At 44.7% G+C, this 72089-nt stretch overlaps 3 protein-coding genes across 3 annotated transcripts; 1 reads left to right on the forward strand and 2 right to left on the reverse strand.

The window, feature by feature from the left end:
* The first annotated feature begins 1958 nt into the window (after positions 1-1958).
* Positions 1959-9694, forward strand: LOC122913314 (cationic amino acid transporter 3-like). The gene is given in 12 exon segments (XM_044260078.1): positions 1959-1978; positions 5203-5576; positions 6018-6164; positions 6884-7106; positions 7300-7412; positions 7576-7798; positions 7945-8084; positions 8174-8272; positions 8459-8665; positions 8841-9007; positions 9298-9406; positions 9573-9694. Coding segments are annotated over 11 exon segments (1923 nt in total). The 5' UTR covers positions 1959-1978; position 5203.
* Positions 9695-24242: 14548 nt separating this feature from the next.
* ZNF331 (zinc finger protein 331) lies at positions 24243-37679 on the reverse strand. The gene is given in 6 exon segments (XM_044256654.1): positions 24243-24898; positions 24900-26077; positions 28564-28690; positions 29923-29967; positions 34852-36840; positions 37550-37679. Coding segments are annotated over 4 exon segments (1473 nt in total). The 5' UTR covers positions 29932-29967; positions 34852-36840; positions 37550-37679; the 3' UTR covers positions 24243-24739.
* A 9410-nt stretch (positions 37680-47089) lies between these two features.
* LOC122913315 (zinc finger protein 345-like) lies at positions 47090-53907 on the reverse strand. Its single transcript, XM_044260080.1, has 3 exons — positions 53832-53907; positions 47586-49416; positions 47090-47249 (listed from the first exon to the last, which is right to left on the reverse strand). Exons 1-3 carry the CDS (start codon positions 53905-53907, stop codon positions 47090-47092), a joined length of 2067 nt encoding a protein of 688 aa, XP_044116015.1.
* Positions 53908-72089: the final 18182 nt, after the last annotated feature.

The following is a 72089-nucleotide window of genomic DNA, read 5'->3' on the forward strand; positions in this document are numbered from 1 at the left end:
CAAGGTGCAGTGGAGATTATGGCTTGTTCACTAACCACACTGAAGTAAGAATTCTGTGTAGACAGTGGCTGGAACCTTAAGGACTCAACCACTGGGTGGGCTTAAGGTGGAAATGATGATATTTGAGAAGTGAGAGGGTTGTGTAGTAGCAGATGTCACATCGTATCCCCTTGGTGCACCTGGAACGTCAGCCTGGGCTTTGATGCATAGTCTCATGCAATCATGGGCTCCCCTTGTTCTGCCATAATCTTAACCTCAAAAATGGACCATTCATCCTACTGTATTCATCTCTGGAGTCTTTTCTGGTGCTAACCCAGAACTATCCAGGAAGTCAGTGCCTCCTAGGAAAACTCCTAGCCAATGGGGGAAGGGTTAAACTTGGTACATAAATGCCCTAAACTCCTGTCTTTCCCTCGGGATTATATAAGGCATCATATATGCTCTTTAGTAGGATTCAAAGGGATGAATCATCCCACCATCGCTCACACCATGGATTTCAATCCCTTATCCTTGCGTTGGCCTCTTCCTTCCCCCATCTTCCTCTATTCTCCTTTCTACCTCTTTCTTGTTTTGGGGGATCATTTTCCAAATAAAGTCCAAATCTTGAACTCAAGTCCCTGTATCAGGCTCTGATTTGGGAAATTCAGATTAAGGCAGTATTACTATTCTGATAAACAGGATGAGGAGGAGATGCAAGAAACAGACAGAAGTGAAAGATCTCCATTTCCCTAAAAAAAAAAAAAAAATCAGTTATGGATAAAATTACCAGAGTACAAAAGACTCAGAGATAGAAAAACAGAAAGAAATGGGTTAGTGCAATTGCTTTTGCAATTCTCTTCTTTCTCCCCAGTTATTCATACCGTCTCCGAATTCTTACACTACACTTAAGATAATTTCTCTAGGATGCATCAAGATTTGGTGCATCAAGAGTCAATTGATTATATATGGTGAAGACAAGAACTGTTCATAAAGAAATAACAAAAGCACCCCCAGCAATCCCAAGTCTGTTCCTGCATCCTTCTGCAAGTCCATTCAAGAAAGCCTGTCTATGGTGATTCCTATTCTGATCGAAGATAATGTAGCTCATGGGTGAGATTGCAAATCAAGAGTAGCACTTAGGAGTTCAAAACACCAGGGCTGGGGCGCCTGGGTGGCTCAGTGGGTTAAGCCGCTGCCTTCAGCTCAGGTCATGATCTCAGGGTCCTGGGATCGAGTCCCGCGTCAGGCTCTCCGCTCAGCAGGGAGCCTGCTTCCTCCTCTCTCTTCTGCCTGCCTCTCTGCCTACTTGTGATCTCTCTCTGTCAAATAAATAAATAAAATCTTAAAAAAAAAAAAAACTACCAGGGCTAAAACAAAAAGAAATAACACAAAATTTTTTTTTTCTAAAAAGCCAGGGATAGGGTGTTATGTATTGTGGAACTGGAACAAAACATGAGGTCTGGTAGTTCCCAGGCTGGCCTGCAGGGATCCTGTGGCTATGAAACAGACAGCAGCATCTGCAGAAATGGAGGCAGGAAAGGCATGTGTGGAGGGAGGTGGTGTCTGGGGTGGGAGGTATAGATTTGCCTTGGTCTTGGTCATACTGACCTTGACTCACCATCCAAGTATTTACTGCTGTTCTTCCTGCAACAGCTTTTATGCCTCTCTTGTCTCTGGATGGAGTTCATCACCTAGTAGACCAGGACTGGAGAATGTGGAGAGCATGGGCTGCACCTGGAGAGTTTTCCTTATTTTTTAGGAGGCAGCTGCCGCCAGGCAGCAACATTTGGTGCACATCTCTTCATCTCAGATGAAATGAAGAGGACCCCTCCACACTTGCCCCTAGCTAGGTATTCCCAGAAGAAGTAAAGGAGATGGGAAGTAGAAGTGAAGAGATTGGAAGAAAGAGGAAAGATCAAGAACTCTGTAGGAGGATGGAAAGAAAGAAAAATGGATCCATCCCAGAGGCTCTTCAGTGGGTTTCAGTAAAGGCCCTGGAGTGTGGTCAGCATGATCCAGCTTACAGAACTCTGAATGTGATCTGGAGGCAGGGGTCCTCAGGGATTATCCTAAAGGGTTTGGGGGCCTTGGAGACTCTGAGGAAATCTGTGGGATGGGGTCAAGCTTGCATTGATAGAGCCCCTAGAGTGGACAGGTTCTGTACTCAAAGAAGCACCTTGGTTGCTGGAAAACACCTTGGTTGAACAGAGTTCACGGGAGCATGGAACACACTGACCACTGAGCCTGTATATCATGGCTTTCAGAGTCTTGTCTGGGTCTCCTAATAACAAATATATTTTTCAACATGACCCAATATACAAACTTGGACAGTTGTGCTTTGATGTTTCTAATCTATTCTGCCTACGTTTCCCAAAATCTGAACATAACCAATACACTAATTTCATGATCCACTAATTTGTTATGGTGAGCTGTTTGAAAAAAACACTGTGGGAAAGGGGAAGGACGGTCTTCCCAGTAAGCGGTGCTGGGACAACTGAATATCCACGTGAGGAAAAAAGGTATTGGACCTCTACCTCACCCTATGCACAAAATTAATTCTAGTTGATTGTAGGACTTAAATGTGAAAGGCAGGACACGAAAGCTTACAGAAGAACTTCCTGACTTCAGGACTAGGCAAACATCTCTTAAACAGAAGGCAAAAATATTAACCATAAAGGAAAAAGGCTGAAACATTTTCTTATATTAAAATTAAGGATCTGTGTTAATCAAGACTATTTAAGACATTCCCCATAGCGTCATGGTAGACACTTACAGATAAATCTTCATACATCCTTTAAGAATCAGATCTGCAAAATGAAATCCCCCCTTGCCACACATTAGGGCATAACCAACTGACCTTGACCCTGTATTTCCCCATACACAAAAATCCAGTATGAATGACTTATAAACCTAAAGTCAGAAGGCAGAACAGTATGTTTTTAGAAGACAATGTACAAGCACATTTTGATGATTTAGGAATAAGTGAAGACTAACTGAAAAGGAAAATTATTGTTTGATTCTACCTCTATGAAGCACCTAGAGGTCAACCTCTCAGAGACAGAAACTTGAATAAGCTGAATGGTGACTGCCATGAGCTGGGGGAGGGGGACGTGCGAATTGTTTAATGGGGACAGAGTTTCAGTTCTGCAAGAGGAAGCTTTCTGGAGACGGACGCTGGTGACAGTTGTACAAAATATGACCGTACCATACACTTACACGACTGAACCATACACTTAAAAATGGCTCAGAAGACAAATTTTAAGTTATGTGTATTTGACCACAATTGAAAAAAAGGTCTTTAAAAAAACTCTGTGGAACCACGGAGTGTCCCTGTCAGACAGCATTGCTGCGGAGGCGCCCTGCCCTACCCATGCCACCCCACCTACCAGGCAATCCAAGTTGTCTTTCCTGCCTGTGGGCTCCCAGCTCCAGGTGTTAGAGCCCAACCCGCTCCAGCCCAGCTCGGCAGAACTCTGCTCTGCTGACAGACCCCATGCTCCAGGGTCTGCTCCCACCACCTGGTAAGCCAGTGGCCCTTTTTCCCTAAGGGATCCAGGTGCACCGTGCAGATACTCTTAAAGAGACCTGCAACCCAAGTGTGGGGTTGCTTGGCCAGGCTCCGGCTGGAGGGTGGTAGGACCTGTTTTCCACATGGAAGGAGGAGCGTGGTGCTGTGTGTGCTTCCCTGGGTGGGAAAGACTGGACAGGTGTCTGGAAGCTCTTAGACTCGCTTTCTTTGACTTGTGTTCAAACAGTATTAGAGATTAAACCTTACAAGGGGGTTGTGATTTTAGCCTCACATCTGGTCATTCGTTTGGTATGCACAACAGCGCAATGAGGCTGCCTCCGTTATTAGCTTCGGCAGCATTTCATTTATTTATTTATAGATTCTATTTATTTGTTTGAGAGCAAGAGCTCAAGCAGGTGGAGGGGCAGAGGGAGAGGGCGAAGCCTACTCTTTGCTGAGCAGGGAGCCCAATGCGGGACTCGATTCCAGGACCCCGAGATCATGACCTGAGCCAAAGGCAGATGCTTAACCAACTGAGCCACCCAGGTGCCCTATCAGCAGCATTTTTTTAAAAAATGGTGGTAAAATACACATAAAATTTATTGCCTTAAACCGTTTCTTAAATGTACATTGTGCAACCCATCTCCAGGACTCTTCATCTTGGGGGAAAAAACTCTGTACCCATCAAACAATGCTTACCGTCGCTCCCTTGAACCCATGGCAACCACCGTTCTACTTTCTTTTGGATAGATACACCCTGAAGTGGAATTGCTGGGTCATACGGTTGTTCCATTTTAATTGTTTGAAGAGCTGCATCTTACCCACAGCAGCTGGACCCTCTTACATGCTTGGTAACGGGGCATGATTCATCGGCAGCATTAGGTCTGCAGCATTAGGGAAGGAAGAAGTACTGCTCTTCACCAACACCCTGATCTTGTCCTTTGGATTATCATCGGTGGAAACCCTTGACAATACTGGTGTTGGCTGGCTCAGTTTCGCCCTGCAGAGCAGTGAGGAGACCTTCCCTTGCCCCAAAGGAGCAGATGGCAGGTCTGTCTCTTCTGCCTTGGAGGGAAGGTCAGTCCTCCCTACCTCCAGGCAACTGGGAGGTCACTCAGGTTTCCTGCTCTCTCTCAGCCAGGCTAGTCTCTCCCTCCCTGCAAATTCCGTCTCATTCTGCCCCAGCTCAAAATTCCAGTTGCATTTTGCTCTGCAGGTGAAGGAGGCAAAGTTATCAGGATCCTTGGTGCAGAAATGCCTGGGGTGTGAGCTCTCTGCCATTCCTCAAAGCAAGCATTGCTTCACACATAACAAGGGAGGCAGGGAGTAATGACCATCATGATGACTTTCCCCTGTTTTACCGAGGGGAGGGCCAAGAGTGGCAGGTGGCTCGTGGGAGAGCGAGATGGCTGATATGAGAACCTGGATGGTCTGGCTTTGGAGGTCAGGGCTCTTGTCCCCTCAGCTAATGGGGATAAACTTAAATGTCCTGCAAGGTTTTGCTTGCTTCTTTTCAAGTAACCCTCCCAGAAACTTTGCAACATACTCAAAGTCTGTCTTACCACCCCCACTCTGTGGGATGGGTCTTCTATCCGAGGACTCCCAGGGCCCCCGGGGATAGATTCCCAGAGCCCTGGGGGATGGATGTTCTTGATGGTGGTCTCTCCTTTTCTTTGCAGATATTGGCCTCCTCTTCCTCTCCTCCACTCCACGAGGATGCTGCGTCACCACATTTGTCAGTTTGGCCGGAAGCTGGTGTGCAGGCAGCTCCTGGGGCAGAGGAAGGGGGTTGAGAGTGGCTTGGCCTGGTGCCTGAGCACCCTCGATCTGGTGGCCTTGGGCGTGGGCAGCACCCTGGGAGCGGGTGTGTATATCCTGGCTGGCGAAGTGGCCAAGTACAAAGCTAGGCCGGCCATCACCATCTGCTTCCTTGTGGCCGCCCTGTCTTCCGTGCTGTCCGGGCTCTGCTATGCAGAGCTTGGGACCCGTGTGCCAGGCTCCGGTTCTGCCTATCTCTACAGCTATGTCACAGTTGGACAGTTGTGTGCTTTCATCACTGGTTGGAACCTCGTACTCTCCTATGTCATTGGTGAGGTGTCAGGGGAAGGTTGGGGGAGCTGGGCCATAGTACAGGAAACCCCCACACTTCATTCTACTGAACTCCGTCCTGCTTTCCTAGAACAACAGGACTGGGGAACCAGGAAGGAATAGGGACTGTAGGACACGGGGAGGCGGAGCTCTGGTGGGAGACAGGGAGACAAGTTTGGGAAGGCTCATCCCCCATGACCTCCACCTTCCCCCTGTTTCCTTGCATGAGATAACCTCAATCTCTTTCTGACTGTATTAAATAGTTGACCTATTTCATGAATCTTCTATGTCTGCTCTCCCCACCGCATGAAAGGAAACTATTAGAGATTAGGCATTTTGTCTGGTTTCCGTCCCCCTTCGCCCCCAAAAAAGAGCTCTTGTGGTGCATAGTAGGAACTCAGTTTGTGTTTGTCAGTGAACCTTCCTCCTCCTCCCCCTACAGGTGCTGCCAGTGTGGCCAGGGCCTGGAGCTCCACCTTCAACGACTTGATTGGGAACCAGGTCTCTCAGCTCCTGAAGGGAGGTTTCTCTCTGCAGGTGACCCATGTGCTGGCCACATACCTGGACTTCTTGGCGCCGGGCCTGTGCTGCTGCTTACTGGTGAGGCTGGCGTCCTCTAGGATGGGAAGAGCAGAGCATAGAGGGGGAGCTGGTTTGGACTGGTGGGCAGCGCTGGAAGGGAGGGTCTGTGTTGAGAGACAGGAAGACAAGTCTTAGATCACTGCTTCTGTCCCTGGGCGTTATTGACATTCTGGGCTGGATCAGTGTCTTTGGTGTGTGGGGTGTGTGTGTGTGTGTGTGTATGTGTGTGTGAATCATTGTTGGACGTTGGCCTCTACTTCCGAGATGCCATTGGCACCCCCCTCAAACTGTGACAGTCAGAACGTCTCCAGGTATCACCAAATGTCCCTCAGAGAACAAAGTCACCCCCAGCCAAGAATCATTCACTTAGACTGACAAGATTCTTCCTTGGTACTGAGACCAAAGGTTTTTTTTAAATAGAGGTGAAATTCACATAACATCCAATTAACCACTTCATTTTACTATTCCCAGCTTTACGGAGATTTAATTGACATATAACATTGTGCAAGTTCAAGGTGAAAGACATGATGATTTGGCCCATGTGTATATCACAAGCTGATGACCATAAGAAGAAATTAACCATCTCAGAGGGCCCAGTGTCATGCACCTTCCATGTCCTTCCAGACCCCAAAAGCACCAGTATCCCCAGAAGGAACCCTCATACCATCCCCTGTCCCCGCCAGCCCCTGGCAACCACCGGTTTGCTTTCTGTATATATGGGTTTAGTTATTTTGGATATTTGATATTCCATTTTCCCCACAGGACTTCTGGCCCTGGGAGCTAGTGAGTCGGCCCTGATTACCAAGGTGTTCATGGACGTGAACCTTTTAGTTCTTAGTTTTGTCATCTTCTCTGGCTTCATGAAGGGAGATCTGCACCACTGGCAGCTCACCGAAGAGGATTACAAACTGGCCATGTCAGCATCCAATGACACTTCTAGGATAGGAGGGTACTCCTGGCCATGGTAGAGTGTGTGGGGTGTACAACTGGGGAACGGTGGGGAATAAAGAGGGAATATGGTGGGCTGGATCCCCACGGGGAGCAAGGGGTATGGAACCCAGGACTTATGGTATGGACGGAGCCATCGGTAGAGATGGCTGAACATAGGCCCCTGTGTCCTTCCTTGTTCCTTCTCACCACAGCTTGGGCCCTCTGGGCTCTGGAGGCTTTATGCCTTTTGGCTTTGAGGGGATTCTCCATGGAGCAGCGACATGTTTCTATGCATTTGTTGGTTTTGATTGCATCGCCACTACAGGTAACATGGTCATTCTGCCCCATCAGGGGTTTGGGCACATTTGGGCTGCCCTTGGGCAGAAGATTGGTAGGAGGGTAGCCTGCTTCTGAAGGTGGAAGAGGGAAGAGGATTTATGCCTTCACCCCAGAGTTTTCCTGACTGAGTACCTCCACCTGTCCCACAGGGGAAGAAGCTCGTAATCCTCAGCGTTCCATCCCCTTAAGCATCATAATCTCTCTCTTCAACTATTTTTTGGCGTATTTTGGTGTCTCGGTGGCACTCACCCTCATGATGCCCTACTACCAGATTCATCCCGGCAGCCCCTTGCTGCAGGCATTTCTCCATGTGGGATGGGCCCCTGCTAGATATGCCGTGGCTGCTGGAACCCTCTGTGCTCTTTCAACCAGGTCAGTGTCTGCCTCTCCCTGTCTGGGAGATTCTCAGGTATCCCAGCCCTTGGGATTGAGAGATGAGAGAGACATCTGACCCCATGCTGACTTGGGTCTGTTCTGCTCCTTCAAGAGCTCATGTATATTCCGGTTTTCTCCTCCAGCCTCCTGAGTACCATGTTCCCCATACCTTGAGTGATCTATGCAATGGCAGACGATGGGCTCCTTTTCCGGGGACTCGCTCAGATTCATCCCCGCACACACACTCCCATCATGGCCACCATAGCATCTGGAACTTTTGCAGGTGAGAAAACAAAACACACACCTTTCATCAGTTTCCTTACCTTGCATATTTCCAGTGGTTCCTCATCCCCCTCCCCCACCGTATTCTAGCACTCATGGCATTCCTCTTCGAGCTCAGTGATCTTGTGGACCTCATGTCAATTGGGACCCTGCTTGCTTACTCTCTGGTGGTCTTTTCTGTTCTTGTCCTTGAGACTCCACTGCATCTTGGCTGCGGGTTCTTGGACTCATGGGGACTGGATGAGGAGCTAGTCCTCTTCCGCTTCATGCTGCCTCCTAAGCATACTACAGCACTCAGGGTAGGAAAAGGTGGATCAGGATGCCTGATATTGGATGAGCAGGGGCTGGTGTTCATAGTGCCTTAATACCTCTCATTCAGGTACCAGCCGGATGAGAATTTAAGTAAGAACAAGAAAACAGGGGTGGAAATAGTTGAGATAAAGCCTGCACCTCGAGCAGGTTCTTTGCAACCTGTACCTGAAGCAGGAACGGTGCAGGCTCCGCCCAGTCTGCATAACCCAGACAAGACCACCCCAACTCTGAAATCTGGCTGCATTGTCTACACATGCAGCTTACTGTTTGGTGAGCAGTGGGGTTTCTGTCTGTGGAGGGAGAGGGTGGGAGTGTGTCTTTGGCAGCTGAGGAGGAAGCTCAGGGAGTCGGTGGCCCTTCTAGATGGGGCAGTTTTGGGGTGGGGTGTCTTGACATATTTGGCTTCTGGAGTTGGACCTGTTGTCCTCCAACTTGACCCTTGCAGCTCTCCTGCTGATGATCCTGGGCCTAATACTGGCCCAATGGCCCAGCCACCTGCTGTCTGGAGACCCGGTGTATACCACAGGGGCTGTGCTGCTGCTGCTGCTCATTATTGGGCTCACTTTCATCATCTGGAGACAGCCCCAGAACGCCATTCCTCTTCACTTCAAGGTAGGTGACCTTTTGTCCCCAGACTCTCTACCCTGAGTGAATGAACTCTGTATGCTTTGAAGTCTACCACTCTTGGCTGGGTCAGGGAAGAAAATGGTCAGTTGCTAAAACAAGAAACTATTGTTTCGCATTCAGTACTTGGCTACCTCCATTTACCAACACCCACTCCTTTGGGAGCACTCAGTGGGATAAGAGTAGGCACTGAAGGTGCAGCGTAGGACTGGGGTCTTTCTTCCCACCTAGGTGGGGCAGGGATCTCCCTTCAGACATCTGTGCCGTGTTGCCCACAGGTTCCTGCTTTGCCTGTGCTCCCACTGCTGAGCATCTTTGTGAATGTTTACTTAATCATGCAGATGACCGCTGGGACCTGGGCCCGATTTGGCATCTGGATGGTGATGGGTAAGTGGCTTTCTGGGGAAAAGAGGCTTCTCAAGGGCTACCACTCAATCCTCATCCTACTGCCTTTCCCCAAAACTGTCTCAGAGGCCATGGTAGAAGGCCTGTTGGGCACTTCTAAGTGGGGGCAGTGCCTACTTTTCCATCATTTGTCTCATTTTTCTACTAGGATTTGCCATATACTTTGGTTACGGGATCCGACACAGCTTGGAGAAGGACTGTGATCAATAGCCACCTGCCTCAAGCTCCCAAACTCTTGGCAACAACATCCCTAGTGCCGAATTAGCTTAACCACAGGAAATAGATGCTGTGTGGAATTCCTCTGTACACTGGAGGTATCTTCTGTTTCAAGGGAGACTTTGAGCCTCTATGGAGTGAGCCTCTATGTGTTTAGAGCACTGTATTTATTGCCAGTGGACAAAAATACCCTTAATCTTGTTTAAATTTTAAGTAAACCTTTGAAAGCATAAAATAAAAAAAGTTGCATACTTCATAAATGTGCAGTGGGATGAATTTTCACAAGGTACCAACAATGTAACCAGCAACTAGAGGAAAGGTAAAATATTACCTGCACGTAAGAAGTGCCTTCTTGTGCCTACTTCCAGCGAAAACACAGATTGCCACATGGGAAGAAAATGCAGGTTTCTCCTCTGTATTGTGTCAAGAATTGTACTTAACTTTTTATTTTTTAAATTTAGTTAAAAAATACTCTCTATCCCCAGCACAGGGCTCAGACTCATGACTCTGCAATCACAATTTGTGTGCTCTACCAACTGAGCCAGCCAGGTGCCCCTGAAGAATTGTACATTAAGTTAGGGCCCCAGGGTGCCTGGGTGGCTCAGTCATTAAGTGTCTGCCTTTGGCTCAGGTCATGATCACAGGGTCCTGGAATTGAGCCATCAGGCTCCCTGGTCCATGGGAAGCCTGTTCTCCCCCACTCTCTCCCCCTGCTTGTGTTACCTCTCTCGCTGTGTCTCTGTAAAATAAATAAATAAATAAATAAATAATCTTTTAAAGAATTAGGGCCCTAACAGACTGGAAGCAAAAGGAAGAGACACATCTTGCAAGTGCTAACAGGAAGCTGGCATCGCTATGTTAGTGTCAGACAAAGTAGACTAAAAAAGAGCATAGTATCACATGAAGTGGATCATTTCAAAATGCCCAAGAGAACTGGTTGTTTTTATTTTCCTGCCAGCTTTATTGAGATATGACTGACTTATAACCTCGTGTAAGTGATCATCTTTCTTTTTTTTTTTTTAAAGATTTTATTTATTTATTTATTTATTTATTTATTTATTTTTCCCAATTTATTTATTTTCAGAAAAACAGTATTCATTATTTTTTCACCACACCCAGTGCTCCATGCAAGCCGTGCCCTCCACAATACCCACCACCTGGTACCCCAACCTCCCACCCCCCCGCCACTTCAAACCCCTCAGATTGTTTTTCAGAGTCCATAGTCTCTCATGGTTCATCTCCCCTTCCAATTTACCCAAAAGCACATACCCTCCCCAATGTCCATAACCCTACCCCCCTTCTCCCAACCCCCCTCCCCCCAGCAACCCACAGTTTGTTTCGTGAGATTAAGAGTCACTTATGGTTTGTCTCCCTCCCTATCCCATCTTGTTTCATGGATTCTTCTCCTACCCACTTAAGCCTCCATGTTGCATCACCACTCCCTCATATCAGGGAGATCATATGATAGTTGTCTTTCTCCGCTTGACTTATTTCGCTAAGCATGATACGCTCTAGTTCCATCCATGTTGTCGCAAATGGCAAGATTTCGTTTCTTTTGATGGCTGCATAGTATTCCATTGTGTATATATACCACTTCTTCTTTATCCATTCATCTGTTGATGGACATCTAGGTTCTTTCCATAGTTTGGCTATTGTGGACATTGCTGCTATAAACATTCGGGTGCACGTGCCCCTTTGGATCACTACGTTTGTATCTTTAGGGTAAATTCCCAGTAGTGCAATTGCTGGGTCATAGGGCAGTTCTATTTTCAACATTTTGAGGAACCTCCATGCTGTTTTCCAGAGTGGTTGCACCAGCTTGCATTCCCACCAACAGTGTAGGAGGGTTCCCCTTTCTCCGCATCCTCGCCAGCATCTGTCATTTCCTGACTTGTTGATTTTAGCCATTCTGACTGGTGTGAGGTGATATCTCATTGTGGTTTTGATTTGTATTTCCCTGATGCCGAGTGATATGGAGCACTTTTTCATGTGTCTGTTGGCCATCTGGATGTCTTCTTTGCAGAAGTGTCTGTTCATGTCCTCTGCCCATTTCTTGATTGGATTATTTGTTCTTTGGGTGTTGAGTTTGTTAAGTTCTTTATAGATTTTGGACACTAGTCCTTTATCTGATATGTCGTTTGCAAATATCTTCTCCCATTCTGTCGGTTGTCTTTTGGTTTTGTTAACTGTTTCCTTTGCTGTGCAAAAGCTTTTGATTTTGATGAAATCCCAAAAGTTCATTTTTGCCCTTGCTTCCCTTGCCTTTGGCGATGTTCCTAGGAAGATGTTGCTGCGGCTGAGGTCGAAGAGGTTCCTGCCTGTGTTCTCCTCAAGGATTTTGATGGATTCCTTTCTCACATTGAGGTCCTTAATCCATTTTGAATCTATTTTTGTGTGTGGTGTAAGGAAATGGTCCAATTTCATTTTTCTGCATGTGGCTGTCCAATTTTCCCAACACCATTTATTGAAGAGGCTGTCTTTTTTCCATTGGACATTCTTTCCTGCTTTGTCGAAGATTAGTTGACCATAGAGTTGAGGGTCTATTTCTGGGCTCTCTATTCTGTTCCATTGATCTATGTGTCTGTTTTTGTGCCAGTACCATGCTGTCTTGATGATGACAGCTTTGTAATAAAGCTTGAAGTCCGGAATTGTGATGCCACCAACTTTGGCTTTGTTTTTCAATATCCCTTTGGCTATTCGAGGTCTTTTCTGGTTCCATATAAATTTTAAAATTATTTGTTCCATTTCTTTGAAAAAGATGGATGGTACTTTGATAGGAATTGCATTAAATGTGTAGATTGCTTTAGGTAGCATAGACATTTTCACAATATTTATTCTTCCAATCCAGGAGCATGGAACATTTTTCCATTTCTTTGTGTCTTCCTCAATTTCTTTCATGAGTACTTTATAGTTTTCTGAGTATAGATTCTTAACCTCTTTGGTTAGGTTTTTCCTAGGTATCTTATGGTTTGGGGTGCAATTGTAAATGGGATTGACTCCTTAATTTCTCTTTCTTCTGTCTTGTTTTTGGTGTAGAGAAATGCAACTGATTTCTGTGCATTGATCTTATATCCTGACACTTTACTGAATTCCTGTATAAGTTCTAGCAGTTTTGGAGTGGAGTCTTTTGGGTTTTCCACATAGAGTATCATATCATCTGCGAAGAGTGATAATTTGACTTCTTCTTTGCCGATTTGGATGCCTTTAATTTCCTTTTGTTGTCTGATTGCTGAGGCTAGGACTTCTAGTACTATGTTGAATAGCAGTGGTGATAATGGACATCCCTGCCGTGTTCCTGACCTTAGTGGAAAAGCTTTCAGTTTTTCTCCATTGAGAATGATATTTGCAGTGGGTTTTTCATAGATGGCTTTGATGATATTGAGGTATGTGCCCTCTATCCCTACACTTTGAAGGGTTTTGATCAGGAAGGGATGCTGTACTTTGTCAAATGCTTTTTCAGCATCTATTGAGAGTATCATATGGTTCTTGTTCTTTCTTTTATTGATGTGTTGTATCACATTGACTGATTTGCGGATGTTGAACCAACCTTGCAGCCCTGGGATAAATCCCACTTGGTCGTGGTGAATAATCCTTTTAATGTACTGTTGAATCCTATTGGCTAGTATTTTGGTGAGAATTTTTGCATCTGTGTTCATCAAGGATATTGGTCTATAGCTCTCTTTTTTGATGGGATCCTTGTCTGGTTTTGGGATCAAGGTGATGCTGGCCTCATAAAATGAGTTTGGGAGTTTTCCTTCCATTTCTATTTTTTGGAACAGTTTCAGGAGAATAGGAATTAGTTCTTCTTTAAATGTTTGGTAGAATTCCCCCGGGAAGCCATCTGGCCCTGGGCTTTTGTTTGTTTGGAGATTTTTAATGACTGTTTCAATCTCCTTACTGCTTATGGGTCTGTTCAGGCTTTCTATTTCTTCCTGGTTCAATTTTGGTAGTTTATATGTTTCTAGGAATGCATCCATTTCTTCCAGATTGTCAAATTTGTTGGCGTAGAGTTGCTCATAGTATGTTCTTATAATAGTTTGTATTTCTTTGGTGTTAGTTGTGATCTCTCCTCTTTCATTCATGATTTTATTTATTTGGGTCCTTTCTCTTTTCTTTTTGATAAGTCTGGCCAAGGGTTTATCAATTTTATTAATTCTTTCAAAGAACCAGCTCCTAGTTTGGTTGATTTTTTCTATTGTTTTTTTGGTTTCTATTTCATTGATTTCTGCTCTGATCTTTATGATTTCTCTTCTTCTGCTGGGCTTAGGGTTTCTTTCTTGTTCTTTCTCCAGCTCCTTTAGGTGTAGGGTTAGGTTGTGTACCTGAGACCTTTCTTGTTTCTTGAGAAAAGCTTGTACCGCTATATATTTTCCTCTCAGGACTGCCTTTGTTGTGTCCCACAGATTTTGAACCGTTGTATTTTCATTATCATTTGTTTCCATGATTTTTTTCAATTCTTCTTTAATTTCCCGGTTGACCCATTCATTCTTTAGAAGGATGCTGTTTAGTCTCCATGTATTTGGGTTCTTTCCTAACTTCCTCTTGTGGTTGAGTTCTAGCTTCAGAGCATTGTGGTCTGAAAATATGCAGGGAATGATCCCAATCTTTTGATACCGGTTGAGTCCTGATTTAGGACCGAGGATGTGATCTATTCTGGAGAATGTTCCATGTGCACTAGAGAAGAATGTGTATTCTGTTGCTTTGGGATGAAATGTTCTGAATATATCTGTGATGTCCATCTCATCCAGTGTATCATTTAAGGCCTTTATTTCCCTGTTGATCTTTTGCTTGGATGATCTGTCCATTTCAGTGAGGGGAGTGTTAAAGTCCCCTACTATTATTGTATTATTGTTGATGTGTTTCTTTGATTTTGTTATTAATTGGTTTATATAGTTGGCTGTGCCCACGTTGGGGGCATAGATATTTAAAATTGTTAGATCTTCTTGTTGGACAGACCCTTTGAGTATGATATAGTGTCCTTCCTCATCTCTTATTATAGTCTTTGGCTTAAAATCTAATTGATCTGATATAAGGATTGCCACTCCTGCTTTTTTCTGATGTCCATTAGCATGGTAAATTCTTTTCCACCCCCTCACTTTAAGTCTGGAGGTGTCTTCGGGTTTAAAATGAGTTTCTTGGAGGCAACATATAGATGGGTTTTGTTTTTTTATCCATTCTGATACCCTGTGTCTTTTGATTGGGGCATTTAGCCCATTAACATTCAGGGTAACTATTGAGAGATATGATTTTAGTGCCATTGTATTGCCTGTAAGGTGACTGTTACTGTATATTGTCTCTGTTCCTTTCTGATCTACCACTTGTAGGCTCTCTCTTTGCTTAGAGGACCCCTTTCAGTATTTCCTGTAGAGCTGGTTTGGTGTTTGCAAATTCTTTCAGTTTTTGTTTGTCCTGGAAGCTTTTAATCTCTCCTTCTATTTTCAATGATAGCCTAGCTGGATATAGTATTCTTGGCTGCATGTTTTTCTCATTTAGTGCTCTGAAAATGTCATGCCAGCTCTTTCTGGCCTGCCAGGTCTCTGTGGATAAGTCAGCTGCCAATCTAATACTTTTACCATTGTATGTTACAGACTTCTTTTCCCGGGCTGCTTTCAGGATTTTCTCTTTGTCACTAAGGCTTGTAAATTTTACTATTAGGTGACGGGGTGTGGGCCTATTCTTATTGATTTTGAGGGGCGTTCTCTGAACCTCCTGAATTTTGATGCTCGTTCCCTTTGCCATATTGGGGAAATTCTCCCCAATAATTCTCTCCAGTATACCTTCTGCTCCCCTCTCTCTTTCTTCTTCTTCTGGAATCCCAATTATTCTAATGTTGTTTCGTCTTATGGTGTCACTTATCTCTCGAATTCTCCCCTCATGGTCCAGTAGCTGTTTGTCCCTCTTTTGCTCATTTTCTTTATTCTCTGTCATTTGGTCTTCTATATCGCTAATTCTTTCTTCTGCCTCATTTATCCTAGCAGTGAGAGCCTCCATTTTTGATTGAACTTCATTAATAGCTTTTTTGATTTCAACTTGGTTAGATTTTAGTTCTTTTATTTCCTCAGAAAGGGCTTTTATATCTCTGGAGAGGGTTTCTCTAATATCTTCCATGCCTTTTTCAAGCCCGGCTATAACCTTGAGAATGGTCATTCTGAACTCTAGATCTGACATATTACCAATGTCTGTATTGATTAGGTCCCTAGCCTTCGGTACTGCCTCTTGTTCTTCTTTTTGCGGTGAATTTTTCCGCCTTGTCATTTTGTCCAGCTAAGAGTATATGAAGGAGCAAGTAAAATACTAAAAGGGTGGCAACAATCCCAGGAAAATATGCTTTAACCAAATCAGAAGAGATCCCAAATCATGCGGGGGGGTTTCTCCCCCCTCACGATTGGGTGAGGGATCTCCTCTGATTGGGATCTCCTTTGATTGGGATCTCCCAATCTCTTCTGATTGGGATCTCTTCTGATTTGGGGATAAAAAGAGGTTCAAAAAGAAAGAAAGAAAAAAAAGAAAAAAAGAATTAAAAAAAAGAGATTGAATTAAAAATTCAATCAAGAATTTAAAAAAGAGTTAAGAAAAAAAAAGGATTGAAGAGATTAGGATCTCTTCTGATTTGGGGATAAAAAGAGGTTCAAAAAGAAAGAAAGAAAAAAAAAGAATTAAAAAAAAGAAAATGAATAAAGAAAAGTATAAAAAAGCAAAATATATATATATTAGATAATCTAGTTAAAAAATGTTAAAAAAGGAAAGGGTAAAATTATAAAAAATTTTAGCAGAAGAAGAGAAAATAAATGAAAAAGAAAAAAAAATAAACTGCAAGACTAAAAAATCACAGGCAGAAAGCCATGAGTTCCGTGGTTTGTTTTCTCCTCCTCTGGAATTCTGCTGCTCTCTCCTTGGTATTGAAACTGCACTCCTTGGTAGGTGAACTTGGTCTTGCCTGGATTTCTTGTTGATCTTCTGGGGGAGGGGCCTGGTGTAGTGATTCTCAAGTGTCTTTGCCCCAGGCGGAATTACACCACCCTTACCAGGGGCCGGGCTGAGTGATCTGCTCGGCTTTGTTTCAGGAGCTTTTGTTCCCTGAGCGCTTTCCGTAGAGTTCCGGAGGACGGGAACACAAATGGCGGCCTCTTGGTCTCCGACCCGGAGGAGCCGAGAGCCCGGGGCCCCGCTCCCCAGTGCGCCCTCAGCGAACAGCTCCTAGTAACTCGCGTCTGCCTGACCTCCGGCCGCGCTCCGAGCTCACCGAGCTTGCGACCGGTTCAAGGCAACTCCGAGCTGCGAGCTTACTGTCGGCTCTGTCTCTGCAGCCGGCTTTCCCGTTCCAATATCCGCAAGCTCTGCGACACTCAGACACCCCCGATCCTTCTGTGACCCCGCGGGACCTGAGGTCACGCCGATCCCGTGTGGGCTTCGCCCCGGTTTAGCCTCCGGAGCGATGTCCCTCAGCGGAACAGACTTTTAAAAGTCCCGATTTTGTGCTCCGTTGCTCCACCGCTTGCCGGGAGCCGGCCCCTCCCCCCGGGGTCTATCTTCCCGTCGCTTGGATTCACTTCTCCGCCAGTCCTACCTTTCAGAAAGTGGTTGTTTTTCTGTTTCTAGAATTGCTGTACTTCTTCTCTTCGATCTGCCGATGGATTTGCAGGTGTTTGCAATCTTTAGATAAGATCTCTAGCTGATCTCCTGCTAGCTGAGGTAGTCTCAGCCTGCTACTTCTCCGCCATCTTGACTCCTCCCCCAAGATTTTATTTATTTATTTGACAGAGAGAGAGATCACAAGTAGGCAGAGGCAGGTAGAGATGGGGGGGGCAGGCTCCCCGCTGAGCAGAGAGCCCGATGCGGGGCTCAATCCCAGGACCCTGGGATCATGACCTGAGCCGAAGGCAGAGGCTTTAATCCACTGAGCCACCCAGGCGCCCCAAAGAGGTAATTTTTCTTTGCATTTCTGTGGTACTCCTAGAGAGGCTGATGAAGAAAGTTGTTGAGTTGAAGAAAACAGCATTTCCAGAAGTGGGGGCAGTGTGGGAAGTAATGGTGGTTGATCAGTGGGTGCCGTTGGGTGGAATAAGACAAGACAGTAGAACACAATGCGTGAAACTGAGATTCTAGATGCTAAAGATGTTGGTAATAGTCAAGGACAGAATTGTCTGTGGAGTGAATGACTCAGGGAGAGTGACCATTGCAGGGATGGAGGTCAAAGAAATGGAGTAGCAAAGTCATTCAGTGAATTTAAAAATGTAGGTGGAGGATTAGCAGCATTAGAAATAGCAACATTCTGCAAGTCCTAGGGAAATGATAGGGCTAGGGCAGCATTGGTTAATGGGACAAATTAAGATGAAAGTCTGATGGAAAAAGGTTGATTACCATTGTCACCACTAACATGGGACAACCAGATACATGTGCATCCTAGAGGGCTGCCATAGGCAACAGTGCTATCCATAAAGTGTTCGTGACAAAAGGAATCAGAACATAATCAAACCACACAATCCCCCTTCCCCCAACTCTCCAGGGGAAGTCAATGATCAATGTAATTTTCACCAAGGAGACCCTGAGAATAAGAGGAGGTTCTCTGGAAAGGTGATATGTGTAATGGTATAAAAATAATATATTCTTATAAGTGGAAAGGCTGAGTCAGACCATATACACTTAAAAGTTTTGGCAAATTTCGCCAAACTGCAGCAGCAGAGTATAGTGCTGTCCAAACAGACCTAAAGAGAGCCACATAGGTAATTTAAGTGTTCTAGTATCATGTTAAAAAAAAAAAAAAAAAAAAGGCGGGGCCCCTGGGTGGCTCAGTGGGTTAAAGCCTCTGCCTTAGGCTCGGGTCATGATCCCAGGGTCCTGGGATTGAGCCCCGCATTGGGCTCTCTGCTCAGCAGGGAGCCTGTTTCCCCCTCTCTCTGTCTGCCTCTCTGCCTACTTGTGATCTCTGTCAAGTAAGTAAATAAAATCTTCTTTAAAAAAGGCAAAAAACAGGTGAAATTAATTTTAGTAATAGATTTTATTTAGCTCAGTGTATCCAAAATGTTATTTCAACATGTAATACATGTAAAAATTATTAATGAAATATTTTACTTTTTTATTTCTGGACAGTCTGCAAATCCTAGTACATATTCTACACTTAGTTTACCACCTAGCCACATTTCAAGAGCCCAATGGTGGTATGAAGCTACTGGCTACCACACTGGATAATGCTGTTCTAGAATTTTCTCCCATGCTCAAATGTTGGTTTAGTGCAGCAGTCAGGTAATCTATAGTCCATGGCCCCAATACTGCTTGTGGACCTATTTTTGTATGGTCTAGAGACTAAGAGTACTTTTTATTTTTAAAAACTTGTTAAAAAAAAAAAAAAGAGGATGAGCACATGTGGCCTGCAAAGCCGTATTTACTATTTGGTTCTTGGTAGACAAATCTTGGCAACCATGGGTTTGCAGGAACAGAATGTGTTCAGGTGTGTTCGTGCATGTGCTGTGTTGATGAGCTCAGATTGACCCTGGGTTTGGAGGACCTTCACTTTAGCCACCTATGCCTAGAAGAGATTAGAAGCATTGCTAGTGATCTCTGGCTTTTCTTTGGATAATTACTTTATTACTTTCTTCTCTTAACCTGGTCAAAGCCTCGTCAATTTTGCTGATTTTTTTCCCCCAAAGAATCAATTTTTTGTTCCGTTAATTCTTTGTACCTCTCTTATTTATTTTTTAAAGTAGGCTCCATACCCATGGGCATGGAGCCCAACAGGGGCTGAACTCACAACCCTGAGATCAAGACCTGAGCTCAGATCAAGAGTCGGACGCTTAACCAACTGAGCCACCCAGGTCCCCCTTTGTGCCATTTTTCTATTCTCTATTTCATTTTTCCTCCACTCCAGTCCCTGCTATTTTCTTCCTTCTGCTAGCTTTGTGTTTAGTCTGCTCTTCTTTTCCTGGTTTCCTATCTTTTCACACACAGGTGTTTACTGCTCTAAGTGTCCTTCTGAGCACTGCTTTCACAGCATCCCACTTATCTTGATTTTTACTCCTGTTTTCTAGTTTCCTTGTGAGCTCTTCTTTGACCTGTTTGTTGTAGTGTGGTTTAATCTCCACATAGCATTTTCTTCTCTTTCTGTTGATTTCTCATTTGATTTCCCTTGTGGTTGGACAAGATGCTAGGATGCCCTACTTTTCAGTTTGTTGAGCTTGCTTTGTGGCCTAACATGATCTATCCTGGAGAAGGTTCTGTGTGTATTCTGTTGCTGGTGGTGCTGTGTCTGTTAGGTCTACTTGAGTCTGTACAGTGGTCTTTTATTTTTTGTTATTTTTATATTTTTATTTTTTAAAAGAATTTATTTATTTATGACAGAGAGAGAGAGGGAACACAAGCACAGGGGAGCTGGAGAGGGAGAAGCAGTCTCCTTATTTTTAAATAGACTTATTTATTTATGTGAGAGTGTGTGAGCAAGGGGAGGTGCAGAGGGAGTTTTATAGGATTTATTTTAGGGAGAGATGGGGAGGTGGGGGAAGGGCATGCATGTGAGTGGATGAACAAGGGAGGGCAAAGGGAGAGAGAGAATCCTTAAGCAGACCCCTTGCTCAGTGTGGAGCCAAAATCAATTGTTGGTTGCTTAACTGACTGAGCCACCCAGGTGCCGGTCTTCTATTTTTTCAAATCAATCTCTCATCCAGGTGTTCTAACTGTGGTTGAAAGTGGGGGTACTGAAATCTTTAACTATGACTGTAGAACTGTTTCTTTGGTGATCAACGTTCATTTCATGCATTTGAAGGTTCCTTTGATGTGTATATAGTTGGTATATGAACCCAGTATATTAATATACGATATCCTTTGTTTCCTACAGAAGTTTTAGACTTGAGGCCTGTTTTGTCTGATTAATGTAGCCACTTCAGCTACCTAGTGGATGAGGAATTCATACTTATAAAGATATTTTCTTAGTGATTACCATGGCAATTATAACTGACATCTTATGTTTGTAACAATCTAGTTTGATTAGATTACTAGAATCAGTAACAGAGACACTGTGCTCCCACTTAGCTCTTACCCAATGCCTGCTTATCATGGTCAGTTAACAGCTTCAGACATGTAGTGCCATTAACACAGACTCATCATTTCTTATGCATTTATCCTTTAAATCACGTAGGAAATAAGAGGGATTACAAACAAAAGGCGTATCACTCACTGTGTTTTCTATTTACCTGAGTAGTTACTGTTTCTTTATATGCCTTCAAATTATGGTTGAAGGTCCTTTTGTTTCAGCCTGAAGGACTACTCTTCGGTATTTCTTATAGGGCAGATCTGTTAGCAAGCAAACTCCTTTTCCTTTTGTCTTAATTTCTTTTTTTTTTAAGATTTTATTTACTTGACACAGAGAGAGAGATCACAAGCAGGCAGAAAGGCAGGCAGAGGGAGAGGGGGAAGAAGGATCCCTGCTGAGCAGAGAGCCTGATGCAGGACTTGATCCCAGGACCCTGGGACCATGACCTGAACCAAAGGCAGAGGTTTAACCCACTGAGCCACCCAGGTGCCCCTCTCTCTTGTTTCTGAAGGACAGTTTTGAGAGATAAAGAATTCTTGGTTGGCAGCCTTTTCTTTCAGCACCTTGTATCATTCCTCCCTGCCATGAGACCTCATGAAGTCTTGCAGTCCGTTTTAGACATATCCTTAATGATAAAGTATGTCTTATACTCATATAGAAGACAATCAGCAATTCATGCATTAATGAGGCTCAACAAAATTCATTTGTGAAACAAACATTTCTTGACTGCCTACAATGTATATGGTTCTCACTGTTCAAAGGGGTAAGGAGTCAGAGGTGAGCAAGCCAAGGCAGGTCACGGGATTCAAGAACTCACACTCTAATGGAGAACGCAGACAATAAACTACTGAACCAGTAGAAACTTCAGTTTTGGATATGCACCAGAAGCAAAGGAATAGTGATGTAACAGATAGAGCTGCAACAAGATGCCTTAGACCTCAGTCTTTCAACAACTGAGCCTGAAGCAAGGGTTATGTACTGACACTTTGATATGCAGCAAGAAAAAAACTTGCCAGAACTCTGATGCCAGAGTGGGAACTGCTGGGAGACTGCACTCTTCAAAACTAGATTAAGAGAAGAGTCCAAAGAAAGCAGAGTTTGAAGGTTTTTAATGTTGAAATTGTGGAACAAATAGGGAGCTTTGTTGTAAAGGAAATGGAAGTCAAATTTAGAGTATGAAATACTGAGATGGGACTGGCTCCCAGGCCAAAAATGGAAACCTTTGTTGAGTAGGACAATACTGGGAACTTTGGTGATTTTCAGGTAAGCAGTGCTAGCACTAGGAAAAAGAATCTGAACTGAGTGCAGGACGTGGCAAACAAAGTAATACAGTGTGTGCTGGAGTCCCATAAAATGGGCCACTTTCAGACGGACGTGTCAGAAGTATAAAATATGGTGTTAGAAAATTACACAGGGCATTCATACAGCATATGCTTCTAATCCTTGATGGATTAGTGGCGTACAGGAATGTTCTGTGTAAATTGGAAGTTGCAATTTTATGATGAACTCTGGAGCACCCGTAAACAGAAAAGGAGGCCAGGCTAAGGGTGCACCATGTGACTAGCGACTTAAACTCTTGGCTTTTATGGACCTCCTTTCATCTCCAATCCAGGATTGTACTGCTCTGTAAGGGTGATTTTAAAACTGAAGAGGGACAGAAGAGCTGAGAAGCTGCCTCCACTTCCTGCCCCTACACAGACCAGCAGAGGGGTTGTCAGCCACTTCCGAATCCATGCCCTCATCTAGTTGCAGGAATGTTCTGATTCCTGGCCTGGTGTGGAGAGCTGCTGATTCTGGTGTCTGGTACCTGGCTGATGTATGTGAGGGCTCCTGGCATTAGGTTTCCCAGCCCCACCCTGTGTCTGTAAGCTTTAGGTGATCTCCAGGGTGGTTATAAGGCTTGGGTGGCAACTGAGATGTTTCCAATCCATCCTGCCATGGGCAGTTTCCAGGATAGATTCATGAACTAGTCAGTCAGCGAGACTCCATTCTGCAAAACCTGTGGAAGGGTCTGGGAGACTTTCTCTTGGTGTTATGAGTCCTAAGAATGATGAACCTGGCATGGTCAGGACCACCATGTGCAGCGTCAGCAGAAAAGCTACCCTAGGAAAGCAGAGCACAAACTCAGGGCGGGTATCTTGAGGTGTTGTGTAGAGGCTATATCACAGTGACTCCTCTGTACAAGCCAATTTTTTTTTCTCCCCACCCTACTCCCTTTGGCTACTTTCAATAGGTTTTTGTTCCTTGAACTAGGAGTCCTGATGGACATACAATCTGCTGGTTTCCTTCTGTGGATCACCCTTGTGTGTCCAGACAGTGTCCTGCATCTCCCCTGGGGCTTCCAGTCTGTCGGTGTTATCTCCACTGTGACCCCCTGTTCCTCCTCTTTATGGCCCCCATGCTACCCTTCCAATTCTATCCCCTCATGTCCTTTCCCCACCATACTCCTCTCCTTACTCCTCCACCTCCTCCATTTATTCAGGACAGTACCCACCCACACCTGTAGTCTATGGATACTGGCACCCCAACCTTGGGGCAAACCACACATAAGCCCTATTTGGACCCCAGACTCTGGATCCTTGTTGACCTCTGAGACACTCCTCTGTGCTCTAACCACACAGCTAGCATGGTGCCAAGGCTCTCCTTAGGTCTCCCAGGCCACACTCATGAGCATTCAAGTCTTCCAGCTCTCGAAGGCTACCCTGGACTCTCCTTGAGTCTCCTAGGACCTGTTTGAGCACTAGCCATTCCTCCCCCCAACACCAGGCCCTTCCACCCCTCTTCCTGCTTCTCAACTCACTCCTGTGGGCTCTAGTTCTTTCCACAAAAGGACCGACACCCTTCTCTCCAGGCCTGACAACTTCAGATGGCTTAGGCCCATCCTGAGTCTAACAGCTCCCTCAACTCTTCCAGGACTGGATCCTGGGCCCTGGCCCCTCCCACAGGACACAGTCACTTGCCCTCCTTAAGCATCACCTCTTTGCCCCTGCTGCAGGACCTCCAGGATCTGGTGGAGGTCCCGAGTACTGGTCCCATTCCTTCCTGAACAGATCGCATGTGACCACCCAACAAAGTGCCAGGCTCATATGTGATTTTAATGTTAACTATTCTAGTGAGTGTCTAGTGAAGCTGCATGGTTTTACTTTCCATTTCCTTGATGAAAAATGAAGTTGAGCCCATTTTCACTTGCTCACTGACCATTTGGCCAACTTCTCTTGAAAGTGGTTATTTAAGTCCCCTCAGCCCTTTAAAATGGACTTTTTACTGACTTGGGGGATTCTGTGTTCTATATGCGTCCTCTGTAAGGTGCATGGAGAATTATTACGTTGTCCAGTATGCCTCGGACTTTTTTCAGTCTTTGAGGTGTCACTCGATGAACAGAACTCTGTACTTTCGATGAAGTCCAACGTATAAACATTTCATGTTTAGCATCTTCTGTGTACTAAGGAACACCGTCCACCCAAGGCTGTGACAGTAATCTCCCGTACTTCCTTCTACAAGTTGGACCGTCTTTTCTAAATTCTTGTGCCCACGGGGAGTGTTCCTGTAGGAGTTCACTAAGAGCAACACTAACGGTGATGATGGTAAGAACAACAGCTAATATTTATTGAGCATACACAGTATTCCAGATACACCGTCAGAGTTTACATGTACCAAACTCAGTCACCACAACAGCAGTATTAGGCAGGTGTGATTGTCCCCATCTCACACACAACGCACAGGGGTAACAAGGTCATTTTTCCAGTGTGTCACAGGAGTAAAGGGGTGGGATGGTGATGGTAACAGGGAGGGTGTGTACCATGGCGGGACGCTCTCCCACATGGGTTACATTAGCAGAGTTATTCCCTAGAACAAATCTGAGACAGAGCTTGAATGGTGGAGGGAGGCTTCTATCCACCCATGAAACCAATTCAGCAAGACAAAAAACCCCACAAAAAACAAGTCTACACTTAGTGTGTTGTGATCATGAAGAAGTGATTTCTCCATTCTCCAAATCTGCCTTGAGCATGACTATTCTGAGATGCTATAAGCAAGCAGGAGAGTGACCAGTGAAGGCTTTCCCATGCTAAACTGTATCATGGATTTTCCTTGTGCTGTGGAAGGAAGGAATGCTGTATAGAAACTTCTGTCCTTTCTTTTTGTTCAAAAGGTTTATCAGCAGCGTGAACACTTGGATGTTCTCTAAGATGGTTCACGTGGTTACTTGCCTTCCCACATTCCTTACACTCAAAAGGACTTCTCACCAGTGTGAATTTTCTGATGCTGTGTAAGTTGATGGCCATGACTAAAGGCTTTCCCACACTCTTTACACTCATAGGGCTTTTCCCCTGTATGAATCCTCTCATGTTTAACGAGGCTTGACCCATAGATGAAGGCCTTCCCACACTCCTTGCACTTGTAAGGCGTCTCACCCGTGTGGATTCTCTCGTGCTGGGTGAGGTGGTAGCCACAATTAAAGGCCTTCCCACATTCTGTGCATTTATATGGCTTCTCACCAGTATGAATTCTCTCATGTTTAACAAGGCTCGAACCCCAGCGAAAGGCCTTCCCACACTCCTTACATTCATGAGGTTTCTCACCAGTGTGGATTTTCTGATGCTGGGTGAGGTAATTGACTCGAGTGAAGGCCTTCCCACATTCCTGACATTCGTAGGGCTTCTCACCAGTATGAATTCTCTTATGCTGAACGAGGCTCGAGCCACAGATAAAGGCCTTCCCACAGTCCTTACATTCATAGGGTTTTTCACCACTATGAATTCTCTTGTGCTGAATTAGTTTATACACACGGCTAAAGGTCTTGCCGCAGTCTTTGCATTCATAGTCTTTCTCCCCAGTGTGAAATCTCTGGTGCTGAGTGAGTTCGTCACCACGTCTAAAGGCTTTCCCGCAGTCCTTACATTCATAGGGTTTCTCTCCCGTATGGATTCTCTTATGAATGACGAGGCTCGAACCCCATCTAAAGGCCTTCCCACAGTCCTTACATTCATAGGGTTTCTCACCAGTGTGGATTTTCTGATGCTGAGTGAGCTGATTACCCCAACGAAAGGCCTTTTTACAGTCCTTACATTCATAGGGTTTCTCACCCGTGTGAATTTTCTGATGCTGAGTGAGCTGGTAGCCACGACTAAAGGCCTTCCCACATTCCTTACATTCATAGGAATTCTCCCTAGTATGAAGTCTCTGATGTGGTCTAACAGAGGTATTTTCTCTACAAGTAGGCGTTTTCTCACAGTTGATTATCATTTGATTGAAACAGCCCTCTTGAGGACCCCGTGGTCTTTCACACTCACCTTCACACATCCAGTCAAGGCCAAGGGATTTACTTTTTCCATTTGAGTTCCATTTGGATAAATTCATTTCATAAAGGCCCTTTTCTGTAGGCAAACTCTTGGTCCCATATGGTGACTCTAAATCTGGAAAAAATTAACAGTTTGTTTCATTTTAAGGAAAATTAAAACGCAAACCAATCTAACCACAAACCAAAAACTTCTCTGACAGAAATAAAACTTCTCTAGGAGAACAACACAAGTCACCTAGGGCTCTCATTAAATGTATGGCTCCACTGTACTTAATGAGGAAACATCATAGACGCTCCTGCTGAAGTCAGACAAGGAAGAGGAACCACCTCTTAGCCCGCTGATTTCCTATCAGCTGCCATAATTAAGGAAAAAGCAATTGGAGGGGCAGATCTCAAAAACAGAACACAATGTGTGGATGATGTGATGATGCACCTGGACAAACCCAGGAAAATCAAATATAGAACTAATGTGAAAAACAAGAAAATAACCTGGGTATAAAACTAACATTCTGAAGTTAATGTACCTGTCAGTCACATAACGAAAACGATTCTGGACAAAAATACCCACTATCAAAGGCCACGAAAGGGACATTGTAGGAGTAGCTGCAACAAACATGGTCAACGCCTGTGAGGGAATGTTTTGGGGGATCTGACCGTCAATGGGGACGCTAACTCCACCAGGCTGCAAAACCCAGAATGCACTTAAGTGCATGACTTCATAATGGTGCCAGAAAGTGTCAGATGATCAGCTTTGGGGCATGCGAGCCAACCAGCCCTTTATAACAAGAACTAACAGTTTTTCCTTTAAAAGCAACATTTTTATCTGTTACGAACAGTGTCACTACATAACCAAGTAGCAGATACAGCACAGTTCTCTGTAAGAACTGGGAGCGCAAACAAACAAAGCAGTAACAGAAGGGCGCTCGGTGCATGCCCGCTGAGCTGTGGGTCTGCATACTGGGTGTCGGTGAGGGCTAATCGCACAGGAAGAACCATACTGGATGACGTCCTGTGACGTCAGAACATAATAGCATCCAGGAAGGAGCATTAGCGAACATTAGAGAAAAGGAAAAGAGCACTCAAGGCTAGGATACCAACCACCTCGCAGGAGCTACGAAGGGCAAGGGGTCATGTGGTCTGCACCCCTGCTACTCAAGGCATGGCCCACGGACCAGCAGCATCAGCAACATGGGAAGCAGGAGTAAGCGAGAAGCAAACCAGTAAGAGGGGAATGGGACGAAGATCAGGTTCATGGTGGTGACTTCTTCCCCAGAGGCCATCTGTGGCCTTCATAGGGAGCTTTCCAAATGCCCCAGGGGTATACCCATTCCTGCCTCACAGAGCTGTTTACTGCAGCGATGGCTTGTCCCAGCCAGCCCAGCTGTCATTCTCCTCGGCACTGTGCTCCCTCTCAGCCATCGAGGCTCTTTCCCTTGTTCCCCAACACAGCACGTCACATCTGGCTTAGAAATGAAAGGTCCTGCTTTCACAAAAAGAAATGTCACATGGTGTAGAATTTAAGAAAAAAATTATATGCTCAAAAAGTTTTTTGGAGGAACGCCTGGGTAGCTCAGAGGGTTAAGCATCTGCCTTCGGCTCAGGCTCTGATTTCCAGATCTTGGGATCAAGTCCTGCCTCTGGGGCCCTCTGCTCAGCAGGGAGCCTGCCTCTCCCTCTGCCTGCTACTCCCCAACCCGCCCCCCCCCATGCTCTCTCTCTCTCAAATGAATAAATGAAACCTTAAAAACAAAACAAAACAAATAACACAAAAAAACCTTTGATGGAGACTTAGGAATTTATGTCAAGCTGAAAGTCAAAATGATGAGAATGCAGAAAAGAAAAGGGATTAAAGAACAGGCAAGCAGAGAGGAAAGGTCTTATTTCAAATTCCGAGGGTCTTACCTTTGGAGGCAGGACAAGAGGGGAAGTGACAGTGTGGATTCTTGGTTCTGCCTCCCCTGTCTGATCAAGTCACTCCATGTCTGAATAAACTCACCCACAAGTTCGACACAGCAATCGTGCCTCCCCCACAAACTCGTGGGACTGAGGCCAAGTGTAGCAATCAGCCACTACTATTACGGCTGTTACCTCTCTAATAGAAAAACAAGACATAGCCTGAGATGTATACAAGATGTTTCCTCCAAACTGTAACTCAGAATTCAGGAATTGTAACTTTCCGCCTCACTTCAGGTACAAAGCACAGTCCCTGGAAAACCCCACTTCGCTCCACTTCCAATGCAGGCTGGCTTACTAGAGGAAGTCAAGTTCCCTGAGGTGGCCCCCCAGAGTGCCACAGACCACTAGCAGCAGTCGGGCATGAACACACCAAGCCAGGGTGCAGCTCAACTCTGAAGACGGTTGCGAAATAAACAGGCCAGAGCTGGAATTCGCCCTCTGGTCACTGAGGAGGAGAGGGGCTTAGAGGAAGGGCCCGGCCAAGATGGGAAGAGGGTAAGGAGATGGAGGTGCGCGATGCCCATTTTAGATGAGACAAGGCTCAAGACACTTCTTGAGAAGAGGAAGAAATTCAACCCATTCTTGGAAGTCAGTCCTGACACTTGCAGTGGAGGGAGCGGACATTCCAGCGGACAGGCAACTCACCCAGGGAGACCAGGTTACTGTAGTTCTCCAACATCACGTCCCAGTACAGGTCCCTCTGTGAGGAGTTCAGGCATGCCCACTCCTCCTGAGAGAAGTTGATGGCTACGTCTGAGAATGTCACCAAACCCTGAAAACACAAACCCACATGTCCCTGAGGAGAAGGACAGCACAGAGAGGGATCTGCTCTGGGTTGGGCTGGACCCAGCAGCAGACCACAGGCCTGTGAGGTACGTGGGGCACAGTGGGGACTGGACCAGAGCAGAGCCCCTAATGCTCCTGAAGAGCTCGCTGCTGCAGAGAAAGCGCACACCCTGCGCAACACCTCATCACCCCAAGCTGTCAGGAGGCACGAAACCATCCCGGGCTGCTCCTGTTCACAAGCACGGGGCCCGCTACGGGCCTGCCTCGTCACATCTCGGCAAGCGTGGATGCCTGCGGCACCTTTCCACCCTCCCAGGGAAGGAAAAGGCTTAGGCTTTTGATTTTGAAGTGTGAAGTGAGAGCTTTTATTTTTGAAATGAGGGTTTATGTGCCTGAATATTCTCAGCCTCAAGGTCATCATTTTGCCAAGGTTTTAAGCATTCTTCCTACGTGACGACAAAAGCATTTCCTTATTCCATCGCAGGGATGGACTGGACTTAATTCTTAGTTGTACACTTAGGTACAACCAAACATCTAAGGTTTTCCCCAATTCTGGGGGTATATGATCACCTGCAACTTCTGCACTGGGTGGCTGTTGACAACCCACCACCCCGGGCTTTTCTCTGCTCCTGATTGAGGGAACTGCTGTCAGACGCTGTGGACGCTGGCTGGTGTGGAGGGTGTGCTCAACAGGCGCCCTTCATATCCCCTGGTAACCTCGCGGCCTCTCAGCGCTCGGGCCCCCATCATAGTCCAAGCCAATCCCAAAAGCCTCACGGAGCTCCAGCTCTCACCACCACTGACCCGGAGAGCCGCCAATGAGAACTTTCCCTCCCCTCCGCTGGGGAAAAACGCCGGTGGAGGACGGCAGGGAGTTTCCGTTTTTGCATGCGGTCAAACGGGGACCAACATCTGCAACTCATAAACCACACCCTTGACTCGTATTTCTCTCAAGGGACTCTCTCCCCTCCTGTTCCCGCATTCCTCTTGACGGCAAGGTGAGCACAGAGGAGACACGGAATGCCCAGCTCGGGGGTGAAGAGAGCATTGGTCACACAGGTGGGCAGGGGCTATACGGCACTGCCATTCGCCAGAATAGGAAGAACCTGGCAGTGGGTCATTACGTGGGCCTGGGATGGGCAGGAGGCTTCAGGATATTTCACAAGAATAGCCACGGGACCTAAATACATTTTAAGAAGGAAAGAAATATATACTTACGTGTGCCATAGTTCTAGAATCAACTGATCTGTCCTCTTGGGGTTTCTTTTATCAAAGACACAAAATCCAGAGAAGCCAGAGATAGACGAGAAAAAAACAGGCATTAAAATAAGTGCACCTTGGTCCCCAAATGACTTAATACGAGCTTACTGGTCCTCCATCTTTGTTTCCAAGCCTCCCGACCCTGACTGTTTCCTCCCCCACAAGACACACACACCAACATGATGAATCCAGAAAGGATGAAGAGGGATGTGAACAAAACAGAAAAATAACCTTCCTGAAGCCCTGTAAAACCCAGCTGTGCACACAGAAGAGTTTTTATTTGTTTTTGCCTTGAAGTCATACCTACATTTATCTGTTGTTTCTCAATGTAACTTTTTTTTTTTGTTAAAGATTTTATTTATTTATTTGACAGAGAGAGATCACAAGCAGATGGAGAGGCACGTAGAGAGGGAGATAGAGGGAAGCAGGCTCCCCGCTGAGCAGAGAGCCCAATGTGGGACTCGATCCCGGGACCCCGACCGAGATCATGACCTGAGCCGAAGGCAGCGGCTTAACCCACTGAGCCACCCAGGCGCCCTCTCAATGTAACTTAAAAACAATTTTTTTTTTTGAAGTATGCTCTACTGCCCACATGGGGCTTGAACTCATGACCCTAAGATTGAGAGTTGCATTCTCCACTGAATAAGCCAGCCAGGCACCCCTCAACATGTTTTTTCTTACCTGAACTATGCTGACACACGGTATTAGTTAGTATCAGGCGTACAACACGGCGATTCCACAAATCTGTACATTATACTGTACATGCCACAGGTATAGCTGCCTTCCGTCACCACACGCCACCATGGACTATGTTCCCTATGCAGTGACTTCCCTCCCCAGGACTCACTCCATAATTGGAAGCCTGGGCCTCCTGCTCCCCTTCACCCATTTTGGCCCCCCTGCCCCCTGGAAACTATGTTTATCTGTTTTCTGGATTTATGCGTTTGTTTTTGTTTTCGTTTGTTCGTATGATTTATTATTTAGATGCCACGTATAAGTGAAGTCATATGGTTTTTACCTTTCTCTTTTCACTGAGCATCATACTCTCTAGGTGCATCCATCTTGTTGCAAATGGCAAGATCTCATTCCTTTTTGGTTTTTGTCCCCTACTTCTAAGAGGTAATCTACATTATACCTGATAGGAAGGTCTTGGTTTTGACCAGTCGTAGGGCGGGAACTGACTACACCAAGAAGACCCACCAGGAGATTCAGGGTGGCGCTTTCGGTCATGCGGTATCAACTGGCCTGGAAACTGAGACTGACACGTAGATGAGTCAGCCACATCTGGATGATTGATCAGTGAACTGTGCCTAAGTGCTGAAGCCCCAGCGGAAACTCTGGGTCGTGAAGCTCGGTGACCTTCCCTGGTTGGCAATCCTCTATGCATACTGTCCTACATTGATGCCAACAGAGCACCCAGTCCCAACTCCAGTGGGAGAGGACACTGGAAGCTCCATGCTGGGGACACTCCGGGACTTGAGTTTATAGGCTTGTTTCCCTGGCGGGGTGAATCTACATCCTCTCCCTGTATTTACTGGGAACTCTGAGTAGAACGGCTCTCAAGGGACTTCTAGGAATCCTTCTAGTCCCGAGAGAGATATAAAACAGAAACACAGAAACAGGGGGGGAAAAAAAAAAAAAAGGCCTGGGAAGGTCACGATCCCTTGTGCAGAAAGAGTAATGAGCAAGAACTGCTTGTGAGACTGGCCCATGACTAGACCTCCAGAGGGTCCCCGCAGTTCCCTGCCTGACAGGAGTGGCTCACGGCTCTTCAACTGTTTGTTATGAATGATGTGGTTTATCCTGCTGAGCCCATGCTTTCCTCTGGGAGTCTGGAACTTTGGTATGTGCCAGAGGGAGGGTCCTCTGTGACTGATAAAAACCCTGGCCTTCCCCGCCCACATGAGCTTCCCTGGTGGACAAGGCTTCGAGGGTGTTGCTGTAACTTGCTGCTGGAGTGATTATGCGTGTCCTACGTGCCTGCACTGGGAGAGTGCTCTGGGAAGTGCGTGCCTGGTTTCCTTCTGGTGTCGTCTGTCCCATGCACCCGTCCCTCTGCTGATGGTGCTATGTATCCTTTCATTGCATAAATCCTGGCCTTGGACAGGACTACGTGTTGAATCCTGTGAGTCCACCCAGAGAAACAAGAACCTGGTGGTGGTCCTGGTGACACCCAGACACACCCTTTGACTTTGCTTTTCTTCTTTTTAAGTACACCTCATGGGGTGTCTAAGAGGAGCAAGGCATTGGCCTGACATGTGTACGTGTGTGCGTTTCTTTTTAATTCATGAAACGACAGACTCTCAGAGAAACTTCTTTTTAAACAGTTTCCCTCTGAGGTATCTTTGCATTATTTTACTCACAACTTTTGTTTCCTTTCGCTTCCTAACACCTAAAGCAACTCTTTGATGTCTACCTACACCCACATATGTCAGGGCACTGACTAGAAAAATGACTAAGATTCTGAAGGACGTTCTGTGCGTGCTGACGGCTATCTGGGAGGGAGGCTGAACTTGACTGAGCTTGTTCCTCCAGCCATGGCGTCCTGTGGAACCCTACACCATGGGACCCTGTAGGCTTCACTTTGCATCAACATCATTAGAGAAAACATGTATAGTGTAAAACTTAGCAAACAAATTCCACTGTACTCCACACAGAGCCCATGTGTTCAGAATGATCCTGTCATGACCTGACAAGAGAATGATGTCCCCTTCCCAGCACCTCTCACGGCACAGTCACCTAGAAGTCTCCACAGGCCGTGACCACAGGCTGCCCTGGGCTTCCATTCAGTTTCCCTTTCCAGCTGGCTCATAAGCAATGGGCAGGGAACAACGTCCTCTCAGTCACCTGCTGTTCTAAGCACTGCTATCGTATTGCAGGCACTTAACAAGAGTGTGGTTCGGCTGCAGCATTCTACTTTCTGGACTTATCCCTTGGAAATAGGTAGAGTAGTGCATAAATGTATGTATCAGAATGTTCAAGGGCTAGGTTCCAAAAAACTTTCTGAACTAAGTGTAGATTCATGTGCAGCTGTAAGCAATAATACCGCAGGATCCCGCACCCTTCCCCCGACTGACCCCAATGGTAATACATCACAAATATGTAGTACGATGTAACGACCAGGACATTGATACTGATGTCATCCACCAATTTTATTCAGATTTTCCAGAGAATCATTTTAAAAAATGAAAGAAAAAAAAAAGCAGAAATATCTCATATAAAAGAGATTAAATAAATTATGTCTGCTATAATTGCATCTAATGTGCTTACTAATAACGATACTGATTTATACTATTTGAGAAAGAAATTTAAGCTGAAGTACTAAGTGAAGAAGGTAAGTTTAATAATATATGCATAATGTGGGAGGAGAGCTCTTGGTGAAAGTAAGAATAAGGCTCTGTGGTCTGACTTTCAGGATGTGAATCTGAGCTCTGACCATCACTAATCTCACACTGTCTCTTCCCCGCGGAAGACTGGGGTTAGAAACAGCACCTGCCAGGTAAGACTGCACTGAACTTTTAGGAAGATAATCTACATGAAACACAGTAATATCAACAGTTACTTAATACAATTTAGCAGTTATAATTGAAAATCAGTAAATTACACAACCCTTAATCTAATTTTATAGAAAAAACTCAAGCCCGCCTTCTCCTTTCTTCTTATGCTAAAACATGCACTCACAACTGCGGCCTCTATAATCCACACTAACTCAAAACTTTCAGAGCCTCTTAAAAATGAAGTTCTTTTATATTAACATTAGCAAAAAAAGAAGGGTCTAAGACATATAAGGAGGAAATGTTCCCTCTCCATCAGCAGAGAGGGACAGACATGCTTCTGCATGGAAAATCCAGCTCAAAGAATGTAAACTGAGGGACATCTGGGTGGCTCAGTTGGTTAAGCCGCTGCCTTCAGCTCGGGTCGTGATTCCAAGGTTCTGGGATCAAGTTCTGCATCGGGCTCCTTGCTCAGCGGGGAGCCTGCTTCTCTCGCTGCCTCTGCCTGCCTCTCTGCCTGCTTGTGTGTACTCTCTCTCTCTATCTCTGGCAAATAAATAAAATCTTTAAAAAAAAAAAAAAGAATGTAAACTGAGGGGCGCCTGGGTGGTTCAGTCTTAAGTGTCCAACCCTTGGTTCTGGCTCAGGTCATGATCTCAGGGTTGTGAGATCGAGCCCCCCAACAGGCTCCATGCTGGGCATGGAAGTCTGTTTGAGGCTCTCCCTCTGCAACTCCCCGGCTCACACTCTCTGTCTAAAATAAATAAAAGAAAACAAACTGAGGAGAGGCCAAACTGAGAACACTAGCAAGTGGCCAGATCTTTTATTCCAAGGAAGATTTCTGTGAACACTTTAATTAAAAAAAAATAAACAATCTCTAAACCCAATATGGGGTTTGAACCATGACTCTAAGGGTCGCATGTTCCACTAAGCCAGCCAGGTGCTTCTGTTTACATGAACATTTTAAACTACTGTCTTCTTACATTTTTCTCAAATATCCACCCATGGAAATGTTACATGCAGTTCGTATTTGTAGCATCAGTGACTCCTGTCATGCTCTGTGAAAGAAAAATTAAAATCCTAGAAAATCAAATTTTGAAAGCCTGTCTCTGATCACGTGTTCGTGGCATTAGTTTCAAATGATGTCTTTCTAATCCTTTAAGGTGTAAATGTGTGAGAGGTTTTTGGAAAGCAAGATGCGACCCACTGGCACACCACTCTCCTCTCCACATGCACACAGGTATCACGTCACCCACAGCTGAGCTGGACTCCTCTATAAACCAAGATTTGGAGACTGTTTGGCTCAATTATGTATCAGCAGGATCCAATGCTCTGGAGACATATATGCACACACCCATGCATGGGGCAGGGGAAGGGCTGGAAACACACATACCAAAATATTAACAGCAATTATCTCTGGATGGTACAGCTATGGGTAATTTCAAGTGTCTTCTTTACGAGCTCCTTAGGAAACAACCTTTTGCTGCAAGCCTGTATTAATTCCATGATAAGAAACAGGATTTAAGATAGTTCTCAGTTTAAAACAAATCAATAAAGAAAAAATCCACAGTTATGGGGGAGTGGGTATATTGTGGTCATGAGCGTAACTGTGTGTGGATAGGCCTGTCTCCCCAACATGTCCGTGTCCTAACCCTGGAGCCTGTGAACACATTACATTACATGGCAAAGGGGAGTTAAGTTGCCTTGGACTCGGGGTTGCTGGTCAGCTGACCTCAAGACAGGGACGTAGCCCAAATTACACCAGGTAGGCCCAACATAATTGCAGGGGTCTTTACAAGCGAATGAGCGGGAGAGAAGAAAGATGTGACCACCGAGGCAGGGTCAGGATCAGTGTGACTAGGTTCTAGTCTAGACAGGATTTCTGAAACATGCAGCTGTCCCCTGGGGAGACCTGGTCTTTGAAAAATGGGAGTAGCTTCGTAGTAGAGAAAACTGACAAACCACCTCAGCTAGATAACCAAGCACACATAGATCATGCTGACGGTTTGTCTTCCTGCCACGACATGACGAAAGTAGTGATCTCCCACCCCCAAAACCAAAAGCCCAGGCCAATCATGAGAAAAGCATCAGGTTCCAAGACAGGGGCATCCTACCAAATACCTGTACCTCTTAAAACCTTCAAGGTCATCAGAAACAAGAGAAGTCTGAGAAACTGTCACAGCCAAGAGGAGCTTAAGGACACATGACAATGAAATGTAATGTGATCTCCGGGATGGCATCCTGGAATACATGAAGAATGTTACGTAAAAACTAAGGAAATCTGAATAAAGCATGAACTTCAGTTAACGTATCAGAACAGGCTCACCAATTTTAACTACTATCCCATACTAATATAAGTTGTTAACAACGGGACAGTGGGTACAGGGTATCGGGGAATTCTCCCTACCAACTTTGCAATTTTTTCTGCAAATCTAAAACCACTGTAAAAATTAACAAGATCAATTGAATAAGAAGAATATGGAACCATACGTAGCCTACAAAGCATGAACTATTCGATATGAGACCTTTCAGAGGGAAAGCCTGCCAAGCCCTGCTCTAAGTCCCAGAACTCACACTCAACATCAAGCCACGTTGCTTCTCGCAGTTCATGCAAAGATGCAACTGAAACAGACTGAAGCTGTCAGACTTCCAACAAGATGTGGACAATACAACAAATTTCTATTTACTGATCAGTGGAAAAAAAAAAAATCCCTGCCTTTGATGATAAAGACCTCTGTTCAAACCCCATTTTTATTTATTTACTTATTAAAATAATGGCTCAATTCCTTTGAATTTTATTTCATTTTATTTTTTAAAAGTTTAAGTGGGCTCCTTAGCAAACGTGGGGCTGGAACTCACCACCCCGGGATCAGGAACTCCACGCCCCGCTGCTTGCTCGGGCAGCACACTTCCTAATAGCTGCACACTCTACTCACTGGGCCAGCCAGGCGCCCCTCAAACCCCACTTTTAAAATTTTTAAATTTAAAAGCATCACCAAGCTGGAAATGTTGTTATTTAGTGGCCACAAGAATCAAACCTTCTCTGTTCTCACTGTACTCTGACAGGCCTGTGGGAAAGACAGAATCCCACCTTAAAACAAGTATCTTCCTGACCAAACCACAGGCTAAAATCAAGCACAACGGCGAACCTCCCGGCCCTGTCCTTCTGTTCTGTGCATACAACTGCCAAGGCCCCATCTCGCCTCTCAGCAAAGAATTCGTCCTGGTGGGGGGCATTTCAGGCCAGGGAGAGCAAATATTCCAGAGTCCTCTCAACATCAGACATGTACCGAACGAAAAGGTAACTCATCTGAACCTTGACTTTAAGATGCGTTACCAGTCTTCTTCCTTCTCAGGGTGCTTGTTCCGGAGGACGGCTGGCCTGGGGGAAAGAGAAGGAGATACTAGGGCCTTTCTGGAGCACACGTGGGATCAGGAAGCTCCGTCCAGGCCAACACACCCTAACTCAACCCGACCGCAAACAAGGGGGAACTGCGATCTGGTATCTCTGAGCTTTCTGGGGACCAGGCCGCAGTAAGAGGGGTTCTGAGGTATGCAGCAGCCCCCTGCCCGCATCTCCCCGTTCCCTCCTGCTACTCAGGGAACCAGGAGAGCGCTGCTCCCCTCAGTCATCTCAGCCCTGTGCCTGCGCCCTTCCTGCTGGTCACTATCTGTGGCGCGCGGGCTCTCCCCTCTCTCCGAGGCCACTGCCCCTGCGTTGGCCTGCGAGGCCGGAGAAGGCAGTCGGACCTCAGAGCTGCAGGCTGCACTGTCCCCCCCGCCCCGGCCGGTCCCCCCAATCGGTCCCGCGGCCACCCCCGCGGCGGCGCAGGGGTCCCTCCTCGCGCGCAGCCGCTGCCGGGCAGCGCCGCCCCGCCCCCACACACTCCCCGAAGTGCGTCACAGCCACGGAGCCCGGGACTGTCCCCTCCCCGGGGTCCCCGGGCCCCAACACCCCCGCCACCCCCGCACTCCTCTACCGGGCGGCGGGCCCCGGCTCCGCGTCCGGCCTCCTCTCCCGGGGCACCCTCCTGGCCGCCCTTTCCCGGCGCAGCGCGCATGGCTTTCCTGCCAGGAGGCCAGTCACTCACCTCTCGGGACCCCACGACCCAGGGCGTCGGGAGGAGGCGCAAGGCTGGATGTCAACTCGCGACCGCGGCCACGGGATGCTGAACCCAGACAATCCTCCGCGCAGTAAACACCTCCCAGCAGGCACCTCGGAGCGCTCCGACTCTGGGGAGGGAGCGGCGCAGGGGTCTCTGGGAAATGTAGTTCAGCGGCCCGGGAATACGCGGAGCTGTGCATGAGGCGGTCTACTTCGCCAGCATGAAACCCTACGCGGCCCACAAGGAGCTGAGCCTCACAGACTTATGGGAAATATAGTTCAGAGCAAAGAATTGCTTGGGGATGAGAGGCCAGCCCTGCTCCCAGCATGCATTTCGCTCTCTTACGTAAGGGTGGCCAGCCATCTGTGTGACATTACTCATTGATCAGTAATTGATTTTAGAATGAGAGACTTGTCCTTCGTTATTTGATTAAAAAAACCCCGTTTTTCTAATTCTGACATCCCTTCTACATCCATTAATATCCATTATAAGGGAAAGTAAGGCTTTCCCTTACAAAGGTGGACTATGTGGTTCTACTCTAGTATTGATCCCTTGTAAAGGCAGCATCTTGGCCTTTTTAACCCTTTTTAGAGTCATCAGTCATTTTTAAAAGCTACCTTTAGTGATGATAAGTTGTCTCTGGCTTTTTCTTGTAGGCACACTTCATTTTTTCTCAGAGATTTTATTTATCTGAGGGAGTGTGTGCACAAGTGGGGTGTGGGGAAGGGCAGAGGGAGAGGGAGAAGCAGGCTCTCCACCGACCAGGGAGCAGGGAGCCCCACGTGGGGCCTGATCTCAGGACTCTGGGATCATGACCTGAGCTAAAGGCAGAGGCTTAACCAACTGAGCCACCCAGGCCCCCTCTTGTAGGCTTACTTTATTCCTTCTCTGTCCCAGATGCAGAACCAGCCACTTCTCCAAAAATCCCTGGCTCCTGTTGTTTGGAAATGACATTAGAGAACACAAACTCTGTACTTTGGGGTTGACAATCCTTTTAGGTATTTCCAGTGAACAGAAGTGGGAAAAGAGGGACGCCTGGGTGGCTCAGTTGGTTGGGCAGCTGCCTTCGGCTCAGGTCATGATCCCAGCGTCCTGGGATCGAGTTCCACATCGGGCTCCTTGCTCGGCGGGGAGCCTGCTTCTGCCTCTGCCTGCCTCTCTGTCTGCCTGTGCTCACTCTCTCCCCCTCTCTCTCTGACAAATAAATAAATAAAATCTTAAAAAAAAAAAAAAGAAGTGGGAAAAGAATCCTTGTGTTTCTATTCAAGTATTTCCAAATAAAACTTAATCTTATAGCATTGTTCCCTCATTAGGGTCCGAAGTCAAAGGTCAAAAAAGAATTCTTGAGATGTCTTTGTGCCAAAAGGTTGTTTTATTAAAGCATGGGGACAGGACCCAGGGGCAGAAAGAGCTACCCTGGGGTCATGAGGAATGGCCCATTATACTTTCAAATTGGGAGGGGGTTAGGGATAGTGCAAGTCTCTAAGAAATTTTGGAAGCAAGGTTTCCAAGGTTTCCAAGACCTTTAGTGGGCTCACTATTGTTGGGAAAAAGTTATTTATTACTAATAAAACCTGAGTCATGAGACCCTTCGAATGTACATTGGTGGATCATGTGTTTGGGGGATGATTGCCCATCTGGATCTTGAAGGGTAAATACAAAGGAAGTTTCCAATGGGATTTTTAAAAAAAATATTTTATTTATTTATTTGACAGACAGAGATCACAAGTAGGCAGAGAGGCAGGCAGAGAAAGAGCCAGGGAAACAGGCTCCTTGCTGAGCAGAGAGCCCAATGTGGGGCTCGATCCCAGCACTCTGGGATCACAACCTCTGCTGAAGGCAGAGGCTTTAACCCACTGAGCCACCAGGTGCCCCTCCAATGGGATTTCTATATGTAAAAGTAGACTTACAGGATCCTGGGGGTTAGGTGACGGTTGGTTGCCTTTTGCCCTTAGCGAAGTATTAGCATTGAGGCAGTTCCTAGAGGAATGTCACTCTGCTTGTTTCAAGGACTTGTCAATGGGCTGTAGGTGGTAAGGGAATTTAATAATTTTTCTTCTTCCTTTGTTTCCCACATCATCAACTTCATAACATAATTATTTCCTGTTACCTACAATATAGAGGAAATACTTTCAGAATAATAATGTCAATAGTACTATGAATGATGTAATTAAAGAAAGTCGGAAATGTTCTCTGTACTTCCTTTTGTCTTTAGAATGGATAAAGCCGATGGGGCCCCTGGGTGGCTCAGTTGTTGAAGCACCTGACAAAGACTCAGGTCATGATCTCAGGGTCCTGGGACTCAGTCCCATGTCAGGGCCTGTGCTTAGCAGGGATCTTCTTGTCTCTCTGCTCCTCCCTCTGCTCATGTTCTCTCTGTCTCGCGCAAATCAATCAATCAAATACATAAGTAAATAAAATATTTTATTTATTTATTTGAGAGAATGAGTGAGAGAGAGAGAGCCCAAGTAGGGTGAGAGGCAGGGAGAAAGAAGCAGACTCCCTGATGAGCAGGGAGCCAGTCATAGGACTTGATCCTCGGACTCTGGGATCTTGACCGCAGCCTAGGGCAGATGCTTAACCGACTGAGCCACCTAGATGCCCCTAAAATCTTAAAAAAAAAAAACAACAAAAAAAGGTAAAGTCAAGATACTGTACTGTTTCTTCATCAGTAATGAACTATGTAAAAATTGTGCTGGAACAACAGAGTAGTTATTTGGAGAAAGATCAAATTCACTCACTATCTCAAACTATATATCAGAATAAAGTACAAATGGATCAGATATGTAAATGTAAAAAAAAAAAAAAAAAGCCCCCCAAAAGCCAAAAATAGAACTATCCTAAAACCCAGCAATTACACTACTAGGTGTACAAAAATAGTGATTCAAAGGAACACATGCATGCCAATCTTTATAGCAGCAATGTTCATAATAGCCAAAATATTAAAAGAGCCCAGATGTCCATTGACAGATGAATGGATAAAGAAGATATTAAATATATAATGGAATATTACTCAGCCATCAAAAAGAATGGAATCTTGACATTTGCAATGATGGAACTAGAGGGTATTATACTAAGCAAAATAAGTCAGAGAAAGACAAATACCATATGGTTTCACTCATGTGGAATTTAAGGGAAAAAAAAAACCAGATTAACAAAGGGGAAGGGAAGGAAAAAATAAAATACACTAAAAACAGAGAGTCAAACCATAACCTTAGGAAACAGGATTGCTGGAGAGGAGGCATATCGGGGAATGGGGTAACAGGGTGATGGCCATTAAGCAGGGCACAACTGAGCACTGGGTGTTATATGCAACTGAGGAATCACTAAATTCTACCCTTGAAACTAATAATGCACTATATGTTAACCAAATTGAATTTAAATTAAAAAAAATTTAATAAAAATGTCATAGGGCACCTGGGTGGCTCAGTGGGTTGAGGCCTCTGCCTTTGGCTCAGATCATGATCTCAGGTTCCTGGGATCAAGCCTCACATCTGACCCTCTGCTCAGTGGGGAGCCTGCTTCCCTCTCTCTCTCTGCCTGCCTCTCTGCGTACTTGTGATCTGTCTCTCTGTCAAATAAATAAATAAAAATCTTTTAAAAATGTCATAAACATGATAAAAATGTGTCCATAATATAGAAATAAGATAATTTCTTTTTTTTTTCTTTTTTCAGATTTTATTTATTTATTTGACAGAGAGATCACAAGTAGGCAGAGAGGCAGGCAGAAGGTGGGGGGCGGGGGGCGGGAAGCAGGCTACCCACTGAGCAGAAAGCCCGACATGGGGCTCAATCCCAGGGCTGTGAGCTGAAAGCAGAGGCTCAACCCACTGAGCGACCTGGGGGCCCCAAGGAGATAATTTCTAATTCAATTCAAAACTCAGAAGTTGTAAGAGACACATCATAAAGCGTTGAAAGCAAAAGACATAAAGAAATCATCAAGTAGTTAGAGAAAAGACTCATTACATTGAGGGTAACAACAATAGGACAAATGCCTGGCATTTCATAACTAATAGTAAACAAATGAAGGCAAAATCAAAGAGGAATACTATATCCAGCAAAACTGTCCTTACAAAATTAGGGCAAAATGAAGACACTTCCGGGTGTGTAATATGCAAAGAACTTTTGTAACTTATGAAGAAACCAACCCAATTGAGAAAGAAATAGGAAAAAGACTTAATAGACATGTCACCAGAGATATGTGAATGGCTCATTAGCAAATGAGAATATGCTCACCATCACCAGGCATTAGGAAAATGCAAATCAAAACCAAAATGCAATATTACACCCACTCCAATGGCTACAATACAAGAGTGAAAGCATTCTTATGAAGGCTGTGGAGAAACTGGAGGCCTTATGTATTTCTGCTCAGAATGTAAAATTGTGAAGTACTTTCTATTTTTATTTTTAATTTATTTTTAAAAAGATTTTATTTATTTGACAGACAGAGATCACAAGTAGGCAGAGAGGCAGGCAGAGAGAGAGGAGGAAGCAGGCTCCCCACTGAGCAGAGAGCCTGATGCGGGGGCTCAATCCCAGGACCCTGAGATCATGACCCAAGCCAAAGGCAGAGGCTTTAACCCACTGAGCCACCCAGGTGCCCCTGGAATCAAATTTAAATGAAAATTGAGGATACAGGGATAGGAAAAACAAAACAAAATGAAACAAACACAAAACCAGAACAAAACAAACCCCAAACCACAAACCCAAAACTCTTTTATGGGGAAAACCCTTTCCAGTGGGGCACTGGGGCTGTACACACTCCACTGAAAGAGAACTTTGGGTGCCTCCATTTTGACCTCAAAATTTCTGGTTGGGTTCTTCTTTCCAGCTCGAGTCCCAGCTCACATGGAAGATCCTGAGAGCAAATCAAAATCATCCTGAAGGAAACTGAAACCACCCCCTTAAGCAGTTAAGGATGGCCCTGAGCCAGCAAGTCCCCACCAACGATTGATTCACAGACTCCATCACTTTGACTTCCACTGCCTACCTGCACTACTCATCCACCCACCTTTGCCCTACATTTTCCTTAGAAACATTTTTAGAAATTCCTGGGAGTATTTTCAGTACTTTGGACACAGTTTTTGAGAGGCTACTCTGCTGTCTTCCCACTGTCCACCTCCCCGAAGCAAATCCCTTTTTACTTTCACCGCCACTGGTTTCTCTGCCTTTGATTTTTGTCAGTGGGAATGGCAGAACCTGGTCCGTTTGGGACCCCAAAAGATGTGGATCCCAGCCCTCCGCTGTGATATGGGAAACAGAGGCAGAAGAGAAGTTATTAAATGCCTTTACGGTTTACAGCCCAATGGCAAATCCTTCAAACAGAGAGACATTCCTCTAGGAACTCGGCTGCCTTGATGTTAACACTTCGCTAAAGGCAAAAGGCAAGCCCAGCCTGACCCCCGTGGATCCTGCACATCTACTTTAACATGTAAAAATTCCTTTAGAATTTTCCCAATGCAGGGCTCAGACCTGAGCCTCAGGCAGACAATGACTGAGCCACCCAGGCGCCCCTAGAACTACACCGATCATGCTCTGAGAAAAGGGAGGAAGGTCCTGCACAGTGGGGAAACAGCTTCCCAAAAGGATCATCCAACCACACCGGATCTGACCTTGACTGGGATTTTCTACCTGGGAAATGGCTTGGAAGCCACCACAGCTCATGCCTTGCTGATCTGGCCTATGCCACTGCCCATAAGGCTTCTTCATCCCAAACAACTATTCTACTGTGTGACATCTTAAGGTTGCCCACATAATTCCATCATCCAACACCCTCTTCCATCCCTTGTCATGGATCTAGCCAGGGGAACTTACAGTAATCACTGACATCCAACAGCATTAGTCTTCAGGAAGACACAGGAGGTCAATCATATCATCAGGATAAACCTGGACTTCCCTACTATTGAGAAACCCACATTTTCCATTTCTTTTCCCCATTACATGTATTCATCAGATGACACCAGCAAGAGCTCCTTGTGCCTTTGCAGTGACACTGCAAGGAGCCACTTCTGGGTCCCTCCCAACATGGGAAATAGTTCCTCACATTTCCTTTTAATAGGTCCTGTCTTTCTGGTGAAGGATGGTGCCTTCCTCACAGTTTACTTAGACTCACATCCCACATTGTCGTGCTAAATGTCTGCATTAATACCCATTTGCTTTCTATCTGTCTAGTATCAATTAAGCATTTTCTGAGGACACTATCTCAATAATATAGGCAAAAAAGAATGGTTGTAGTGCCTACATAGGTGGAAAGAAACATGACCGCAAATACAACTGGAGCTCTGAAGATAAGGTGGTCATAAAACAAGTACAAGTTATTTTTCTACATCTAGGGAGTCACAGTCAACTAGGGATATTTGTCCTCTACATGCTAATTCTTCAGCTTAAATATTTTCTGTCTCTTCCCTGGGCTACCTCATCACTTCTATTGGGATAGATGTCTCCTTCTTATGGGGTATCTATGACACACATAGGATGGTCATATGTGCATGTGCACCTCATAGACATATCAAAACACCACTCAATGTAGGATGTGGGGGCACATACCTTCATTTAGGGCCATGGTGCAGTGCTACAGAGTCCCAAGTCTAAGTCCAGAATATGCCACTCCGACAAAAACAGATTTAAAGAAGTGCTCTGGGAGGGGGAGTCTTCTTTATGAGACATGGGAAGGAAAGCACTGGGAGAAAGGAGAGATGGTGGCTTACAGGGACAGACTGCAGATGTCATATGAGATGTTCCACTAACCTGTCACCCTGCAGCACACTGTGGAATGCACTAGTGAGAAGGTCTCCTGTTAGGGCGCCTGGGTGGCTCAGTGGGTTAAGCCGCTGCCTTTGGCTCAGGTCATGATCTCGGGATCCTGGGTTCGAGTCCCGCATCGGGCTCTCTGCTCAGCAGGGATCCTGCTTCCCTCTCTCTCTCTCTTCCTGCCTCTCCGTCTACTTGTGATTTCTGTCAAATAAATAAATAAAATCTTAAAAAAAAAAAAAAAGAAGGTCTCCTGTTAGTGCAAGGTCCCTGTAAAACTGCTGGCACACAAAATCAATGCCAAGTAGTGGTATCATGGAGTACCTGAGCTCAAACATGAACAGTATCTCTCTGTTACACACCTCGGTAATTCATAGTATCATCGTATTCACAAAGAGGAGAAAATCACATCATCGACTACAGGAAAACATAATCACATAACCCTTCAACCTTCAGACTACTGGGAAAATGGATTCCTAGGTTTACTGTTCTACTCCAGAATCAAACAGGTGATTGATTCAATCAGCTCCCTACAACTCTCAATGAGATAGATGAACACTAGACATAGGACAACACATCATTCATGACACACCCATATCCGTATGTTGAAAACCAGTGTTTTATTAATGAAAATGTATTATGTTCACACATACACTAAGTTATGCTTTGAAAATCCACTCTCTTGTTGACATTCAAAATACAGAATACACATGTGCAAAAGCATTCGAGTGTTCCAAGACAGACATGGAGTACCTATTTCCAAAAATTTCACGACAGAGGTACACTCCTCAGAAATGTGTATGTTCAATGGTATGGCATTGGAAGAGAGAGTTGGCTACCCTCCTTCAGTCATCTCTCAGGATCTCCTCATTTAACCATATCCAGTCATACTCAGTAACGATTGCACTTAGGAAGATACATTCATAGTTTACTGCACAGCTACCTCTTTTTCCTTGAAGAACAATTAGGAAAATTTCCTATTTCTAATGTTCAGGAAGTTCTTTAGTTTCAATACATCCAGGAAGTGTGTGCTCTGAACACCTATCCCATGGACTGTCGTATCAGTGTTGTAATTCTAAACACCATCTCCACAGAGATTTACCTCATATGTTGTATATTATATGGTCCTCTTGCATGGAAAATTAGGTACGCCATGAGTCCCACTTAATGGAGGACATCTAATATCTTTGATGTAGCAACATGGGTGTTCTTACACACCCACGAGGAACAGAGAAAACTTTCCAGAGTGATTTCAGAAGAAAAACATTAATATAGTTAGTCACAAATCTCAAATAGGGTTATTGTAAAAATTTTAAAAATACTGAAATCCATATATATATATACACACACACACACACACACACACACACACAAGTCCACCCACTAAATCTGTTCAACAGACTAACATATAAATTTTGTAAGAGTTCAGGTCTGATATACAGACACACACACACCCAAGTCCACCCACTAAATCTTTTCAACAGACTACCATATACATTTTCTCAGTGTTCAGGTCGGATTTCTCCTTATAATCATTATTTTCATGCAGAGTAATGTCTGAGTAGGGTCAATAACGTATTCTATGGACTTGATTTCTGTAACATTCATTGGCATCTGATGTTCAATAGTTTTCTAAACATTGCTAACTTTCAATGGACTTTCCTTAATGCACTCTCTGGTGTGTGTTCCAGTCTATACTAAAATGAAGGCCTCTCCACATTCACAATGTTCCAAGGGTATGAATCTAGTATGCATTTTGACATATTGTGTAAGGACTAAATTCCAGTTACAGACTTGGCCACGTTCTTTACATTTCACACTTTCACTCTTGTATGAAAACAACGATGTGAAGAAAGTTGGGAGTCCCACTCAGAGGTCAGACACATTCTTAGTATTTGTACACTAACTCTCCTATTTAAAATCTCTTATATGGAGTGAGGAGGGAGCAGTCCTTAGGTACTCTCTCATATTCATACATCTGTAATTTTCTCTGCAGGGTGAATTCTGTGATGTGCAGTAAGGGTTGTGTGCCTGCTAGAGGTTTGGCCACATTATTCATCTGGTGTCTTTCCAGTTATGAATTCTTTTTTAATTTATTTATTTGACAGAGATCACAAGTAGGCAGAGAGGCAGGCAGAGAGAGAGGAGGAAGCAGGCTCCCTGCTGAGCAGAGAGCCCGATACGGGGCTCGATCCCAGGACCCTGAGATCATGACCTGAGCCGAAGGCAGAGGCTTTAACCCACTGAGCCACCCAGGTGCTCCCCCAGTTATGAATTCTGTTTGGAAGGCGTGCATGCTGGAAAAAGGCCTTGCCACACTGGTTGTATTTGTGAGGTTATTGTTCAATATGAATTCTCTTGCAGGCATGAATCGGTGAGCATGCTTTAACCAATTTTGCTCACATTCTCTTTTTCTTTCATTCTTCACGATTTTATTTATTTAATTGACAGAGAGATGGAGAGCGCGCACAAGTAAAGAGGAGGGTCAGGCAGAGGGAGAGGGAGAAGCATGCTGACCGCTGAGCAGGGAGCCTGATGCAGAGCTCAATCCCGGCACCCTGGGATCATGACCTGAGCCAAAGGAAGCCCCACAACCTCCTGAGCCACCCAGTTGCCCCTGTTCTTACATTCTATACACTGGTAAGCCTTCTATCTAGTATGAATATTATTTTTAGTGAGGACCAAGTGCCTGAAAAGGCCTAACAACCTTCTTGATGTTGGTAATGTTTCTCTCCAGAATGAATTCTCTGATTCTCAGTAACACCTGACCTCCAGTTAAAGGCCTTGACATTCGTGACATTTGCCTGGTTTCTGTCCAGTATGAATTCTGTGATGTCGAGTAAGAGTTGAGCTGTGTATAAAGGCCTTGCTACATTCTTGACATTGGTAAGGTTTCTCTCCAGTATGAATTTTGTAATGTTGAGTAAGACCTGAGCTGTGGTTCAAGGCCTCCACAGTCTTGATATTGGTTAAGATGTCTTTCCATCACAAAATCTCTGATGCAGACTAAGCCTTGAGTGCCAGTTAAGAGGCCTTGCCACATTTTTGGAATTCATAGGGTTACGCTCTAGTATGAGTTCTATTATGTCAACTGAGGTGCGAGTTCACCTTGAAGGCCTTGCCACATTCGTGACATTGGTAAGGTTCCTCTCCAGTATGAGTTCTGTAATGTTCAATAAGAGCTGAGCTGTCCCTAAAGGGCTAGCCACATTCTTCACATTGGTAACATTATTCTCCACAATGAAAACTGTAATGGTAAGTAAGACCTGACCTCCTGCTAAAGGCCTTGCCACATTTTTGACATTGGTAAGGTTTCTCTCCAGTATGAATTCTGTGATGTCGTGTAAGGGTTGAGCTGTCGTTAAAGGCCTTGCCACATTCTTGACATTGGTAAGGTTTTTCTTCATTATGAATGTTTTGATGTTGATAAAGATATGACCTCCACTTAAAGGCCTTGCCACATTCTTGACATTGGTATGGTTTCTCTACACTATGAATCTTGTGATGCCGAGAAAAACTTGACCTCCAGGTAAAAGCCTTGCCACATTCTTGACATTGGTAAGGTTTCCTTCCAGTATGGATTCTATGATGTTGAGAAAGTTGTGAAAGGCAGTTATAAGCCTTGCCACATTTTTGACATTGGTAAGGTTTCTCTCCAGTATGAATTCTGTGATGTTCAGTAAGGGATGACCTCTGGTTAAAGCTTTTGCCACATTCCTGACATTGGTAAGGTTTCTCTCCAGTATGAATTCTGTGATGTTGAGTAAGGGATGACCTCTGGCTAAAGCTCTTACCACATTCTTGACATTGGTAAGGTTTCTCTCCAGTATGAATTCTGTCATGTTGAGTAAGGGCTGAGCTGTGATTAAAGCTCTTGCCACATTGTTGACACTGGTAAGGTTTATTTCCACTATGAATTCTGTGATGTTGAGTAAGTTTTGAGCATGATGTAAAGGCTTTGGCACATTCATTACAGCTGCAATTTTCCCCTGCAGTATGAATTTGGTGCTGTCTATTAAGACTTGAGTGATCGTTAAAAGCCTTGCCACATTCTTGACATTTGCAGGGTTTCTCTCCAGAATAGATCTGTGAATGTCCATTTACTGATGAACAGTCCTTAAAGCTTTGATTTCCTTCTTCACATTTGTATACTTTTTCTCTGGTATGCATTCGCTGATGTTGAGATAGTGTTGAGTGGCAGTCAAAGGATTTACCACATTCCTTAAAAATATAAGTTTCTCTTCCCAAAGGGATTATCTCATTGATGTTTAGGCTTGATGACTGACTAAACATGGTCCCTGGTTTATTAGATCTGAATGGGCCTTTTCCCTCATGAATTCTCTGATGATCAGCAACACTGGAGTACTGGTTACGAGCTGTCCCACATTCATTATCCTTGTGAGGACTGTCTCCTGAAGGGAGTATACTGACGTTAGAGCTTGGATGAAAGCCTTCCCCACATTTATCACATTCATGATGGTTCTCTGCAAACCTAGCCCTGACACATCTGTGAACCCTGGAGCCCTGGTCCAGTGTTTTCTCAGATTCAGTGCATTGAGTAATTCTGTCTCCAGTGAAAAGCCTCTGGTCATACTGTTGGGTCGACTCCTCAGTGAAGCCCCTCTCAAATGGATCCCACTGAGGACTTTGTTCTTCATTTCTAAATCTCTGATTTAAGGTCAGGCCAATCCTATCTTCCAAATGACTCAAATCATTATTTTCAGCATGAACTCGGTTACTTTCCAGATGTTCCAAATGGTCTGTCAACAAATAGCTATGGTTGAATATTTGATTGGAGCTTGTGCCGACAGAGACCCACTGCTCTGCGGAAACAGTTGACCTAAAAAGGGAGGTCTTCCACAGTGGTTTATATCCTTCACCATTTGGGGCAGTGAGAGTCTCATTAAGGGCAATTGTCTTGGTTTGGGTGTATCGTCCAGGATTTCTTTGATGCCCGTCACCATCCCCATCACTGTCCCAGTCTGTACATGAGTGTAAAATCTCAACAGAACTATCTTTGTATCTGTGCGTTGACCCGTTCTTGAAGGAACCTTCTATGCTCTGCTGTAGCAGGAAACTCGGGGTCTCATGTGAAGACAGAGCTGAAAGATACCAAATAAGAGTAAAACCATTGCACTTACTACATTCAGAAGAATATATTGATGACTTCAAATGCAGAAGCACCAAGTCACTCAGACAATGTCAGAAAGATGGCTGAGAAAGAGTCATCAGGACCTCATATCCCCATGGCTATGCAACATGGTACACAACATATTGATCATGTATCCTAACAGATAATTCTATGATATGGTCTCAGTATAGCAGAAATCACTTTCCTGTATCTCTAACAATCACAGAAAGGATCATATGAGCTCTAAGTTAGCAGAAGAATGGAAGATATGGAAAACAGAAAACTGAACGGAATCAAAGAGAGTACAGTAAAAATAGGAACATATCAAGCACAGGAAGAGTTGTTTGGCAGAAAAGACCAACAACACTGACAGCCCATGAAGTAAATGAAGAGTAACAGAAAAAAAGACTGAGTGACAAGTGAAGAAGTGAAAGAGGACAAAGTATAACTGATTGTAGGAATAAAATTATAAGAGGCAACAATATTTGAGGGGGGGAAATCACAAGATTTCGGGTGGGAGCTACAGAGAGAGGGAATCACATGTAGGCATCACACTGAATACACAGTGTGACTTGAGCCTACATCACAGGAACCAGAGATCAAGATCTGAGCAGAAATCAAGAGTCAGAACTTACCCAAGTGCACCACCAAGCACCCAATTATTTTTTAACTCTTATCTCTGTGGTAAAGTTCTCACTATTGTTTTCTCAGACCTTCAGTATCCTTATGGTTTCCCAAGCTTAAATTCTCCATCAAGCTCCTTATGACTGTTTTCATTGTATGTCTGCCCTTGGTCTTATCTGCTGGTCTTCTTTGGGATAAATTCTTTTATCTTGGCATTTCTCTAAGTCTCTACTTTCCACTGTCCATTAGAAAAGCCAGTGATGTGTCCTGTTGTATCCTTCAGACCAGTGGTCTGCAGGGGCTCTCCTTGCCTGCTACAGGCAGTGTTTGGTCCCTGGCCTGAATGTGGCCAGTTTGAACTAGGTCAGCTCTGCTCTGATTGGGAAAGGAGACCTGACGTCAACTCCACCAGGACTGCAGCTCTGCAGAGCTCTCTGCTCAGGAGACGTGATGTGGGCAGGCGCTGACCTTGCTAAGCCTGAGGAAAGTCTCACTGAGAAGAGCAGTCCCCTCAGATCACAGGGGGTGGGGACTGGTGCAAGCAAGGCAGACAGCCAATGTCCTCACTAGTGGGGCTCTGCTTTATGCTACAGGAGAGGGCTCCCATGTTTTGGAAGTCACATGTCACTGAATATTTCCTCTCAGGAATGTGCTCCTAGACTACTGAATACTCTCCCCACTGTGCACCCCAGATGTTCTCCAGATGACTGTTTCCACGCTTGGTGCCCCCAGGTTGTTTGCCAGCCTTCTCACCAGGAGCACCCCAGTGCCCTCCTAGTTCTCTCCCATCCAAAGCTGCTGACCATTAAACCTCCAGACTTTAAGATGTGCTGGTTCCAAGAACTCAGGAAATTCAGCCCTTCTCCCTCTCCAAGCCAATGGCTTTGGGAAACCTCGTTAGGTCCTCTGTCATGACACCTACTGCACAACCGGGGTTCCCTTCCGGCCAAAATGCTATACTCCTTTCCTCCCTAAACCATGTCTCCACACTATCTGCCTTCTTCCATGTGGCCTCTTCTCTCCTCTTACTTGGGGAGTTTCTCCTATCACTCTTCAGCCCAATGTCTGGGGCATTTAGGAAGACCTGACAGTTACATAATGGTGCTCATAACAGGACACATGAGTCTAGGACCCTCCTACGCCACTGCCATTTCTTCTCCTTGAAATCCTTATTGTTTTAATCCTGTTAAAACACATATGGGTTTTATAAAGCTGGTACACAAACCAACACATAAAAATTAGTTTTTTCTACACAGCAAAGAACAATTCCCAAAACAGAGACATCATACATTTACAGCAAATGGCCGCACCCCTCCCCCCAATAAATGCTTTAACATAATGGTAGAGGTCAAACCACAAACGATGGAAAGTGCAATAGACTGTGTAGGAATCAAAGAATGAATAAGTAGGAAACCTAGCTATATTCTTTTAATGGAATAATTGACACAATAAATCTTGAAGGGATCTATAGAAAATGTAATCTCTGCCAAAACTCCAATGCCATTTTTGCACAAAGATCAAAATCCATCCTTTTGTTATAACCCACACCCAAAATAATATGGGAAATAAAGAGCATATATTCTGATTTAAGGCATACAACAAGGCACAGTTATCAAACTAATGTCCTACAGACATGACATCAGGAGTAGAATAAAGAGTCTGGCTGAGCTAGATGTGCACGTCTCCAACATTAATGTGTATGACAATGGACTGAAGATCCTGTTAAAATTCATACTCCAATTTGGATGTTTGGGTAGCATCTGAGTTTCTACTTTTCACAAACGTGCCACCTGATCGACAATGCATGCTCCACTCAAAATTCCAGGACTGAATCACGATAGTTTCAAAGGTTCCTAAAAAGGGGGCAGAGCATACAGGTGAGTATGAAGTCCTTCGCTTCCCTTCACTCTTCCCTGAAGCCAACCCTACTCCTGCATAACAAACTTAACCCAATCACTCCTCTCTGCACTTCTTATTTTTCTTTCTTCAATTTTCCATGCCACCATACTCATGGAAACAGCTCCCTCCTTCACGAGAAATGCAGGTACAATCTGCTTCCGGCTGCAATGCTAGATTTTGTAGCTTGAACCTCACTGCATCTGTGGCCTTTATCAATTTCAAGTTTCCCCTTCATTTCTACTAATACCCATGGATTCAAGCTACAGGATCACTTCTTTGAAACTAGGCTTTCTTCTGAAAACTGACTTTGCCTAAAATGAGCAGTTCTACAAACTCGTTGCACATTCTGGTCTTCCCCGAAGAATCCACTTCCAACAAAAAGCCTTCCTGATGCTCAGTGGTAAGAAGACAGACACCAAATTCAAGGAAATGGAGTTAAGAAGCTCTCACAGGATTAACTGTTCTTCTATGGATGGCCTGGGCTACTCTTCCTGGGCTGCCTGTGAGGACCACAGGCCCTTCTTGGTCTTCCAGTTCCCTTCTTTGCTCTGCTGGGCACATGCTTCTCTTTCCCTGTCCCTTCCCTTCTACACTGAGGAATGTTTATCTCCACTGTGATACAGATCAGTTTGCTTTCCTAGGACTTTATCTTACTCTGAGTACTTAGGATTAGCTTCTTTGGAAGAGTAGGTTTAGTTTTCTTTACCTGCAATTCTTAAGACACTACTTTAATCTACATATGTACATGCTTCTTGATATCCATCTTGATTTCCTTTCTATTAATATATACTTTACAATGTTCCATTACATTACGTGTACAACAAGCGGATTCAACAACTCTATAGGTGCTACTATACTCACCAATAGTAGCTAATATCTGGCACCATAAACTACTATGGGAAAACCATTGGAGGGCTTCCCTGTATTCTTTTCACCCCCTAGAAGCCTGTACTTCCCATTTCCACTTCCTCATGTTGCCCATCATCCTTCTCCATTCCACACTGGTAACATTCAGGATATTCATTGTATTTGTGTCTCTTTCAGCTTTTTTCATTGTGTCTTGTCATTTGTGATAATGTGGTTTGACCCAGAAGGTGTTATGCGATATGAACTAAGTGACATACAAATACTATACGTATTCACTTATGTGTACAACCAAAACAACAACTTAAATGAACAAACAAGAAACAGACCTATGAATGTCTATTTTGTTTTGAATAAAGTCCATGGATAATCTCAATAAATATAAAAATTCCAAGATGACATGCATTCTGTCCTGTAACTACTGGTCTGTAACAGTGTTCCAATATGGGCAGAAGCCAAGAGGTTCCCAGGTCAAAGTCCAAGTGCCTTATGGCTCATGACACAGCAAACATCATAAACATCTTCATCACACTAATTCCACTGGCCAGCCGCCCACCCCCAACATATACAGGGACACACTGCACATGCGGTGGGTTTGTTTTGGACACTCTGAGCATAGGAAACCCCAGTATCTTCAAGGAACATCTAGCATATATGCCCAATCCTTGGCCATGAAAATATACCATCTGTTTTCCACTACAATAAACTCACCTGTCCTCGACCCAAGATCAAGATGCTATCACTACACTACCAAGCTTTCTTATACGCAAATATGAGTGGAATAACCATTATAACTAAAATGTCCATCAAGGAAATGCTCATGCAGATCACGAGGTCACTACATGACTTCAAGGAAGAGTGACATTACTGTATAAGGCACATGTATGATTTGGCTCAGATATCCACCCCAGTACAGGTACATTTTCCTTCATGATCTTTTGCGGCTCACCTGGCATTGCTATATAGTCACATGCAGGGTAGATGCCAAAATCAATGTACCTGGAAGGTCTGACTTTGAGATCTTCCAGCCATTGGCCCTAGGGCCAACTGCAAAGACCTGGAAGACGCACACCATACCACCAAAGACACATCCCTGGCCACTCTGTGAACCTAACAAAGTAGCATTCATCCAAATTCAGGGTAAAAATCTTTCACCCAAAACCTGTCAGTGTGGGTGGGAGTCCATTACAGACAATGTCCACTGATTGCCTATTCCCCTGTTTAGATGAACCTACCTGGCTAAGGGGAATTGTCAGCACCTGTGACTGACTTGGGTGTCCAGCCAATGCTTTGAACAAGAACATTCTCTGTTCTCTGTCTGGATAGCTATGCACGTTCTAAGTCACTTCCCATGGTTGATGCTAGCCTCCATTCCTGGGCCACGAGAAGCCTGAACAGAGACCCTAGACAACCTGAGAGCCTCTCTTATAGGCTTCTGTCCAGCAACAGAAAACAGCCTTCGGTCCTGCCACATGTTCAGTTATCACTTCTGGCCCCGGCTGATCACGGAGTTGGAGGTTTTGGAGGCACTCAGGAGTCCACACGTGTCCATGGACAGATGTCTAGCCCTCTGTGCAGAAAGAGAGTAAGTTTATATTCAAAATGATCGTGCATGGTTTACACCAGAATTTTCAGAGGTCCATGGGATACCTCTAGAAGGAATGCCAAACAGTTGGCTACATTCAGATGATAGAGAATAAAACCACTCATACTTGCCTTCCTGCCATTTCAGGAAAGGAGAAGACAAAGATACAACAGTGAACAGGATTCCACAGGATTCCAATGAAAATTGGCATCAGAAAGATACTTCCCTATTTCAAATGCACATGGTATTTTTTCTTTTTACAAGGTGCACTATTGCCATTCAGAGACAATTCCATATGAAACACGACTTATAGGCTACTTTTTAATCATTTAAAAAAAAATCCAAAATATTCACTAGCAACTGACACGATCCTCTGCATACAGCATACAACATATGTCCCACGGTTACTGAATCTGCTCTTAATGTATTCAATGCTCTGGATTCTATGGGTTAGGGCTAATACTATTCTCCTTGAATCGAAAGACATGATTTTTCATTTATTGATTTTGAAAGAAATGATGTAGATAAAAAGAAGGTAGAGTCAGGGTTTGAATCTGGCTGACCTAGGTAGGAACATGAGGCACACGGGACAAAGGAGGAGGAGGCCCTTCTAGAAGATGACCCGGGTTTAGATTCTCTTTCCTCCTTGATGCGCAATATGGTTCACCCAGCCGTCCGCACCCAGAACAGCTTCCCTGAACAGACACTTCAAAGTCAACATTCCAGCCCATACCACACATATGGAGCCTGAGTGGTTTCCCTGTTGACTCCTCCATTCTAGAAACAAAGTTCAGGCATCCAAGGTGCAATACAGGAAAGGCCCAACACACAGGAGTCCAGGTTCACACCTGGAGAATCAAGACGACACACCTGAGTATCTCACTACATTACTCAAGGGCTACCTTTCCTGAAGAACCCAACTATGAACGTGTCCCCAGATATAGGTTCTCAAGGCCTAATCCCTAGATTGCCACCTGAGACTGGGTAAGAAAGGAAAGGTGGGGGGCTGCACCCAGAGCTACTGACATGGTCATGTAAGGCTGGGCACAGCGATCCAAATTTACAAGTGTTCCCAGTGATTCTGACCCAGACAAAACTTGACAACCTCTGCAGGAACTAAGTCACAACTATATCCTGAGTTATCCCCACAGAGGTCACTCTAGAACCCCTCCGTGCTTGTGGTCATGTTCGTGTTGGGACACACACACATACACACATACACATTTCCTTCACTCATTAATAAATCTGACTCTAACAGACTCTATCTTGGCTTTCTCTTCTTCCATCTCTTTTTTCTCCCCCGTCCTTCAGCTTGCTGAGATCACCCCGGATACACTTTAGATCACATTCCTCAATGAAAGCAATCCAAATTTAGGTGAATGGGAACAGGGGTTCTGGGGTGGCTCACTTGGTTAAGTGCCCACTCTTCATTACAGCTCCGTTCATTTAGTCAGGATTGGGTTAGATCACGTGATCAGTTCTCCACTCAGCAGCGAGTCTGCTTCAGTATTCTCTCTGTGCCTTCACTCTACTCTAGTACTAGAGTGTTCTAACATAAATAATGCTTAAAAAAAAAAAAGTGGGGCTCCTGGGTGCTTAGTGGGTTAAACTTCCAACTCTTCATTTCAGATCAGGTCATGATTTCAGTTTCAGGGTCCTGAGATCGAGCCCTGTGTCAGGCCTCAAGCTCACTAGGGAGTCACTTTGAGATTCTCTCTCCCTCTCCCTCTGCCCTGCCCCTGCCTCACCTGAGCTTTCTGTAACATAAGTGAATATATCTTATCTTAAACTAATCTGGAACTTATGTAAATACTTAAGTATTAAAAGTATTTTAAGTATTAGTATTTTAAGTATTCAGAAATGCATGAAAGACATTAATACATGTTATGGATTATATAGTGCTGAATATAGCATTCTCACTATATATCTGTATTTGACTTTTTATTAAATGATCAGAAAGAATTGCAGGCTTAAGCAGCTCTTCATCATCATGCCAATGTATGCAGCAGAAAATCCCATGCACTCAGGTTAAGGGCACTCTCTATTTTAGGGCTTCTTTGAAACAGCTAGTCAGTTTCAGGGCAAAGTGTCATCACCTTTGTGCCAGACACTGTGAAAGAATTCAAACAAGAGACAATCACAAACATCTTCCACGTCCACCTCTGCTACAGTCGTGTTTCAACATAGACCGGCCCTTGTGACAGTTCTGGTCAGTGGCATAGAGAGAGTGGTGCCTTGGGGAGGATGGTTTCCCTGAATGGGAGCAGAAATGGTTCAAATCAAATCCCCTATGTCCTGTCAGGTTTACACCATCTCCTTTGCTACAAGAAACATGGATTGGTCCCCAGTGCTGGACAGTTATCCTGGAGCCAAAAAAATTCAAGTATAAGCACTATGGCCAGGGGTGGACAATCCCAGAAAGAAGACATGTAAAATTCAGATTATACTCAAGGTTATCTGGGCTATTTCAGAAGACCTGAACATGTACCAACACACTGGATATGTAAATATGCAAATAGCCACCTACTTTTCTGCATGTACACAACAGGCTTTCATGGTACTGCTGACCATAGCAGAACAGTTACTGAAAAATCTATTATCCTTCAACCAATCCCATGTTCAATATGAGCATACCATGCTACCCTAACTCGAATGTTACCTGTCTCTACAACTCATACGAATCCTCTTTTCACTCAGATCAAGAGAGGTGTGGGGAAAGCATGGGCTCTGAAACAACATAGGGACAGCTACCGCAAATATTGGGAAGGCTGTTTGAAGCAGAAATCATCACTGCTGCAGGGTCGCCTGGGTGGCTCAGTGGGTTAAAGCCTCTGCCTTCGGCTCAGGTCATGATCCCAGGGTCCTGGGATTGAGCCCCACATCAGGCTCTCTGCTCAGCAGGGAGCCTGCTTTCTCCTCTCTCTCTCTCTCTCTGCCTGCCTCTCTACCTCTTTGTGATTTTTGTCTGTCAAATAAATAAATAAATCTTTTTTAAAAATCTTAGCAATAATTTTGAAATAGAGAAATACACTCAAAACCATTCTGTGAGGTCAGCAGTATGCTGATATCAATGCAGTATAAACAAAAGATAAAAGGCTAGTTTATCTGATGAAACTTCTGCTACTCTGGCTTTCTTTGGACACCCATCTACATGTACAAAATAAGAGTCAAAAGAAAAATGAATCACACTGAAAATAATTGTCCCTCTCTAGAGATCCATCTGCCCCTGAATCCTTTCAGGTCTGCTAACAAACACAGCTAACCGTTGAATAATGTGCTTTTCACCAATAACGGTCCACTTAGACACAGAGAAGTTTGCTTGATAAAGCCAATGCACTACAGTAAATGCCTTTTCCTTATGATTGCCTTCATATTTTATTTCTTCAAATTACTTCCTTATAAAACTATGGTATATACAGCAGACCACATACAAAGAATGGGACGACTCATGACGTGTTGTAATTAACCCACCCAATACCACAGATGAAGACAGACCTTTGAAACACAATGACAGGGGCACCTGGGTGGCTCAGTGGGTTAAGCCCCTGCCTTCGGCTCAGGTCATGATCTCAGGCCCCCATCCAGCTCTCTGCTCAGCAGGGAGCCTGCTTCCCCCTCTCTACCTGCCTCTTCACCTACTTGTGACCTCTCTCTGTCAAATAAATAAATGAATAAACAAACAAATAAGTAAATCTAAAAAGAAACACAATGGCAAATCCACTTCATCTTGTGCAAGAGCTCCTAGAAATCACTAGGATTCTCAGGAGTCTGAACAGCAACGGGGCCCGAGAGAATGTACTCAGGTACTCAAAGATTGAAAAACAGCCACTAACAATACTTTTCTGAGCAAAATTCTTTTCCACAGAGCAGAAACGAAGACATTCCCAAGTAAAAACCCCTCTAAGCTTACCAATAGATCTGTCCTACAAGGACCATTAAAGGAAGTCTTTCTAGATGAAATAAAAGGATTCTACCCAGAAACTGCAACCACATGAGAACTACAGAGCTCTCCGCTGAACATAAATATGTAGACAATTACACAAACGTGCTGTGTGTTGCAATGAGATACCAGTCACATTTATTTCTGCTACAGAGTTTTGTTTTGAAAAATAAAAATCACAAATGTGGGTAATAAAGGCTTCAACATAAAAGAATTTGTGATGTCATTAACAAAGTCGGGAGGGTGTGCAGGGGTGGAGACAGGAAGAAGAGTTTTCTATATAATTGACAGTGAGTTTTAAAAGGTTTGTTTTAGGGGCACCTGGGTGGCTCAGTCAGTTGAGCCTCTGCTTCGGTTCAGTTTAGGATCTTATGGTCCTGGGATCGAGACACACCCGGAAATCTCTGCTCAGCAAGAAGGCTGCTTCCCCCTCTGACCCTGCCTACCTCTCTGCCTACTTCTGATCTCTCTGTGTGTCAAATAAATAAATAAAATCTTTTAAAAATAAAAACAAAATTAAAAGATGCACTTACAGCTAAGTTGTTTTAACGAATCTCTAAGGTAACCACAATGAAAATACTCACAGAAGACACATAACTGAATGACAAAGGTACCAAGACATATCATGAGTATTAATCCTACAAGTAATTAAATTATATCCTTTGTATTTCATACCGAAACAGAAGTATACAGAAATATAAAATGTTTGGAAATTACTCTGAATTCAAAAGGTCCTTCTCTCATGCACAGAATAAAAATTCACCCACAAATACATGATGAAATTAATTCTATGTGGATGACAACTCACCTAGACATGGTACAACATTCACTGACCATGCATCAAGGAGCCAAAAGTAGGGGTGAGACAGTATATATGTGCGACATACAAACACCAGACAAAAACACACATAATTTATCGGCAAAAAGCATAAATCTCACTCTTTTTTGAGTTATCCTCACATGGTCTTGAAATATGCTGAAATATTGCCGCTTCCAGTCAGCGACGGGAGAAGAATTAAGCACAAACAAGTCAGCTACAAGAGACTGGGAGCAGGGGACAACAGTCGAAAAGACTGCTGCCCCAACTCCACAGTCTCACTTTTATTAGATAGAAACAATAGCCAACAGAAGGACCAATGAAAGTCAAACATTAGTCACATGTCTTGAGGACAAGCAAGGAGGAGTACCAAGTTTATAGTTAACCAAGCACATTCAAAGGACTCATCTAACTAATAACGGGCACTTCTGGGAAGAGAAAGGAGCGATAATGGAAAAGGGAAGCAGGCGGTTTTTGTTCCACCCTGAACGAGCCGGGCATCCCCAGCTGCCCAGCTTCACGGTCATATATCGTCCTTCTCCCCAAAGACCTGTTGCCAGTGTATGTTTTCCTTAAGGCCATATCTAAATGTGCTTAGCAACTAGTAAAATCCTCCAGGGGTTATAGTTTAAGTAACAAATTGTTCCGAGGGGCAGTAGCAAATATACTGAGCTAGAAATTCTTCCTCTAACAATCTGCACAGATAACACCCAACCTACACCTAACTAATGTCATGGAATGAGACAGACAAGGAAGCACATTCTTAGGAAATTACCAAGCCAGAATAAGAGAAAAATCAATCCACGAAATTCTAAATAAAACACTGAAATATGACAGAAAAGGTAAACTTCTATATAGCCATAATTTTGAACTGTGTCCACGTACCCATGAAAAACAGGCAATTGATTGGCATGTCTTCATGGACTCTAGTATCGCAAAGAATTCTCATTAAAATTAATCATAAAGAGCTGTAAATGAAAATTTTATTAACACTTAAAAAGCTTGAAAGACGTGTATTGTTATTAATATATTCGTTCTCCTCCACAGAATGTAACCCTATAGTCCAGTCTGTTATGACAGAAGAAACAAACAACATCTTCATTTCTGAATAAATAAACATTATAGATGTTGAAAATATGCAGAGAGATTCTGTATATGAAATTAGTATTTGGGGAAAAATTCTGATACATTCTGAGGAAGGTAGAAGAAAAGCTCATGATTAATTTCCCATGAAGCAACATTGCATTACTGATACAAGGATTTTTCAAACATGGAGGTTTAGGGTACCTGGGGACTCAGTCAGTTAAGTATCTTCCTTCTGTTCATGTCATCATCTCAGGGTTCTGGGATCCAGCGCTACACTGGGCTCCCTGCTCAGCAGGGACTTGGCATCTCCCTCTCCTTTTGCCCTTCTCCTCCGTACTCATTTTCTCCCCCTCTCTCTCTGTCTTGAACAAATAAAAATTTTAAACAAACTATATGGGGATATTATTAACTGTCTAACTCACTTCTTATAAAGCACATGCCCATGTCGTATCAGGACATTTGATGTAAAAGTATTCAAAAATAAATCTCATATAAAACTAATTAGACCCGCATCTGGGTTCCTCAGTGGGTTAAAGCCTCTGCCTTTGGCTCAGTTCATGATCCCAGAGTCCTGGGATGGAGCCCTGCATTAGGCTCTCTGCTCAGCGGGGAGGCTGCTTCCCTTCTCTCGCTCTTCCTGCCTCTCTGCCTACTTGTGATCTCTGTCAAGTAAATAAATAAAAACTTAAAAAAAAAAAACTAATTAGAAAGTGAAAACACACATGACAACATTACAAGAAGTTCATAGAAGAATCATACAATGATGCAATTATTAAAAAATAAGGTAATAAATGACAATTTATTATTTTTTTTTATTTTTTTTTTTAAAGATTTTATTTATTTATTTGAGAGAGAGAGACAGTGAGAGAGAGCACGAGCGAGGAGAAGGTCAGAGAGCGAAGCAGACTCCCCATGGAGCTGGAAGCCTGATGCGGGACTCGATCCCGGGACTCCAGGATCACGCCCTGAGCCGAAGGCAGTCGTCCAACCAACTGAGCCACCCAGGCGTCCCATAAATGACAATTTATTAAAGGCTACAAGTTCAAGTTGGAAATGTGCTAGTTCCCCCGTAGCATTTATGTCGGAATTCTAGTAAACAAATAGAGACATTACAGTATTTCACCACTGAGGAATGGAACTCACAGAGCAGAAATTTCTCTATGTTTAAAAAAAAAAAAAAAGAAAGAAAGAAAGAAAGAAAAAGAAAAAAGATTATTTGAAGGGAAATAATACAGTACATTTTTTTATTTTAGGGCAGTGCTTTGTTAACTGATGAGGTTACCAAAACTCAATTCTTTCAAGACTAAGATTAACGCCTCTGTAACATAGAAAGCATAAGCCAGAGAATATTAAAAATCTATCTCCAGTGTTCCGGGAATTTCTCCAACAAACTCCAGTGTGCATACAACTACCCTGACCTACTTGTCCCATAATGAAAACCAGAACTGACAAAGGCTATAGCATACAGGTCCTCAGAAATAGGATGCCTTCTCCAGGGCCCTCACAACAATAGAAAGCTCTCAGATTAGGTGGCTCTCCCCCTTGAAGGAGAGTCTCCTGGCTCTCCTACGAATGTGATGGGCCATCACTGCACCTGAAGGAGAATCCCCAGAGAAAGCAAGAGCTTCATGATGTTGGAGAGGGAGACATAAAACTAGGCAAGTCTCCAACTTATTTTCATTCAAGGAGAGCTACTCAAACCACTGCTTAAGGTCTACCTTCCTCCTTCAGACTTGGACCTCCCCTCTGTCATCTGCCTCAATCATTCCCACCTACCTGGATGGAAGCCTCCGGTCTCCTTTCTCTTCACATCCCAGAGCTGCTTCTCTTGCTCCAAATATATAATCAGATCTGGCTTTGACAGAAGGAGACCTGTTTGAGGAAAAAGGAAAATGACTCTTGCTGACAATTCTAACTTTCCATGAGTCCTGCATTCAGGAGAGAAGAGATGATATTGTACAATCCTAGAAAATGGTTTCCCAAAAGCTGTTCCCCAACAGTCCCTTTAGAAAACACAGGAGGCAGAGCACCTGGGTGGCTCAGGGTGATAAGCCTCCTTTGACTTAGGTCATGATCTCAGGGTCCTGGGATCAAGCCCCACATCAGGTTTTCTGGTTGGCGGGGAGCCTGTTTCCCTCCTCTCTCTGCCTGCCTCTCTGCCTATTTGTCATCTTTCTCTGTCAAGTAAGTAAATAAAGTCTTCTAAAAAGAACACACAGGGGGAATTTCCAATGTTCACATCCTGACCTACACTTCCAAGTAGTAGACATGATAATAAGAAGGGGAAATTTCAGTTTAAGATGTGAGCAGCACCATTTATGTCACTAAAGGTTGAGAACTACAACTCATTTACACAAGCAATGATGTTTGCTTGTGGAAGAAGCTAAGGCTGAGAAGGAAAGACCGTGAAGATTTTTCTCTCCATCTACAAAGCCCTACTTATTTCCTTTTCTGCCTAGATCTGAATTCTAGTCATTCCAAGAGAAATCTCTGAAAAGACAGTCTTCACAGGAAGGAATAAAACCCTGAATGGGGTTTGGGAAATCTGGAAAGAGTCTTCCTCACCCAAGAAGAGGAGGTGTCCATAGTTCTCCAACATCACATCCAGGTACAGTTGCCGCTGACTGTGGGTTAGCCGTCCCCACTCATCATCAGAGAATTCTATGGCCACATCGCTGAAGGTCAGCAGTCTCTGTAATAAATACCACAGTCACCAAGTGGCCATTGACACAGTTCACGATGTTTACTAAGATGAAAGTGGGAGTTAATGTCACCAGCTAAAACCAGATCTGACCTTTCCTTCTCTCTGAGATGGGTGTGGAGTTAAAGAAAAACCTATGGGACAGAGGGCTGCCTCATTGAGAACTTTCACTCCTTTCACTCCCAGAAGTCAACTCTATCCACTACACGGAGGTCACAGCCCTCCTTGTCCAGTGCAAAGTGTTGAGATGTGGGAGAGAAGCCAAAGGTCAAGAAACTCTAGACATGTTTCTGATGTGAAATATTAGGGTTCTGGAGTGAATGATGAAGAAAGGATTGTTGAGATACCCATGGTACAAACACTGTGGTCCTAACACAAGGAGAGAGAACGTGAGCAGTGACTGGTTCTATGCTTTCAGGTGGGGAAGGGGTGAGGGACAGCAGGAGGCTCTAAGGAATTTGGAAGCAAGTTTCCAGGACCCTCAGGGCCTCCCAGCTGGTGTTTTGATGAGGCCACTCACTGTTTAGTTAACACTTTAGTCAGGAGACCCTCCAGATATCTATCAGGGGCCACAAGCTTGAAGGAGGGTGGCCAAGCTACATTTGGGGGATAGAGTTCAAGAAGTTTCCAAAGTAATTTTCATCTGTTAAAAGAGAAATTACAGGATCCTGGAGGTCTATTGTTAGGCTAAGGCTGCTTTTTGCACCCAACAAAACATTAACTTTGAGGCAGTTGTGAGTTCCCTGAGGAATGTCCTACTCTGCCTTTCTGGAAGTTGAAGGACATTTAATTTTATTCACACCTCTTTGGCTTTGTTCTCCTCCTCAGAAACTACAAGTAAGGGGGACCCAGATAGTTCAGTGGATTAAGGGTCTGCCTTGAGCTCAGGTCATGATCCCAGACTCCTGGGATGGAGCCCTGAGTTGAGCTCCCCACTCAGCAGGGAATCTGCTTCTCCCTCTTTCCCTTTCCTCACTCTCATGCACTCTCTCTCTCTCTCAGCTGAGAAAACATTTAAAAAAGGAAAGGAGAAAGGAAGAAAGGAAGGAAAGAAAAATAATGAACCTACGAGCAAGAAAAATGCAGAAGAAAGAAGTTGACAGTTGAAATTCAACATTCAAATGAAAGGAGGGAAAATAGGAACAAGACAGTGGAGGATCTGCAGGACAGCACAAAGCCAGTAAGAGAAGTTCCCATCAGCTGAATGGAAACAAATGTTATCAGCACCTAATGCACATCAAATGACACATCCTTACTGGAGTTTCCATTGGACTGAAAGCAGGAATTCAGAAGTAAATCTAATTATGCAAATACAGTGGATATACATACACAATTCCAACACTATTCCTTCCATAGAGACTGCTTTTAGGCAAGCAGGCTTGAACAAAGGAGTGGAGGAAGGGTCCCAGTGTCCCCTTGGCTGAGTCCAGACAGGGCCATCAGGGGATACACCTCAAAATTACCAAGACCCTAAGGAACCAATGGGCTTCTGACAACCAGGCACAGTGAGCAGAAAGGAGCAAGTTCCTGGTTCCCCAGAATTCCTCACCTTCCTTCCCCCTTTAAGAACCACCTCCCCACCCCTTGCAGACAAGCTCTCCTGTGTCCTGCCTGCCTGCTCATCTCTTCCGCCTTCAGTAAACTTCCACTGCCTTTGTCCTGCCTCAGGGGAATTCCAGCAGCGCTGCGGGACGGGCTTCCAGCCAATCCTGGACTCATCCCACATCTAGGCCCCCCAAGCCACTGACAGACACTACACTGAGATGGCACAGCATCCTTGTGCTAGTAATACGTAGTTTATGCCTTTCTTTTCTTTTAATTTTTAAGATTTATTTTTATTTTCATCTTTAAAGATTCTATTTATAGTGGCAACTGAGTGGCTCAGTCATTGGGCATCAGCCTTCTGCCCAGGCCAAGACACAAGGTCCTGGGACCACCTCCTACATTGCTGGGGGTGGGAGGGTGTCCTTGCTCAGCAGGGCGCCTTCTCCCTCTGCCCACAGCACACCCTACTTGTGCTCTCACTCTTTTTCTTACAAATAAATAAAATTCTTTACAAAGATTGTATTTATCTCAAAGAGAGCAAGTGAGAGAGCACATGCAGGCAGAACAGCAGAGGAAGAGGGAGAAGCAGGATCCCTGCCCACCTGGGAGCCCGATGTGGGGCTGGACCCCAGGACCCTGAGATGATGACCTAAGCTGGAGGCAGAGGCTTAACCCACTGAGCCACCCAGGTGCCACAGTAAATAAAATTTGGAATAAATTACTGTATTTATTCCAGAAGAGAGAGACGACAAACAGGCAAAAAAGCACAGGGAGAGGAAGCAGCAGGATCCCTGCCCACCTGGGAGCCCGATGCGGGCCTGGATCTTAGGTCCCCGGGATAACGACCTGAGCTGGAAGGCAGAAAGCAGACTCTTAACCAATTGAACCACCCTCAGTCTCCAAGATGGATTTATACTTTAGAGGAGATGGAGACTGGCAGGAGAGGGATAAAGAGAATGTCAAGCAGACTCCCCTCTGGGCACAGAGCCAGAAGTGGGTATACCAGTCCAGGACCCTGAGATCCTGACCTGAGCTGAACCAACAGTCCACGCTTAGTCAATGAAGACCCCCAGGCACCCTCCTCTAGTAGACTTTAAGTAGAATATCTCTTTCACGTACTAGAGATGAAGACACACATATCCCCTTTCTTAGAATGAGAAGTTTCCAAGTTTTTCTGGACTCATACCCACCGAGCTTATATCTGCATTTCCTTACTCCCCAGCTGCACACAGGTGATAGAGAATCCAGATGAGCCCGAATGGAATTGATTTCCTTAATATCCCAGGACCAGATCTCATCAGTCACAGGAATCTCAGACTTGACTCCTTCCCCTCCGATCTGCCACCAACGGAATATTGTCACTCCTCGTGGGACTTTAATTCAAAGTGACAACGGCTGATGCACTATCGAAGCCAGGTTGGGGACACAGGACAGAAGGCTCTGGGGCATGGAAAAGCATTCTAAAAACCTAACTGTGAGTATCACTTCTGACCAGATCTTAAAAAACAGGTGAACGCAGAAGTGAGAAGCACTCGGACTTGAGGCATCGGAATCTGCAGCTGCTAAACACGAGGGTCTGTGGAGAAACAGAGGACACAGCTCTGCGGGGACACCAGGCTCACCTGAGAACCGGCCATTTCTGCCTTTGCCTCCACCTCTAGATTTCGTCCTCACGAGGGATCTGTGGGAAATCACAGCTGCATCAGGAGAAAATGCCCTGAAATCCAGCAACAGAGCTCCAGTCCTCACAGCGCTTGCCCGCGGTCAGGACTCAGAGATGCAGAAAAGGCCCAACTTCCCAGTCCTTTGTGTCCGGAGCAGCTCAGAAACTGTGAGCTCCTGTGAGGACACCCATCCCTGCATTTTCCTCACCTGCTTTGTGGGGAGGGAGGGGTACCCTGCCACCGCCCCTCCAACTTCAGCATTGGCATCGGAACCGCGGGCTGCATGGACCGGATCCTCCCAGACTCGCGGAGCAGAGACCCTGTCACCTCTCCAGCACCAAAGCCGCAAATCCACTCTCAGAAAACCACCAAAAGCCCTCGGACTCCCCCCTGGCCTCGCTGAGAATCTCCTGGAGCCCTTAATTAACACAACAGTGTTGTTTTCGCCCAAACCAACTGACAGAATCTGAGGGGGAGGCCCGCAGAGAAGATCCTTCCTGAAACTCCTGTGGGAGGCCCCAGTGAGGCTTGAGACCAAACCAGGCCCTGACTTGTGCCTCATTTAAAGTCCGAATAACCTAACAAAAGGTTTAGGACGGGAAAAGGGCACTGAGAAGGGGCCTGTGCTGTGTGTTGCGCACTCGCGTACGGGACTTCCCACATGCTTGCTAAACAAATGGGAACAATTCGGTTGGGGTCATAAGTTCATGGCTGGTCCTTGCTGCCCTAGTACAGTCCATAAATTACTTTCAGGTTTGTTGTATGAATACAGAATAATTGTACTGGCATCAGCCGTTTGGCGTCACGAGGTCTGCTTATAGTTAAGTGTGAAACTTACTATGGAAACTCGTGGTTGTTTCACTAGACACAGATAAATTGCTTCTCCTATTGTAATATCACTATATATATGGACTTAATGCTTTGAATAAACTTAGCACTGTTGGACATCCGGACATCCTCCTCGGTGCTCCTCCTGCCCCCATCTCTCTGCTTCTCGAGTTCTTTTCTTCATCCTCTTACCCTCGTGTTCCTGGTCGATTTGTCATGCCGGCCATGACAAGTGGTGCCCAAACAGGGACCTGAGAACATTTCAAGGGAGTGCACATACAGGTATGTAGTTACTGATATTCAGGTAAGAGGAGCCCGGGTCGACGGGGGACAGCAGGAGTAAAATAACATGGGGCATTCTCAATCCTTAGAACAGGATCTTTTTGTTACTGCATTGCAGGCCTTTTTAAAACACAGAGTGTCGAAAGTCTCTAAGAAGTCTTTACACCAGTTTTTTTGCCGTGGTTTTTTATCTCTGCTCTTGGTTCCCCAAAGAAGGAACAGTAAATCTGCAAGCCTGGCAGAGAATGGGGGAAGAGATTAAAAATCAATTACAAATTAGGGGGTCATGTGCTTGTCCTGAAGGAACAATGAAAATTTGGGAGGATATTCAGGAGGCTTTAGATCCGCAGCACTCTATAGATTTAAGATCTATAGTCTCTCGGGATTCCCTCTGAATTTGGCAGTAGAAGAGCAAGAGGATATATATGAGCATTTGGGCATGGATATTCCTCCTCCCTGTCCTGAATTAATTGCTGGTCTCACTGGTTCACAGTCAGACCCTTTGGATGCCCCTGAGGTTGGAGTGTCTGTGGATGATGATAAAGAGGTATTTCTTGCCTCTGCTCCTCAGACTTGGGCCAGTCTAGTCATCAGCCTGAGCATTCTTATTTTGGAAAACCTATTAAATCTGCCAGAATCCAGACATTATTCATGAGGCAAAAGCAAACACAAACATCAGGGATGAATGACCCCCTCAGGGCCTCTAAAGACTCTCTTGCTGGATTCCCATTAATGCAGCATCCCCAATCCGGTGTGCCTTATGAAGAAGGGGCACCTATGCCTAAGAACATGTTCCCAGTGAGTCCTCATTCGGCAGTTTATCCCAAAGAGCTTCCTGAAGGAGCTGAGCCTCTAAAGATTACACCCCTTCAGCGGACACTCTATCAGGCCCAGCAAGCTGGGGAGGACACCTCTGCCTTTTCTGTCTATCCAGTGACTTAAATGGCTAATGGCCAGTGTGCCTATAATAGTGTACATTTTAAAATGCTGAAAGAAATAAAAAACAGCCACTTCTACAATATGGACCCACTGCACCACATACTTTATCTTTGTTGGACAGTGTGGGTTTAGAGGCCTTATGCCCCGGAGATTGGAAGGTCATTGCTCAGGCATATCTGTTGGGAGTGGGGAGACTATTTGTTATGGAAAACAGAATTCTTTGAAAGAGCTAACAAATTGGCAATGTACAATCGAAGAACCAACATTCCCATTTCATATGAGGTGTTAACAGGAAATGGGGCTTATGCCAAAATACAAGCACAAATTGAGTATCCTGAGATTGCTTATCAGCAGATTTCACAGTGTGCCTTGAAAGCCTGGAAGCAGCTCAGGGGTAAGAACTGAGGAATTATCAAAAATATAACAGGGACCAGACGAGCCATATCAAGATTTTGTGGCCCGGTTATTAAAAGCGATGGGCAGAATTGTGGTTGACCAAGAGGCTGGAACAGTTATTGTTAAGCAATTGGCATTTGAGAATGCCAATTCTGCTTGTCAGGCTGCTATCGGCCCATGGAAAAAATCAGGTACCTTAGAGGATTATATTCGCCTGTGTGCTGAGATTGGGTCATCTTATATTCATTAAACTCCGCTGCACCAAAAAAAAAAAAAAAAAAAAAAAGCTTCAGCCTCGGGCAGCCCCACAAAGTGGGGTGGTGTAAAGACTTCTTAGAGACTTTCCACACTCTCTGTTTTAAAAAGGCCTTAGCAGCAGCACTAAAGTGTACCTCACCTATAGAGATGCAGAAATAAATGATGTCAAAAGGACAGTCACAAAAACGTCTTTGTTTTCAATGTGGCCAGCCCGGACATTTTAAAGCTCAGTGCCCACAGTTTGGAGGCCGTCCAGCTCCTCCCGGGACCCATCTCCCATCTAACAATGGGAAGAATTCTATGCCTAACTCTTTATGTCCTCTTTGGCAACAGGGATTTCATGGGCGAATGAATGTCATTCCCCAAAAGACAGATTTGGGAACCCCATTCAGGGAAACTGGAAGCAGGGCTCGCTGCAGCCCCAACAAACAATAACAGCAATGATTCCTCAGTCACCCATATCAAGGCCAATACCTCTGACCTCCTAGGTATCGACATACTATACCGAGGTACCCCCTCCAGTGCAGGATTAGATTTGGCCCCTGATACACCTGTTTATATGGAGGCTGGAGAGCCTCCCAAGGCTATTACAACTGGGATTTGGGGACCACTACCCAAAGGGACCAGGGGCTTATTACTAGGAAGGTCCAGCTGGACAATGAAGGGACTATCTGTCCACCCCAGAGTGATAGATGAAGATTATACGGCAGAAATTAAAATTATGACCACCTTGAGAGAAGGAGTACTCACACTGCAACCTCAGGTCCCCATTGCACAATTAATTATTATGCCACGAATGGAAACTAATCATCCAGCAATAAAGGGCAAGAGAGGAACTGGGGGTTTTGGTTCTATTGAAGTTTGTTGGGCTCAGTTAATTTCTACAGATAAACCTTATTTGACTTTACTTATTCAAGGCCCAGCCTTTCTAGGGTTGGTGGATACTGGAGCGGATGTTTCAGTAATTGCTTCCCAACATTGGCCTAAAAACTGGCCCCTTATAGATTCAGATACTCCCATTAGAGGTGTGGGACAAGCTTGTGCACCTAAGTTGAACGCTGATTTTTTAAATTGGTTTACTACTGAGGGGCATCCAGGAGCATTCCAGCCGTTTGTGTTGCTAATTGGTCTTAATTTATGGGGCCGGTGTGTTCTAACGTATATGGGTGTCTCTTTAACAACAGCTCCTATTCCCAGAGCCAAACAGCCTTCAGTCGCAATGGCTCTTAAAAAATGGGGCGCCTGGGTGGCTCAGTGGGTTAAAGCCTCTGCCTTCGGCTCAGGTCATGATCCCAGGGTCCTGGGATCGAGCCTTGCATTGGGAATCTCTGCTCAGCAGGGAGCCTGCTTCCTCCTCTCTCTCTCTGCCTGCCTCTCTGCCTACTTGTGATCTCTATCTGTCAAATAAAGAAATAAAATCTTTTAAAAAAATGGGATATATACAAGGCAAAGGCTTGGGAAAAACATTACAGGGAGAACCCAATCCCTTCCAAATACAATCACAACATTCCAAGGTTGGTTTGGGTTTTTCTCAGGGCCACTGAAATCCCCTCATGCGCTGCCCATCAAGTGGAGATCTAATGACCCTGTATGGGTGGATCAGTGGCCCTTACCTGCAGAAAAACTGCAGGAACAGCTGCTTCTGGGTCATTTAAAAGAATCCTACAGCCCTTGGAATACTCCTATATTTGTAATAAAAAAGAAGTCAGGAAAATGGAGCTTGTTATAGGATTTAAGAGCAGTTAATGCCACTCTGAAGCCTATGGGGGCCCTTCAGTCTGGACTACCTACACCACTGGCTATCCCTCTTCAATATAAATTAATCATATTGGATTTAGAAGATTGCTTTTTCACCATTCCTTTAGCCCCCCAGGACTGTGAGTGATTCGCTTTTACCATTCCTAGTACTAACCATAAAGAGCCTGCTAAACGTTATCAATGGCAGGTTCTGCCTCAGGGAATGGCTAATAGGCCCACATTATGCCAAGAGTTTGTTGCTCAGGCAGTTTCCCCGTTTGAGCACAATTTGAGCCAATGGTCTACTACATACATTATATGGATGATATTTTATTAGCAGCTGAAACAGAGGACATTTTACAGCATGCTTTTGCTTTTTTTTTTTTTTTAAAGATTCTGTTTATTTACTTGACAGACAGAGATCACAAGTAGGCAGAGAGGCGGGCAGAGAGAGAGGAGGAAGCCGGCTCCCTGCCAAGCAGAGAGCGGGACCCCGGGATCACAAACTCAGCTGAAGGAAGAGGCTTCAACCCACTGAGCCACCCAGGCACCCCATGCTTTTGCTTTTTTAATTAATCAATTACAACAATATAATTGAATAGTTGCCCCTGAAGACGTGCAAAAGATGGAACCTTTTGAATATTTGGGTTACATCATTGAGAATAAAAGAATTCACCCTCAAAAAATTTCCTTAAGAACTCAGTCTTTGCGTACTTTAAATGATTTTCAAAAATTATTAGGAGATATTAACTGGATTAGGCCCCTTCTACATTTAATGGCTGACGATTTGAAGCCTTTATTTGATCTCCTAAAAGGAGATAGCTCTCCCTCCTCTCCCCGGACTTTAACCGAGGACACTAAAACAGCGCTGCAATTAGTTAATGATAAATTGTCACAGGCGCAGCTTTGTCAGCATGATCCTACTACGCCGATATATTCAATATTATTGATGCCATCCAAATTACCTTTAGCAGTAATATGTGAGTGGGCCTTTGGAATGGATTCACTTAGCACTACACCAGCTACACATCATTACTGGGCAGATAGAATTAATAACGCAACTGATTACTTGGGGCCGCCAGAGAATCATTCGTATTACAGGTAAGGAGCCTGACTTCTTCTTCTTCTTCTTCTTTTTTTTTTTTTAAAGAGTTTATTTATTTGACATAGAAAGATCACAAGTAGGCAGAAAATGAAAGAGGAGGAAGCAGGCTCTCTGCCGAGTAGAGAGCCCCATGCAGGACTCAATCCCAGGACCCTGAGATCATGACCCGAGCAGAAGGCAGTGGCTTAACCCACTGAGCCACCCAGGCGCCCGTGACTTCTTAATTTTACCAATATTAACTGTTGACCGTGTACAAACGTTGTTTAAATTTAACCTTGACTGGCAAATAGCTCTCTCTAATTATCCAGGACAATTCAGATATCATTTACCAGCGGACAAGTTGTTGCACTTCCTTCCCACCATTCCTATTTCAG

This window comes from Neovison vison, chromosome 7 (genome assembly GCF_020171115.1).
Source record: "Neovison vison isolate M4711 chromosome 7, ASM_NN_V1, whole genome shotgun sequence".
Lineage (NCBI taxonomy): Eukaryota > Metazoa > Chordata > Mammalia > Carnivora > Mustelidae > Neogale > Neogale vison.

Coding starts and splice junctions, on each gene's coding strand:
- LOC122913315 (XM_044260080.1), bottom strand. CDS start 53,907: ATGGTGTGCGTCTTCCAGGTCTTTGCAGTTGGCCCTAGGGCCAATGGC. Junction 49,417..53,831: donor CTCAAAGTCAGACCTTCCAG/GTACATTGATTT, acceptor GGTATCTTTCAG/CTCTGTCTTCACATGAGACC. Junction 47,250..47,585: donor GGCAAGGCCTTTAGCAGGAG/GTCAGGTCTTAC, acceptor CTTGAACCACAG/CTCAGGTCTTACTCAACATT.